Here is a 70,796-nt window from a genome sequence, read left to right as displayed (position 1 = left end):
GCGCACTCAAAGTCGCCGTCTGCACTCCGGTCTCTGGCACTGCAGCTACAGAACACTCAGGGCGGCGCAGGGGAGGAGGTGGCAACCGGCGGCAGCTCACTGGAGAGTCCGCCCGCTGGCAGCCGGGCAGCTTATCGCGGGAGGGAGTCTCCGTCGCAGACGAGCAAGGCAGGCGGAGTTCACCGCAGGTTTGGATATTCCTCAACGTTACAGCTCCAACCCGCAACATTCCCGATGCCAGAAGGCATCTTCCTGAAGGATCTGCGAGTGGATTTGTACCACTGTGCGGATCTCTCCGGGCCGACGACCAATTTGAACGAGGCAGCGACCAGAACAAACGGGCGGGTTTTCCGGGACGCACCAAAGGCCGACCCCGTCACAACTGTCCCTCAGCGGCCAGAGGAGGTGTCCAGTCAGAAAGCTCCTGCCAGCGCCAATTCAGTCCCAGCGTCTAAATCTGAACCGATAGAGTCGTCGCTGCCAGCTCCGAAGAGTTTTGATGCCCTGGGTTTGACACCTGAAGTCACCCTGCCTTCACTGGACCAAGTACCGTCCAAACCGCAGAGCACAAATGGAGCCCTTTCTCCAGGCCCCCCTCCTCTTCGTTCGCAGGCTGCCAGCGAGAAGGTGTCTGGCGGCCGGAGGCGGAGGAGGAGGAGGAGGCGGCAGAAGAGGACGTCGAGAAGGAAGACGAGTTTGAAGGGGAAGCGCTGCCAAAGCCCAGAGTTACCGCCCCAGAGAGCGTTTGGTTTGACCCATTTTGTGAAAATCGATTTGAGCAAGGATTCTGTCCTCATGACGAGCGTCAAGAAGGAAGCGCGGGGCTCAGTCCAAGGCAGCAGGGCGCCTCAGCAAAGCTGCAGCCAAGGCCCCCGGGTTTCAGCGGACGGGGGCTGCCGCCCTGCCGGCGCGCTGGAAATGCGGGACGTCCGCGTCATTCTGGAAGATGTTTCAAAGATCTGCGAGTCTGCCACCCGCGCCTGGTATGTTCGGAGGAGGTTGGCCGCGAGGCTGAGCACGGGGAAAGGGGAGGCGGGCGGCAGCCTGCCGGATTCCAAAACGGAGGCCCAGCAAACGGCGGGCGGTGGAGCCTTGAGGACTTTGCCCTGCGCTCAGCCTTGTCCCCTCGCGAGCCAGCCGGCGAGGCAAAGCGAGCGGACAGCTAACGGACAGGGGGCAGGCGGCCGGCCGTCGCCAAAGCAAGTCGTCAAGCGGAAGGCCCCGGCGGAGGGCAGGAGAACGGCAAGCGGACTGGCCCCGGCGGCCAGCAGCGGCCCGCCACCCAACGCGACCCAGCGCAAGAGCTCCAGGCGTCCCCCGAGCTGCGGCCAGGAGATGAGGCTATGCGGCGAGGGGGTGAGGGGGCTGGGCCCGTCCCACGATGGGGTGTGCGCCGAGGGTGTGCTGTCTCACGACTGTTTTGTTTCCTCGGTGAGAGACAGCAAAAGACCTGCGGCTTTCACCCCGTTTGCCAGATCCAAACGCCTGCGTCTGGTGGTCAGCCATGGTTCCATAGACTTCGATATCTCCTCTTCGACAAGTGAAGACTCTGTCTGAGTATTTCATCGGGGCAGGCAGTGTTTCTTCCCCCCCCCCATCCCCAAATCCCCACCGTAAAGAAAGAAGCATTCTGTGAAAAGGACAAAGAAATTCTATTTCTGCTCCTTCTCACACATACAGAAAGATGATGTTAAAATTCACCCCTCCCTGTGTTACGCTATCGGTGAGCTCGGTGACTGATCTGTAGCCGTTTCCCCAGTTTGCACAACGATTTTGCCACTTTGAGATGGTTGGCAGGGGGAGGGGGCTTAGGCTTGGCATCGACTTTTGCACTCCCCCCCCCCCCCCCCCCCCCCTCGAGGGTGGATGGGAGTTATCCCTACCCGACTAGGGTGGCCAGAAAGGGGTTTTGACAGCCCCTCTGTGCAGATGTCGCCCCATTGTAGCCCAGGGTGGCTATCCCCTGGCGTCGGACGCAGCCATTAGAAAGGGGAGGGGGGATGGGCCGCTCTGTACTGGGAAAGGCAATCTTCAGAGCACAGTCAGCTGGGGTGCTTGTGGGGCCAAACAGCCTGCCAACGCTTCCGTGTCTGGGTTAATGAGGGCACTTGACTGAGGTACCAGAGACTTTCTGTTGTCCTGGAGCTGTCCGAGTCATGAGAGGAGAGGCGGGTTGGGGACCTAAAGGTACATCGCTGTGCAAACTAGGAAGTGGCGGTGTCCGTCCTGCTGGTTGGCTTGGCCCAATGGGTTCTTAAGGCTCATGAACTGGCAAAGTCACACAGCAACACAAGGAGCAGCGTATAAAAGTGAGATTTGTTTGACCTTTCCTTCCAGTACCTCTTCCAATAGCATTTGAAATACCTTCCGGACTTGGTCCCCGGGACAAAATGTAAAGCTTCGTATAACCTCAGGATAACAACTTTTGGTGCTTATCGATCGGCTGATGTGCTTGATATCCTTCCTCATCTGAGAAAAGTAAAAAATGTTCTTTTTTTTTTTAAACGCACAGTTTCTCTTCTCTGTGTCTGAAGTCTGTGAGGAGTTTCACCGGTTCTCTCTCTCTCTCTCTCTCTCTCTCAAATTGTCTTTAACTCGATCTGAAAATTTCACACAAGTCTGGGGGGGACGGGGCAGGCGGGGGGGGGGGGGTCAGTGTTGTTTGTCACAAGCATTTCCAAGAATCGTACAGCAGGCAGAGAAGCCATTCGGCCTACAGTCTCCCTGCTGTCTCTTTGGAAGAGCTGTCGAATGAGAACTACTTCTCCCACAGTCCTACAATGTTTCCTTTTTGAGTAGAGACACAACACCCTCTCCAAAGTTGCTGTTGAGTCTGTTTCCACATCCTTTCTCAGCTGCTGTACCGCCAAATTATAACAATTTAATATGTTTAAAAGAAAAACTCATCTTCCTACTCCCGCCCCCCCAGTTCTTTTGTCATTTATGAAGAAGTATCATGCGTACAGACAAAGAGTGTTGTGGAATACACTGAATCGGACAATTATAAATACAACTGCGGCAGAGAATAGTCTGGCCCACGTATCATTAAGCTGACGTGGTGTTCGGTGCCTGTCTGTCACTGGGGTTTGGGAGTATTTTGATTTGATTTAAGAATATCACACAAAGCACAACATTTGAAGTGTTTTATACACAGCTTCTTGGTATCAATGCAGTAAATAGGCCTTGTGACAGCACTGGTTCTAGGCCTTGGAATGTAGGGTGAGAATAGTGTGTGTATGTGTGTCTGTCTGTCTGTGTGTGTGTATATATATATATACAAAAAAACAGGAGTGTGTCTGTGAGTGTGTATACAAAAAAAGGAGTATGCTGTGTATGTCTCTGTGTTGTGTGTGCATTTATATATACAAAAAAGAAGTGCACGTGTGTATATATACAAAAAACGGGGGGGTGTTTGTGTGTGTGTGTGTGTGTATTTATACAAAAAACAGGAGTGTCTGTGTGTGTATGTTTGTGTGCACACTTGTGTACATGTGCTCCCTCTCCTGGCCTAAGCTGGGTTTTTTAAAACCACCAACGTGGGAAGCAATTGTATTTCTGACCTGTTTGTCAGATATAAGGGTGTTAAATTGCTGCTTATTTTAAGGTGCTAAAGAGAGTCCCATAAAAGCAGGGTCTTGTTGAGTGTTTTGTCCTGGATTTTTGAACTACCTACCTCCCCTCCAGAAAAGCCTCTGTCTCGTTAACTAATAACTAGGGCAAGTGATTGAGCACACCGATAAATTTAAAAAAAAAATTCTTGAGACGTGGACGTCGCTGGCTAGACCGGCATTTATTGCCCATCCCTAATTGCCCTTGAGAAGGTGGTGGTGAGCTGCTGCCTTGAACCCGCTGTAGTCCGTGTGGTTTAGGACTGTTACGGGGGGTGTTCCAGGATTTTGACCCAGCGACAGTGAAAGAACATACATAAGATATAGGAGCGAGAATGGACCATGCAGCCCTTGGGACCTGCATCTTCGTTCAGTTAGAAAATGGCCGACCTCGTCCACCAAAACTCGCCCTCCCACTCGAACCCCACGTTTTTAAAAATTTGTTCATGGGACGTGGGCGTCGCTGGCTCAGTCAGCGTTTATTGCCCACCCCGAGGGCATTTAAGAGCCAACCACATTGCAGTGGCTCTGGAGTCACATGTAGGCCAGACCGGGTGAGGACGGCAGATTTCCTTCCCTAAAGGGACATTAGTGACCCAGATGGGTTTTTCCCAACAATCGGCAATGGTTTCACGGTCATCGGTAGATTCTTAATTCCAGATTTCTATTGAATTCAAATTTCACCATCTGGCATGGCGGGATTCGAACCCGGGTCCCCAGAGCATCACCCTGGGTCTCTGGATTACTAGTCCGGTGACAATACCACTTGGCCACCACCTCCCCATAATCCTTGGATTCCTTCTCGTGCACAGAAATCTATCGATCTCCGCACTGAGGATATATTTTCGATTGAACATTCACAGCTTCCTAGGGTAGAGAATTCCAAAGATTCAGAACTCTGAAGACGTTTCTCCTCATCCCTGTCCCGCTCCCTGTTGTGGATCTGTGATGCCAATTCATGTCCCCCTCATTTATTTTCTTGAATTACTCTTCTTCACCAAGCAATTTTGGAGTTCTATTTTGTCAAAGGTGTCAGATCAATGCACAAGGTGTCCGTTATGCAATGTACGATTAATCTTGCCGCGTGTGTTTGTCGTCTCTTTCTCAGTTGAGGACAGTCGTTTGAAAGTATGACGCCTGGGAGTGACTAACCGATCAGAGGCATTCAGAAGCTGAAGCTTTGCCGTGGCAGCTTTTTAAATGTTTTTAAAGATGTAATTAAATATCCTTTTTCATGAATCCTAGTCAACTTGGGAATGTTTATCGCAGGTGTCAGACTTGGCGTCATTTTCGTAGCATAGAATGGAGCTATAAAATGGCCGGGGCACCGAGGCAGGCCATTCTGCCCATCACGTCTGTGTCACTCCCAACAAGAGCAACTCAGCTAGTCTTGCTACCCCGCCACCCCCACTCTCACACACACCACACAAACATACCTTCCTCAGAGCCCTGCAATGTTTCTCTCGTAGAAACACAACAGTGCAGAAGACACTGCCATTCGGCCCATCAAGCCTGTGCCAACAATAGTCCAACAAGAATCATAGAATTAATACAATTCAGAAAGAGGCCATTCAGCCCATCAAGCATGTGCCAACAATAGTCCAACCAGAATCATAGAATCACTATAGTGCAGAAGGAAGCCATTCGGCCCGTCGAGCCGGCACCAACGATAGTCCAGCCAGAATCACTACAGTGCAGGAGGCCATTCGGTCCACGGGGCTTGCACCATTAACAATCCCGCCCAGGCTGAGTAGCTATTTAACCCTTTAAACCGGCTCTGCCATTCAATAAGATCATGGCTGTTCAGATTGTGGCCTTAACTCCACTTTCCTGCCTGACCCCCCCGCCCCCCCCCCCCCCCCAATAAACCTGGACTCCCTTGTCAATCAATACTCTGTCTAACTCAGCTTTGAGTGTACTGAATGGCCCCTCCTCTCAGGAAGAGAATTCCAAAATTTAACGACCACCTGAGAGGAGAATCATAGTCCCCTCACACTAAAGGGCAATTTAGCACGGCCAGTCCACCTAACCTGCACATCTTTGGATTGTGGGAGGAAACCGGAGCACCCGGAGGAAACCCACGCAGACACGGGGAGAACATGCAAACTCCACACAGACAGTGACCCGAGGCTGGAATTGAACCCGGGTCCCTGGTGCTGTGAGGACGCAGTGCTAATCATTGTATCACCATGGCTCGGATATAGTGTGAAGATTGAATCTGCCTCATCCACATTCTCAGTCAGTACATTCTGGACCCGAACCACACACCATGTACATATGACTTCCTAATCGCTCATTCTTTTGCCATCCATTTTGAGTCGGTGTCCTGTGGTTCTCAACTCTTCTGCTGATGAGACTGGTTTCTCGCTACCTACGCTGTCCAGACCCTTTGTGAGTTTGAACACCTCTATCAAATCTCCTCTCAACCTTCTCCAAGAAGAGCCCCGGCTTCTCCAGCCTCTCCGCGTAACTTATCCACATCCCTCATCCCGGAATGCTTCTTCTAAATCTCCTCCACGTCCTCTCTAATGCCTTCACCAACTGTGAATAGAATCCCTATGCTGCAGAAGAGGCCACTCGGCCCATCGAGTCTGCACTGTCTCCCTGACAGCAAATTTTACCCAGGCCCTCTTCCCCCACCCTATTCCCTGTGACCCCAGACATTTCCCATTGCTACCCTATACATCTTTGCACACTAAGGGGCAACTTAGCACAGCCAATCCACCTAACCTGCACATCTGATGTACTCCACGCTGTCTGTGTGGAGTTTGCACGTTCTCACTGTGTCTGAATGGGTTTCCCCCGGGTGCTCCGGTTTCCTCCCACACTCCAAAGATGTGCTGCTTACGTGGATTGGCCATGCTAAATTGCCCCTTTGTGTCAGGGGGATGAGCAGGGTAAATGATTGGGGTTACGGGGATAGAGTCTGGTTGGGATTGTTGTCAGTGCAGACTCGATGGGCTGAATGGCCTCCTTTTGCACTTGGAGGGATTCTATGATCTTTAGAGGGGCAATTTAGCCTGGCCAATCTCCCTAACCTGCACATCTTTGGACTGTGAGAGGAAACCAGAGCACCCGGAGGAAACCCACGCAAACGGTGCCCAGAATCAGACGCACTGCTCGAGTTGGGGCCTTTTCTGTGAACAGACAAACCTCCTGTGAGTCGAAATTCCACAAGCACCAATTACTCTCAAGTACCTCATCCAATTATTCATGCTTTGTGTATAAATCTTTGTGTACAACCTATTGGCAAGCTATTTAACCATGGATGACATCACAAGGTAGCCTGATCCCCTTCTCAATTGACATCCATACAGCCAATTAAAAAAAAAACAGGATAGGACCATTGGTTAGCGATCAAGACCAATTTGGGAAGTTTATCCTGGGTATCAGACTTAGCTTCCTGTTGATTTTGTATCCATTTGCTCCTGATAGAACAGTACAGTACAGTACAGGCCCTTTGGCCCTCGATGTTGTGCCGAGCTTTGTCCGAAACCAAGATCAAGCTATCCCACTCCCTATCATTCTGGTGTGCTCCATGTGCCTATCTAATAACCGCTTGAAAATTCCTAAAGTGTCTGACTCCACTATCACTGCAGGCAGTCCATTCCAGACCCCAACCACTCTCTGAGTAAAGAACCTACCTCGGACATCCCTCCTATATCTCCCACCATGAACCTTATAGTTATGCCCCCTAGTAACAGCTACATTCACCCGAGGAAATAGTCTCTGAACATCCACTCTATCTATCCCCCTCATCATCTTATAAACCTCTATTAAGTCGCCTCTCATCCTCCTCCGCTGTAAAGAGAAAAGCCCTAGCTCCCTCAACCTTTCCTCATAAGACCTACTCTCCAAACCTGGCAGCATCCTGGTAAATCTCCTTTGCACTCTCTCCAATGCTTCCACATCCTTCTTATAGTGAGGTGACCAGAACTGCACACAATATTCCAAATGTGGTCTCACCAAGGTCCTGTACAGTTGCAGCATAACCCAACGGCTCTTAAACTCAAACCCCCTGTTAATAAACGCGAACACACTATAGGCCTTCTTCACGGCTCTATCCACTTGAGTGGCAACCTTCAGAGATCTGTGGATATGAACCCCAAGATCTCTCTGTTCCTCCACATTCCTCAGAACCCTGCCGTTGACCCTGTAATCCGCATTCAAATTTGTCCTTCCAAAATGAATCACCTCGCACTTATCAGTGTTAAACTCCATCTGCCATTTTTCGGCCCAGCTCTGCATCCTATCAATGTCTCTTTGCAGTCTACAACAGCCCTCCACCTCATTCACTACTCCACCAATCTTGGTGTCATCAGCAAATTTACTGATCCACCCTTCAGCCCCCTCCTCCAAGTCATTGATAAAAATCACAAATAGCAGAGGACCCAGCACTGATCCCTGTGGTACACCGCTGGTAACTGGTCTCCAGTCTGAAAATTTTCCATCCACCACCACCTTCTGTCTTCTATGAGATAGCCAGTTACTTATCCAATTGGCCAAATTTCCCTCTATCCCACACCTCCTTACTTTCTTCATGAGCCTACCATGGGGAACCTTATCAAACGCCTTACTAAAATCCATGTATACGACATCAACTGCTCTACCTTCATCTACATACTTAGTTACCTCCTCAAAGAATTCAATCAAATTTGTGAGGCAAGACTTACCCTTCACGAATCCGTGCTGACTATCACGGATTAAGCTGCATCTTTCCAAATGGTCATAAATCCTATCCCTCGGGACCTTTTCCATTAACTTACCGACCACCAAAGTAAGACTAACCGGCCTATAATTACCAGGGTCATTCCTATTTCCTTTCTTGAACAGAGGAACAACATTCGCCACTCTCCAGTCCTCTGGCACAATCCCCGTGGAAAGTGAGGACCCAAAGATCAAAGCCAAAGGCTCTGCAATCTCATCCCTTGCCTCCCAAAGAATCCTAAGATATATCCCATCTGGCCCAGGGGACTTATCAACCCTCAGGTTTTTCAAAATTGCTAATACACCTTCCCTCAGGACATCTACCTCCTCCAGCCTATCAGCCTGTATCCCACTCATTCTCAAAAACATGGTCCCTCTCCTTGGTGAACACTGAAGAAAAGTATTCATTCATCGCCTCTCCTATCTCTTCTGACTCCATGCACAAGTTCCCACTACTACCCTTGACCGGCCCTAACCTCACCCTGGTCATTCTTTTATTTCTCACATAAGAGTAAAAAGACTTGGGGTTTTCCTTGATCTGACCCGCCAAGGACTTCTCATGCCCCCTCCTAGCTCTCCTAAGCCCTTTTTTCAGCTCATTCCTTGCTACCTTGTAACCCTCAAGCAACCCAACTGAACCTTGTTTTTTCATACTAACATACGCTTCCTTTTTCCTCTTGACAAGACATTCAACTCTTTTGTGAACCATGGTTCCCTCACTCGGCCATTTCCTCCCTGCCTGACAGGGACATGCCTATCAAGGACACGCAGTATTTGTTCCTTGAACAAGCTCCACTTTTCATTTGTGCCTTTCCCTGACAGTTTCTGTTCCCATCTTATGCTCCCTAATTCTTGCCTAATCGCATCATAATTACCCCTCCCCCAATTATAAACCTTGCCCTGCCGTACGGCCCTATCCCTCTCCATTGCAATAATGAAAGACACCGAATTTTGGTCACTATCTCCAAAGTGCTCTCCCACAACCAAATCTAACACGTTGGCCCAGTTCATTACCCAGTACCAAGTCCAATGTGGCCCCACCTCTTGTCGGCCTATCCACATATTGTGTCAGGAAACCCTCCTGCACACACTATACAAAAACTGCCCCATCCGAACTATTCGACCTATAAAGGTTCCAATCAATATTTGGAAAGTTAAAGTCACCCATGACAACTACCCTGTGACCTCCACACCTATCCATAATCTGCTTTGCAATTTCTTCCTCTACATCTCTATTACTATTTGGGGGCCTATAGAAAACCCCCAACAACGTGACCGCTCCTGTCCTATTTCTAACTTCAGCCCATATTACCTCAGTAGGCAGATCCGCCTCGAACTGCCTTTCAGCAGCCGTTAAACTATCCTTGATTAACAATGCTACTCCTCCACCTCTTTTACCACCTTCCCTACTCTTACTGAAACATCTAGACCCCGGAACTTCCAACAAACATTCCTGTCCCTGTTCTAACCATGTCTCCGTAATGGCCACAACATCGTAGTTCCAAGTACCAATCCACGCTCCAAGTTCACCTACCTTATTCCGGATGCTCCTTGCATTGAAGTAGACACACTTCAACCCACCTGCCGGGACACTCCTGCGACCTTGATACCCTCCTCAGTACCTCACTACACTCAACACTGGCTTCTGGACTACAGCTCGTTTTCCCATCCCCCTGACAAATTAGTTTAAACCCCCCTGAAGAGCCGTAGCAAATTTCCCTCCCAGGATATTGGTGCCGCTCTGGTTCAGGTGCAAACCGTGCTGTTTGTACAGGTCCCACCTTCCCCAGAATGTGCTCCAATTATCCATGTAACTGAAACCCTCTCCTACACCATCCCTGCAGCCACGTGTTTATCTGCACTCTCTCCCTGTTCCTCAACTCGCTAGCACGTGGCTCCGGCAACAAACCAGAGATGACAACATGGTTTGTCCTGGCTCTCAGCTTCCACCCTAGCTCCCTAAATTCCTGTTTTAAATCCCCGTCCCTTCTTTACCTATGTCGTTGGTACCGATGTATACCACGACTTGTGACTGTTCCCCCACAACTTAAGGATCCTGAAAACACGGTCCAAGACGTCATGGACCCTGGCACCCGGGAGGCAACATACCATCTGTGAGTCTCTTTCGCTGCCATAGAACCTCCTATCTGTCCCTCTGATATTCTATCTGATATTCTTAAAGATTTTTTGTTTCATCCATGTTGGCTTCAAAATTGGGAACGGCAGTTATTAAACCATCGATACAATCCTGTTTTTTGTCAGATCGTAAGAAATACGGAGTAGGTAATTCGTACTGAGTCATGATAATAGGGTGGCACAGTGGTTAGCACTGCTGTCTCACAACTCCAGGGACCCCGGTTCGATTCCCGGCTTGGGTCACTGTGTGGAGTTTGCACGTTCTCCCCGTGTCTACATGGGTTTCCTCCAGATACTCCGGTTTCCTCCCACAGTTCAAAGATGTGCAGACTAGGTGGATTGGATATGCTAAATTGCCCCTTAGTGTCAGGGGGGATTAACAGGGTAAATACATGGGGTTATGGGGATAGGGCCTGGATGGGATTCTGGTCGGTGCAGGCTTGATTGGCCGAATGGTCTCCTCCTGCACTGTAGGGATTCTATGATCTTTGGACACTAAGGCGGCACAGTGGTTAGCACTGCTGCCTCACAGCTCCAGGGACCTTGGTTCGAATCCTGGCTTGGGTCACTGTCTGTGTGGAGTCTGCACGCTCTCCCCGTGTCTGCGTGGGTTTCCTCCGGGTGCTCCGGTTTCCTCCCACACTCCGAAGATGTGCGGGTTAGGTTGATTGGCCATGCTAAATTGTTCCTTAGTATCAGGGGGACTAGCAAGGTAAATACGTGGGGTTACGGGAATAGGACCTGGGTGGGATATTGTCAGTGCAGGCTCGATGGGCCAAATGGCCTCCTTCTGCACTGTAGGGATTCCAGGATTCTATGATATTATTGAATGATGGTACAGGCTCGAAGGGCTGAATGGCCCACTCCGCCTATTTTCTATGTTTATTCAGCCCTTCAAACCGGCACCGCCATTCAATCAGATCATGGCTGATCTCTCCCTGGTCTCTCATCCACCTCCCCACCTGGTCCCCATATCCTTCTTTCCCTTTCTTTATTAGAAATATGTTTATTTCCCTCTTGAAACCATTCAATGATTCAGGCTCCACCGCGCTATGGGGAAGCGAGTTCCACAAATTCACCACCCTCTGCGAGAAGTAGTTCCTCCTCATGTCAGTTTTAAATCTACCGCCTCTCAGCCTATACCTGTGACCTCTTGTTCTAGATTGCCCCACAAGGGGAAACATTTGGTCCACATTTACTTTATCAGTCCCTTTTAAAATTTTATATACCTCGATCAGATCCCCCCTCATCCTTCTAAACCCCAGCGAGTACAAGCCCAAACTGTTTAATCTCTCCTCATACGTCAACCCTTTCATCCCTGGAATCAATCTGGAGAACCTCCTCTGAACTGCTTCCAATGCCACCCACATCCTTCCTCAAATAAGGAGACCAAAACTGGACACAATACTCCAGATGTGGTCTCACCAACACCCTATACAACTGCAACAACACTTCTCTACTTTTATACTCCAGTCCTTTTGCAATAAATGCCAACATCCCATTTGCCTTTTTTATTAAATGCTGCACCTGCATTCTGACTTTATGCGATTCATGAACAAAGACACCCAGATCCCTCTGCGATTCATGAACAAAGTCACCCAGATCCCTCTGCGATTCATGAACAAAGTCACCCAGATCCCTCTGCGATTCATGAACAAAGACACCCAGATCCCTCTGTGATTCATGAACAAAGACACCCAGATCCCTCTGTGATTCATGAACAAAGATACCCAGATCCCTCTGCCCAGTTGCATTTCGAATCTCTCTCAACACTGTCTTAACTCAGCTTTGACTATATTGTATGATCCCTCCTCTCGGGCAGAGAAGTCAAAGAATAACGACCCTCGGATGAGAAATTTCTCCTCGTCTCCATCTTAAATGATTATTTTGATGCCATGTTATAGGTTCCCCAGAAGGGAAACATCCTCTCACCATCCAACAGCAATAAAAGTCACTATAAAAATGCCAATCTTTTACAGTAAATTTGGTAACTGGGCCTATCTAACAAAAGAGGGTGATTTAAAATCTTTCTTCAATGACACTGGGGTTTTTTGGAGCATCTAACTCAATTGTCTGTCCATGGCTCAATGAAGGGCTGAGGGATGGGGGGGCGGGGTTTCCAAAATGGCGGCGCGGCGATGGCAACACACGCAGACAATTGCCCCGCATTGACGTCACCTCCGACCGGTGCGCGTCACAGCGGGGGGAGGCGCGACCCCCGCGCGGCGTCATTTCCGGCAAGATGGTGGCGCCCATGGACTGAAAGCGCTGGAAGAATCTGGAAGCTTCGGCGCGGCTGGCAGAGGGGAGGCGTCGAGCGCCCGGGACGGAGACCCCCGGGCGAGGGGGGAGTCGGGGGAGAGAGAGAGGGAGTGGGTAAGGGGCGCGCTCTGAGGGTTTTTAATGGGGTTTCGGGACCGGTCGGCGGCTGGAGGAGAGGGGGAGGAGGAGGCGGCCATTTTGAGGCATGTTGTGGATGACAGGAACACTGGCTGGCCGGCTGCTCAGCTCAGTCCCGGGCCTCTCAGCTCAGTCCCGGGCCTCTCAGCTCATTTAAGGCCCGGTGAATCATCTCCCAGGCCACCTCGCCACACAACTTTACTGCCTGTCTCATCATTGCTGGCTCAGTGCAGTTTAGGGATTAGACCTCACCTGATCTGTCAGGGCAGCACAGTAGCGTAGTGGTTAGCACTGCTGCTTCACAGCTCCAGGGACTCAGGTTCGATTCCCGGCTTGGGTCACTGTCTGTGTGGAGTTTGCACATTCTCCTTGTGTCTGCTTGGGTTTCCTCCGGGTGCTCGGTTTCCTCCCACAGTCCAAGGATGCGTGGGCTAGGTTAATTGGCCATTCTAAATTGCCCTTTAGTGTCCCGGGATGCATAGGTAAGAGGGGTTAATGGGTAAATATGTGGGGATATGTGGATAGGGCCTAGGTGGGATTGTGGTCGGTGCAGACTCGATGGGCCAAATGGCCTCTTTCTGCACTGTAGAATTCTATGAGGGCAGCATGGCGGCACAGTGATTAGCACTGCTGCCTCGCAGCAAGAAGTCTCACAACACCAGGTTAAAGTCCAACAGGTTTATTTGGTAGCAAAAGCCACTAGCTTTCGGAGCGCTGCTCCTTCATCAGGTGAGTGGGAGTTCTGTTCACAAACAGGGCATATAACGACACAAACTCAATTTACAAAATAATGGTTGGAATGCGAGTCTTTACAGGCAAGCAAATCTTCAAGGTACAGACAATGTGAGTGGAGAGAGCGTTAAGCACAGGTTAAAGAGATGTATTCATCCTTGGATTCATGTCATACTATCTGTAACCCCACAACTTGCCTGGGCTTGCAAAATCTCACTGTCTGGAGACAATACACATCTCTTTAACCTATGCTTAATGCTCTCTCCACTCAAATTGTACCTTTAAGACTTGATTACCTGTAAAGACTCGCATTCCAACCATTATTTTGTAAATTGAGTTTGTGTCTTTATATGCCCTGTTTGTGAACAGAACTCCCACTCACCTGACGGAGGGGCAGCGCTCCGAAAGCTAGTGGCTTTTGCTACCAAATAAACCTGTTGGACTTTTAACCTGGTGTTGTGAGACTCCTTACTGTGTTTACCCCAGTCCAACGCCGGCATCTCCACATCATGACTACCATCCATGCCTCACAGCACCAGGGGACCTGGGTGGGGTGAAGTGGGATGGGTATGGAATGGAGGAGGAGGGGGGTGGTGGCGGCAGTGGCCTTGAGGTAAGATACTTTACCATGCTAAATTGCCCCTTAGGATCTTGATCAAGTTAAGTTTATCAGTCATAAGTAGGCTTACTTGTCCTTCATTGCTAGAGGGATGGAGTTTAAAAACAGCGAGGTTATGCTGCAGCTGTATAAGGTGCTGGTGAGGCCACACCTGGAGCACTGTGTACAGTTTTGGTCTCCATACTTGAGAAAGGATATACTGGCACTGGAGGGGGTGCAGAGGAGATTCACTAGGTTGATTCTGGAGTTGAGAGGGATGGCTTATGAGGAGAGACTGAGTAGACTGGGGCCATACTCATTGAAATTCAGAAGAATGAGGGGAGATCTTATAGGAACATATGAGATTATGAAGGGAATAGATAAGGTAGAAGCAGGGAAGTTGTTTCCACTGGCGGGTGAAACTAGAACTAGGGGGCATAGCCTCAAAATAAGGGGAAGCAGATTTAGGACTGAGTTGAGGAACTTCTTCACACAAAGGGTTGTGAATTTGTGGAATTCCCTGCCCAGTGAAGCAGTTGAGGCTACCTCATTGAATGTTTTTAAGGCAAGGATAGATACATTTTTGAACAGTAAAGGAATTGAGGGTTATGGTGAGCGGGCGGGTAAGTGGAGCTGAGTCCACGAAAAGATCAGCCATGATCTTATTGAATGGCGGAGCAGGCTCGAGGGGCCAGATGGCCTACTCCTGCTTCCAGTTCTTATTAACACTGCAATGAAGTTACTGTGAAAATCCCCCAGTCGTCACACTCCGGCGTCTGTTCGGGGAAACTGAGGGAGAATTTAGCACGGTCAATCCACCTAACCAGCACATCTTTCGGACTGTGGGAAGAAACCGGAGCACCCGGAGGAAACCCACGCAGACACGGGGAGAACGTGCAAACTCCACACACACACTGACCCAAGCTGGGAATTGAACCTGGGTCCCTGGCACCGCGAGGCAGCAGTGTTTGCCACTGTTCTGCCCCCAATTGGGCTAGTGGGCTGATGAATGGCAAATGGAGTTTAATTTAGATAAATGCGAGGTGATGCATTTTGATAGATCGAACCAGGGCAAGGCTTATTCAGTTAATGGTAGGATGTTGCGGAGAGTTATAGAACAAAGAGATTTGGTAGTACAGGTTCATAAGTGGAGTCACAGGTGGATAGGGTGGTGAAGAAGGCATTCGGCATGCTTGGTTTCATTAGTCATAAGTCTCACCACACCAGGTTAAAGTCCAACAGGTTTATTTGGAATCACAAGCTTTCGGAGCGCTGCTCCTTCATCAGGTGAGTGGAGAGGTAGCTCCATCTGCACATCTTTGGAATGTAGGAGGAAACCAGAGCACCTGGAGGAAACCCGCGCAGACACGGGAAGAATTTGCAAACTCCACTCAGTCACCCAAGGCCGGAGTTAAACCCAGGTCCCTGGCGCTGTGAGGGGTTGGGGTGCGTTATTGACCCTGACAATCACATTTTAATTTGATGTTTTTTAAGTTTCCGTTGTACTTTGATTTCTGTTCGGGCTGTTCCCCCTCCTTTTGGGGAGCTGCCCCTTTTTACTTTGTCCTGACTTAATCTGAGTTTGTTTATTTGGTTTGACCTAAAAAGAGGGCAGCAGTGCTAACCACTGTGCCACCATGCTGCTCTGACGGATCAGGTGGGCCCTGAGGTCTAATCCTTAAACTGCACTGAGCCAGCAGAATGATAAGAAAGGCAGTAAAATAGTCTGGTGAGATAGCCTGGGGGAAAGAAACACAGTGGGGGGAGGGAGGGGGTGGGGGGAACATCACTGGGAATGCTATTTACACAGATCAGCCATGATCTGATTGAATGGTGAGCAGAAGAAACGAGAGGTGATTCTGCTTTTCCCATTCACAACTCCTGAGTATTTCCAGCATTTTGTTTTATGTTGCTTCGATCATTGTACGGTCAATCTTTGATTTTCTTTTCTTCCAGATTGAGCTTTCTTTAAAATGGCGGAGGGTGGATCTGAGCGGAACAGGCATCATCCCAACAATCTGCAGGGTCTGCTGAGACTTGCAGTGGAGGCAGGCTCCGTGGGGGACACCGCTCCAGAGTTGCATCCCATGCCAGAAGAGGTAAACGTGATTCCGCTTGACCCGCCTCCCTTTCCCCCACCCTTTCCTCAGCGAAACGCAATAGCAGATACCGTGAACTAAGAATCTGGTAGAAAATGGTGCCGATACTCAGCAGGTCAAGCAGCATCTGGAGATCGAGAAACAGCAGTGAGGGTCTTTCTTCAGAGATGAACTTTTTATTCGTCCGTGGGCGTTGCTGGCAAGGCCAATGTTTGTTACCCATCTCTGCTCATTGGATCATAGAATCCCAACAGTGCTGTAAACCTCTATGACTCTGTGCCCAAAAATATGCAGGTTAGATGAATTGGCCATGCTAATTGGGTTAGGTTACAGGGATGGGATGGGGAGGTACCCCGTAACTCCATATATTTACCCTGCAAATCCCCTAACCTGCACATCTTTGGATACTAAGGGGCAATTTAGCATGGCCAATCCACCTAACCTGCACATCTTTGGATACTAAGGGGCAATTTAGCATGGCCAGTCCACCTAACCTGCCCATCTTTGGACACTAAGGGGCAATTTAGCATGGCCAATCCACCTAACCTGCACATCTTTGGATACTAAGGGGCAATTTAGCATGGCCAATCCACCTAACCTGCACATCTTTGGATACTAAGGGGCAATTTAGCATGGCCAATCCACCTAACCTGCACATCTTTGGATACTAAGGGGCAATTTAGCATGGCCAATCCACCTAACCTGCACATCTTTGGATACTAAGGGACAATTTAGCATGGCCAATCCATCTAACCTGCACATCTTTGGATACTAAGGGGCAATTTAGCATGGCCAATCCACCTAACCTGCACATCTTTGGATACTAAGGGGCAATTTAGCATGGCCAATCGACCTAACCTGCACATCTTTGGATACTAAGGGGCAATTTAGCATGGCCAATCCATCTAACCTGCACATCTTTGGACACTAAGGGGCAATTTAGCATGGCCAATCCACCTAACCTGCCCATCTTTGGATACTAAGGGGCAATTTAGCGTGGTCAATCCACCTAACCTGCACGTCTTTGGATGCTAAGGGGCAATTTAGCGTGGTCGATCCACCTGACCTGCATGTCTTTAGACTGTGGGACGAAACCAGAGCACCTGGAGGAAACCCACGTAGACACGGGGAGAACGTGCAAACTCCATACAGACAGTGACCCAAGCTGGGAATCGAACCCGGGTCCCTGGCGCTGTGAGGCAGCAGTGCTAGCCACTGTGCCACTCCCGAGCTGAGTGTCTTACTAGGCCATTGTAGAAGGAAGAGTTAGCCATGTCGCTGTGGGTTTGGACTCGCATGTAGGACTCATTCTGTTCAGCCGTGTTACTGAGGGTCCAAAGCCAGACCAGGTGAGAGCCCACACTTTGTAAGATGTTGGGTGGATCGATGAGTGCTCGATCGCTGGTCTTTACCGAGCTAGCTGCAGTTAGCCTGGAGTAAGCTGCAAATGCAGCAAGATAATCGCTGCATCTGGGGAGAGAAATAGCGAGTGTACACTCGGGCATTACCCTTCATTAGTACAAAGCTTTACTTGCTGTATGGTTCCAGGTCTCACTGTTCATTCTTTGTGTATGTTCCCCTTGGTTGAAGGGTCAGTCATGAGGGGACATAGGTTCAATGTGAGGGGTGGGAGGTTTAAGGGGGGGATTTGAGGAAATACTTTTTTACCCAGAGGGTGGTGAGGGTCTGGAATGCGCTGCCTGGGAGGGTGGTGGAAGCGGGATGCCTCACATCCTTTAAAAAGTATCTGGATGAGCATTTAACTCATCGCAACATTGGAGGCTGTGGGCCAAGTGCTGGTTAGTGGGATTAGGTGGGAATTGAGGTGTTTCACACGTGTCGGTGCAGACTCGATGGGCTGAAGGGTCTCTTCTGCACTGTATGATTAGCTTCAGTGAATTTAACCAGTGAGTCTTGCTGGAAATTGCACATGCTGTATGGACATGGTCATCACTGAAACAAATCGAAAGGCGTGCGTAAGTATGACCTTGAAGTATTTCACAGCCTTTATTGTTGCCCCGAAAATCTGGAGGAAACCCACGCAGACACGGGGAGAATGTGCAAACTCCGCACAGACAGAGTGACCCGACCTGGGAACGAATCCATGTTCCTGGTGCTGTGAGGCAGCAGCGCTAACCACTGCGTCGCCCTAAATTCCCTAGTCGCTGCACCCCAGCGCCTGTTCGGGTATTGAAGTGAGAGTGGGTGACGACAGAATCTGGCTGAAGCCGCTCCTCCAGTCACAGATTCGATCTCTCCCAGGCTGGTTGCTCCGGCTCCTTCAATTCCAGATTCTCCCGCTCCTGTTGCTTCTCCAGAGACAGAATCTTGGATTGGATTCCTGGCCTGTTGCCCAGCACCTTGTCTCTCGTTTCTGTTAATGTCCTTTAATGGAGGCGCAGAGTGAGTTTGCAAATTCCTGCCTCGAAAACAGCTTTTAATCTAACCTCGATCTTTAGAACTTGAAAAGTAGCCGTGTCCTCCTCCCCCACCAAATAAAAATCGTCCTCAAGAAAACTCGATTTTTAAAAAAAACCTTGCGAAAGAATAACTATTCTGAGCCCTGGAGCGTTGGCTCACACCAGAATCAGATAGCGAGATCTTGAGGCCGCAGGTACTGAGAATAAAACAAGCAAATGCTGGACAAACTCAGTTGGTCCTGGGCCGTTGTATACATGACAATCTCCACCTGGTCCGGGACCTAATACATCACACCCAGAGGACTGGTCTGTCGGGCGCCTTCTTGTCATTAGATCAGGAGAAGGCGTTCGACAGGGTGGAGCACGAGTATTTACTCGGGACTCTGCGGGCATTCGGGTTCGGGACGCATTTTGTCGCCCGGATCCGATTACTGTACTCTGCCGCAGAGTGTCTGATTAAGGTTAACGGGTCCCTGACGGCACCCCTTCGCTTTGGGAGAGGAGTACGGCAGGGCTGCCCCTTGTCCGGCCAACTGTATTCCGTATGCGTGGAGCCATTCCTGCGCCTCTTGCGGAGGAGGTTGTCAGGTTTGGCCCTGCGCGGACCGGACGTAGGGGTGGTCCTGTCAGCTTACGCCGACGACGTGCTCCTCATGTTCACGGACCCGGCTGACCTGCGGAGGATGCGAGAATGCCAGGCGGTGTACTCCGCCGCGTCCTCCGCCAGGATCAACTGGGCCAAGTGCTCCGGACTCCTTGTCGGTCCTTGGGAGACGGACCCCCTTCCGGAGGAGCTCAGGCCTTTCACCTGGAGCAGGACCAACCTCCTCTACTTGGGGGCCCATCTCTGCCCAGCCGAGGAATCCTGGCCGGCGAACTGGCGGGAGCTGGAGGCCAAAGTCTCCGCCCGCCTGAGTCGCTGGACAGGACTGCTCCGAGTGCTGTCCTACAGGGCGCGAGTTCGCGTCATAAACCAGCTGGTCGCCTCCATGCTGTGGTACCGGCTGGTCCCTTTGACCCCTCCCCCTGGCTTTGTCACCGATATCCAGAGAACCCTCCTGCGGTTCTTCTGGGGCAATCGACTGCACTGGGTCCCTGCTGCGGTCCTGTATCTCCCGCTTGAGGAGAGCGGACAAGGTCTGGTGTGCCTTCGCACTCAGATAGCGACCTTCCGCCTCCAGACCCTGCAGAGGTACCTTTACGTTGAGCCCCCTCCACAGTGGTGTGCCACGGCGACGTATTTCTTCCGCCACTGGCACGGCCTCAGTTATGACGTGCAGCTCCTGCATATCGAACTGGGGCGTGCTCCGACCGCCCTGCAGGAGTTGCCCGTCTTTTACCAGGACCTCCTCACTGTCTGGAACAAGGTCGCCTCGCGACGCAGCTCTCCCCCGTCAGGAGTAGCGGCTCTCATGCGAGAGCCGCTGCTCAGGAATCCGCTCCTCCAGCCGTATAACTTCAGGTGGCTGGCGGAGAGGAGGGCTGTGGACGCCGGGGTGACCAGAATCGGGGACGTGCTCGATGGCGGAGGAGCGGGCTGGATGAGTCCCCGCGTGCTGGCTGAGCGCGCGGGGACGACCGTCCGGCGCGCGACCAAAGCCATCCTAGACCTTAGGACGGTCGTGCTCGGCCCCGAAACTGCACGCAAACTGGAGACGGCGCAGGCGTGCGGTGGGATCCCGCCCGAGCGTTCCCCTGTTCGGGCGGAATTCCACAATGGCCCAAAGCCTCAGCCCCCCCCCCCCCGGTGAGGTGCCCCACAGCCTGAGCCGCCTCGCGGAAATGCCCTCCGTGCCTTTTTCTACCGCGCGGAGGCGTTTCCTGTGCGGGCTGCTGCTGCACATCCTCCACTACCGCCTCCTCGCCTGTCGCCCGGATACACCTTGGCGGGCCTTGTTGCCGCCGGGCGGCGGAGGTCCCCGCTGGAGGTCCCTCTACGGAGGGATCTCCCCCAATTACGTCGGGGACCTGGGGTGGAGGGTGATGCATGCAGCAGTTCCGCACAACCGTAGGATTCACTGGTTCACGGGCTCCGAAGACTGCCCTTTCTGCGGCCTTGTGGAGTCCGTGGACCATGTCTATGTTGTGTGTCTTAGGCTGCACTTCCTTTATGTTTTCCTGAAGAACCTTTTGTTGATGTTTTGTCTGCACTTCAGTCCCACGCTCCTGATCTACGGACACCCGGTGCGGAGAGGGGAGGGTCGGGATGGCGACCTCCTCGTGAACCTACTCCTGGGCCTGGCGAAACGCGCCATTTGCCGGTCCAGGCTGCGGGCGATCGAGGGGGCCGTCCGTCCTGACTGTCTTCCCCTCTACCGCGGCTACGTTCGCGGCCAGGTGTCCCTGGAGAGGGAGCATGCGGTGTCCACGGGCGAGGTTGACGCTTTCCGCGCCCGCTGGGCACCGCAGGGGTTTGGGGTGCATTATTGACCCCAATAATCACATTTTAATTTGATGTTTTTAAGTTTCCTTTGTACTTTGATTTCTGTTCGGGCTGTTCCCCCTCCTTTTTGGGGAGCTGCCCCTTTTACTTTGTCCTGATTTAATCTGAGTTTGTTTACTTGGTTTGGTTTGACCTAAAAAGAGGACAGCATCTTTGGAGAGAGCCGTGATGTGGAGATGTCGGCGTTGGACTGGGGTGGGCACAGTAAGAAGTCTCTCAACACCAGGTTAAAGTCCAACAGGTTTATTTGGAATCACGAGCTTTTGGGGCACTGCTACTTCATCAGATGAGTGGAGGATGAAGGAGCAGCGCTCCGAAAGCTCGTGATTCCAAATAAACCTGTTGGACTTTAACCTGGTGCTGTGAGACTTCTTTCTTTGGAGAGAGAGCAGAGCCAATGTTTTTGAGTCGGGGTGATGGGGCGGCCCGGTGGGACAGTGGTTAGCACTGCTGCCTCACGGCACCAGGGACCCGAGTTCGATTCCCGGCTTGGGAATCACTGTCTGTGTGGAATCTGCACGTTCTCCCCATGTCTGCATGGGTTTGTTCCGGGCATTCCAGCTTCCTCCCACAGTCCAAATGACGTGCTAGTTAGGGTGCATTGGTTGTGCTAAATTCTCCCTCAGTGTACCCGAACTGGCGTCGGAGTGTGGCAACTAGAGGGATTTTCACAGTAACTTCATTGCAGTGTTAATGTAAGCCTACTTGTGACACGAATAAATAAACTTTGTTTGTCAGATATTGAGGTTTGTGGCCTGTCAATGGATTTTATATCCAGGGGGTAAAGAGAGAGTCATAGAAATCATAGAATCCCTACAGCCATTCGGCCCATCAAGTCTGCACTGACAACAATCCCACCCAGGCCCTATCCCCATAACTCCACATATTTACCCTGCTAATCCCTTTAACTTAGGCATCCCAGGACACTAAGGGTCAATTTAGCATGGCCAATGCACTTAACATTCACATCTTTGGAGTGTTGGAGAAAACCGGAGCACCCGGAGGAAACCCATGCAGACATAGGGAGAACGTGCAGACTCCACACAGACAGTGTGTGAAGTATTGCGATGATCTGCAAGTATTGGTGTCTCCAGTAACTCAAAGTTTCTCTGCCCCAAACGTTAAATTGTCTTCTTAGACGTTGACAACTTTGCTTCCCTTTTCCACTGTCCCATTTTTCATACTCCCAGCCTCTGCAGTCCTATCTGGTTTATATCTTCGCCCGAGACCAGTACACACCAGCAGTCAGGGATTATGTCTCTCAGTTAAATCCTGCTCTGCTAACTGAACTACTTTTTAAAAACTTACTTTGTGGCGTGGGTAATTTTTATTCATTCATGGGCGTCGCTGGCTGGCCAGCGTTTACTGTCCTTCTCTAGTTGCCCGAGGGCAGTTGTGAGTCAACCACATTGCTGTGGCTCTGGAGTCACACGTAGGCCAGACCGGGTAAGGACGGCAGATTTCCTTCCCTAAAGGACATTAGTGAACCCAGATGGGTTTTTCTGACAATCGACAATGGTTTCATGGTCATCAGTAGATTCTTAATTCCAGATTTTGTTTTATTGAATGTAAATTCCACCATCTGCCGTGGCGGGATTCGAACCTGGGTCCCCAGAACATTAGTTGAGTTTCTGGATTAATTGTCTAGCGATAATACCACCAGTCTGTCGCCTCCCCTGTGGGCACAGCTGGCTGGGCCCAGCATTTATTGACCATCCTTAATTGCCCCTTGAGAAGGTGGTGGTGAGCTGTCACAGTCCATGTGGTGTAGGTACACCCACAGTGCTGTTAGGGAGAGTGTTCCAAAATTCCAGTGGTTAGCACTGCTGCCCCTCACAGTGCCAGGGACCTGGGTTCGATTCCCGGCTTGGGTCACTGTGTGGCGTTTGCACATTCTCCCCCGTATCTGCGTGGGTTTCCTCCAGGTGCTCCGGTTTCCTCCCACGGTCCAAAAACTGTGCGGGTTAGGTGAATTGGCCGTGTTAAATTGCCCCTTCGTGTCAGCAGGACTAGCTAGGGTAAATGCCTGTGGTCTACAAGATTATGAGGGACAGAGTGGATAGTCAGAAGCTTTTTCCCAGGGTGGAGGAGTCAATTACTAGGGGGGCACAGGTTTAAGGTGTGAGGGGCAAGGTTTAAAGGAGATGTATGAAGCAGGTTTTTTACCCAGAGGGTGGTGGGTGCCTGGAACTCACTGCCGGGGGGAGGTAGTGGAAGCAGATACAATAGTGAGTTTTAAGGGGCGTCTTGACAAATACATGAATAAGGTGGGAATAGAGGGATATGGTCCCCGGAAGGGTAGGGGGCTTCAGTTAAGTCGGGCAACATGGTCGGCGCAGGCTTGGAGGGCCGAAGGGCCTGTTCCTGTGCTGTAATTTTCTTTGTTCTTTGTATGGGGATAGTATGGAATTGCGGACTTGATGGGCTGAATGACCTCCTTCTGCACTGGAGGATTCTGTGATCTATTCTATGATCTATGATTTTGACCCATCAATGATGACGGAATGGTGAGAGAGTTCCAAATCAGAATGGTGAGTGGCTTGGAGGGGGAGGTGGTGTTCCCATGTGTCCGTTACCCTTATCCTCCTAGATGGTAGTGGTCGTGAGTTTGGTAGGTGCTGCCTAAGGAGCCTGGAGTAGCCCAATAATGCAGTCCTCCAAGCTGTGTATGTCTTACTGCCATTTAATGATTCCTTTCTCTCTCTCCCTTCTCTCTTTTTGCACAGCGGAGACAGTGGTTGCAGGATGCGCTGTCGGATGTGTTTAACGGACAACTGGATGAAGTGAAGCAGATTAAAGATTGTCTCCAAATCCTGAATGAAACAGCCGAGGATGACCAGAGCGATGATGGAAGGCGGTGCAATGCACTCGATACTGTGGCAGATTTGTGCGAAAACCTCGACAACGCAGGAGGTAATCGATGTTGCTTTTGCAGGAGTCATTCTTTCATTTTATTCAGACTGAAAGGAGGACTTGCATTGGTGCAGCGCTCTTCACAACCGTGGGTCATCCCCCAAAGCGCTTCACGGCCAGTGGAGTTCCCCTGAAGGTTAAAGTAAAATACTGCGGATGCTGGAATCCGAAGCGAAAACAGAAAATGCTGGGAAATCTCAGCAGGTCTGACAGCGGTGGCACAGTGGTTAGAATGGCTGCCTCACAGCGCCAGGGACCCGGGTTCTGTCTGTGTGGAGTCTGCACATTCTCCCCATGTCTGCGTGGGTTTCCTCCGGGTGCTCCAGTTTCCTCCCACAGTCCGAAAGACGTACTGGTTAGGGTGCATTGACCGTGCTAAATTCTCCCTCAATGTAACCCGAACAGGCGCCGGAGTGCGGCGACTAGGGGATTTTCACAGTAAGTTCGTCGCAGTGTTAATGTAAGCCTACTTGTGACACTAATAAATAAACTTAAACACAAGACATTGGCTGGTTTGATTTGATTTATTATTGTCACATGTATTAGTATACAGTGAAAAGTATTGTTTCTTGCGCGCTGTACAGAAAAAGCATACCATTCATAGAGAAGGAAAGAGAGAGTGCAGAATGTAGTGTTACAGTCATAGCTAGGGTGTAGAGAAAGATCAACTTAATGCGAGGTAGGTCCATTCAAAAGTACGCGTGGGTTTCCTCCGGGTGCTCCAGTTTCCTCCCACAGTCTGAAAGACGTGCTGGTTAGGGTGCATTGGCCGTGCTAAATTCACCCAAACAGGTGCCAGAGTGTGGTGACCAGGGGATTTTCACAGTAACTTCATTGCAGTGTTAATATAAGCCTACTTGTGACACTAATAAATAAACTTTAAAAAAACATCTCTGGAGAGAGAATAGAGCAAATGTTTCAAGCTTGGATCATCCAGACTCAAAATGTTGGCTCTATTCTGTCTCCACAGATGCTGTCAGACCTGTTGAGAATTTCCAGAACTTTCTGTTGAAGTGTGGTCGCTGTTGTAAAGTACAGAATGATGGGGAGCGATAACCATGGCTGATTTTTCTCGACTCCCTCGCCCCGCTTGCTGATGCCCCTCTTTTGCTTTATTTAGATTTCTGTAAGCTGGCTGGCATGCAGATGGTGGTGGAGAATTACCTGGAGTGCTCGGACCCTGAGCTGCGTTGGCGGACGGCACACCTCATTGGCACGTGTAGCCAGAATAACCCCTTTGTGCAGGAGCATGTGCTGAACCTGGGCATCATGCCCAAACTCCTGGAGCTTCTGAACAGTGACAGCAGCGACATGGTCCGAATCAAAGCTCTTTTTGCTGTATCGTGTAAGTGCCACTGGTATCGCCGGAACACATGACCGGGGGTGTGTGGTGGGGGGGTGGGGGTGGGGGGGGGGGGGGGGGGGGGGAGCATGGGAGGGGCGACAGTAGCTTTTTTATTCATGGGACATGGGGAGGTCGCTGGCTGGGCCAGCATTTATTGCCCATCCCTCGTTGCCCTTGGAGGGCAGTTCAGAGTCCACCACATTGCTATGGTTCTGGAGTCACATGTAGAACATAGAACAGTACAGCACAGAACAGGCCCTTCTTAAACTCCAACCCCCTGTTAATAAAAGCTAACACATTATAGGCCTTCTTCACAGCTCTATCCACTTGAGTGGCAACCTTTAGAGATCTGTGGATATGGACCCCAAGATCTCTCTGTTCCTCCAGTCTTCAGGCCAGACCTGGGTAAGGACGGCAGATTTCCTTCCCTAGAGAACATTAATGATGGGATTTTTCCGACAATCGACAATGGTTTCATGGTCATCAGTAGATTCTTAATTCCAGATTTTTTTTAAAACTTGAATTCAAATTCCACCATCTGCCATGGCGGGATTCGAACCCGGTCTCCAGAACATTAGCTGAGTTTCTGGATTAATAGTCTAGCGATAATATCACTAGCCATCGCCTCCCCCTGTACATAAGAAGATGAGGGTGTCTCTGTGCCTAACTCCAATACAAAGAAAATTACAGCACAGGAACAGGCCCTTCAGCCCTCCAAGCCTGCACCGACCATGCTGCCCGACTGAACTAAAGCCCCCTACCCTTCCGGGGACCATATAGAACATAGAACATTGCAGCGCAGTACAGGCCCTTCGGCCCTTGATGTTGCGCCGACCAGTGAAACCAATCTAAAGCCCCTCTAATCTACACTATTCCAATATCATCCATATGTTTATCCAATAACCATTTGAATGCTCTTAATGTTGATGAGTCCACTACTGCTGCAGGCAGGGCATTCCACGCCCTTACTACTCTCTGAGTAAAGAACCTACCTCTAACATCTGTCCTATATCTCTCACCCCTCAATTTAAAGCTATGTCCCCTCGTGTTAGCCATCACCATCCGAGGAAAAAGGCTCTCACTATCCACCCTATCTAATCCTCTGATCATCTTGTAAGCCTCTATTAAGTCACCTCGTAACCTTCTTCTCGCTAACGAAAACAACCTCAAGCCCCTCAGCCTTTCCTCATATGATTTTCCCACCATACCAGGCAACATCCTGGTAAATCTCCTCTGCACCCTTTCCAACACTTCCACATCCTTCCTATAATGCGGCGACCAGAACTGTACGCAATACTCCAAGTGCGGCCGCACCAGAGTTTTGTACAGTTGCAACATGACCTCCTGGCTCCGAAACTCAATCCCTCTACCAATAAAAGCTAACACACCGTACGCCTTCTTAACAACCCTATCAACCTGGGTGCCAACTTTCAGGGATCTATGCACATGGACACCCAGATCCCTCTGTTCATCCACACTACCAAGTATCTTACCATTAGCCCAGTACTCTGTATTCCTGTTACTCCTTCCAAAGTGAATCACTTCGCACTTTTCCGCATTAAACTCCATTTGCCACCTCTCAGCCCAGCTCTGCATATCCCTTTATTCCCATCTCACTCATGTACTTGTCAAGACAGCCCTTAAAAGTCACTACCGTATCCGCTTCCACTACCTCCCCCGGCAACGAGTTTCAGGCACCCACTCCTCTCTGTGTAAAAGATCTGCCTCGTATATCTCCTTTAAACCTTGCCCCTCGCATCTTAAACCTGTGCCCCCTAGTAATCGACTCTTCCACCCTGGGAAAAAGCTTCTGACTATCCACTCTGTCCATGCCCCTCATAATCTTGTAGACTTCTATCAGGTCGCCCCCTCCACCACCCCCCCCCCCCCCCCAACCTCCGTCATTCCAGTGAGAACAAACCAAGTTTCCCCAACCTCTCCTCATAGCTAATGCCCTCCATACCAGGCAACATCCTGGTAAATCTTTTCTGTGCCCTCTCCAAGGCCTCCACATCCTTCTGGTAGTGTGGCGACCAGAATGGAACACGATATTCCAAGTGCGGCCTAACTAAGGTTCTATAAAGCTACAGACAGGCTTGCGTTTATATCTCACCTTTCCGATTCAGAGAATGGTTACAGCGCAGCAGGAGGCCGTTCAGCCCATCGTCTCTGTACTGGCTCTCCAAATGAGCGTATTGACTCTGTGCCCATTCTCCTGCCTTTTCCCCCGTACGTTGTTTCCGATGGAATAATCAGTAAATGCTGTCTTGAGCGTCTCGATTGAGTGCGTCATGACTTCAGAACGCCCCAAAGCACTCGACAGCCAGTGAGATACCTTTGAAGTGTAATCGCCGATGTAGCAAACGCAGCAGTCAGTTTGTGCACAGCAAGCTCCCACAAACAGCCACGTGATGCTGACCAGTGTCCTTTGATGTTGTGGATAAAGATGCCGTCCAATGTTAAGAGCTGCATCTTACAGACCAGTATCCCCTAGGTCTGGTTACTTGAAGACGTGTGCCTTTGTGTGCAATGCACTCTATACTTGAATGAAGTTTATTTATTAGTCATAAGTAGGTTTACATTAACACTGCAATGAAGTTACTGTGAAAATCCCCTAGTTGCCACACTCCAGCGCCTGTTCGGTTACACTGAGGGAGAATTTACCAAGGCCAATGTACCTTAACCAGCACGTCTTTGGACTGCAGGAGGAAACCGGAGCACCCGGAGGAAACCCACGCAGACACTGGGAGAACGTGCAGATCCCACACAGACTGTGACTCAAGCAGGGAATTGAACCCAGGTCCCTGGCGCTATGAGGCAGCAGTGCTAACCACTGTGCCACCGTGCTGTCCACCTGGTTTCCTCCGGGTTCTCTGGTTTCCAAAGGTGTGCAGGTTAGGTGGATTGGCCGTGCTAAATTGCCCCTTGGTGTGTAGGTTAGGTGGACAAGCAGTGGTAAATGGGGGGGGGGGGAATAGAGCAGGGGATGGGGTTGGTGATTGGTTAGTGGGCCTGTGCAAGATGCTTGTCCGGAGAGGTGATGCAGACTTGATGGGCCAAACGGCCTCCTCCTGCGCTGTCGGGATTCGATGACGTGCAGTTGTAAATCAGGCTGACGATCTTTCTCCCCTCCAATCTTCTAGGCTTGGTGCGTGAGCAGGCGGCTGGCTTGCTCGAGTTTGTCGACCATGACGGTTTCTCTGTGCTGATGAGAGCCATGCAGAGCGGCATCGAGAAACTGAAGGTGAAAGCTGCGTTCCTACTGCAGAACCTGCTCATCAGCAACCCTGAGCACAAAGGTCAGGGCGACAGGCGTGCGTGTGGGAGGGAGGGAGTGGAGGGCTGTGTGGGTCCCTGTCGTCCTTGCCCAGACAACAAATGTGTGATTTGGGGTTTTTAATTTTATTTTCCTTTTTCCCGTTTTTCTCCCCTCCTCCGCTGAAGGTGCTGACTCAGGCTGCAAGGCAGTTCCACATCGGCCACTTGTCCCCAGTAAGTATTGGCAGGCTATTCAATCCAGGGGTGGGACCTTAGTTTAGCCCCTTGTTTGAACGCGCACACTTCACCAGCAGGAGGGGCCGAACGGCAGTTTAGGTGGTTGGTTTGTGCCCTCGACCCTCCTTCAGGTCCACTTTCGTTCAGGCTTGATTTCCAGCCTGAGATTAGCTGCAGCAACAAAGGGGAGACAGTGGCAGGGAGGTATCGTCACTGCATTCGTAATCCCGAGACATGCTCTGGGGACCCGGGTTCAAATCCTTCCACAGCAGATGGTGAGATTTAAATATATGCGAAAAGACAAACAAACTTTCATAGAATCCCTGCAGAGCAGAAGGAGGCCATTCGGCCCATTGAGTCTGCACCGACCACAATCCCACCCCAGGCCCTATGGCTGTAACCCCATGCATTTACCCTATCTAGTCCCCCTGACACTAAGGGAGAATTTAGCATGGCCAATCCACTTAACCCGCACATCTTTCGGACTGTGGGAAGAAACCGGAGCATCCGGAGGAAACCCACGCAGACACGGGGAGAACGTGCAAACTCCACAAGACAGTGACCCGAGCCGGGAATCGAACCCGGGTCCCTAGCGCTGTGAGGTGGCAGTGCTAACCACTGTGCCACCCGGATTAGGAGCAGGAGTAGCCCACTCAGCCCCTTGCGGCTGCTCCGCCGTTCTATGAGATCATAGCTGATCTGATTGTAACCTCAACCCCACATTCCCGTCGACTCCCCGATAACCTTTCACCCCCTTGTTAATCAAATCTAGGGGATTTTCACAGTAACGTCATTGCAGCGTTAATGTAAGCCTTACTTGTGACTAATAAATAAACTTTAACTTTAAGAATCTATCGCGCTCTGCCTTAAAGATATTCAAAGATTCTGCTTCATAGGATCCCTACAGTGCAGAAGGAGGCCATTTGGCCCATCGAGACTCACTGACAATCCCACCCAGGTTGTATCTCCGTAACCCTACCCCCGACACTAAGGGGCAATTTTGCATGGCCAATCCACCTAACCCGCACATCTTTTGAGGGATAGAGTTCCAGAGACTCACCACCCTCTGAGAGTAAGGTTTTCTCATCTCTGCCCTAAACGGACGACCCCTTATTTTTAAAAAGTGACCGCCCCCCCCCCCCCCCACCCCAGTTCGAGATTTTCCCACGAGAGGAAACATCATCTCCACATCCACCCTGTCAATACCCCCTCAGCATCTTAAAGGTTTTGATCAATCTTTTTTTAAAAAAAATCAAATCTGGAATTAAAACTCCCAATGATGACCATCGCCGATTGTTGGAAAACCCGTCTGGTTCATTAACGTCCTTTTAGGGAAGGAAATCTGCCGTCCTTACCCGATCTGGTCTGGGACTAGTGTAGCTTGATGCTGGGTGGCATTTATTCTTGGCACGCGGATTGTGATGTTTCTTTGGAAGGGCAGCACAATCAGCCTGTAGTTTTACCCCTCGTGTGCCAATGAGAGTATGGTTCAAGCGAAGCTTAGCATGTTCTTTATAAAATCAGCAGTGTGTAAAGGCAGTGGTACTCTGCTTTGCAGAGCAGAAGGTCCCAGGTCAATGATGGCCTAGTGGTATTACCACTAGACTATTAATCCAGAAACTCAGCCAATATTCTGGAGACCCGGGTTCGAATCCCGCCACGGCAGATGGTGGAATTTGAATTCAATTTTTTTTAAAAATCTGGAATTGAGAATCTACTGATGACCATGAAACCATTGTCGGAAAAACCCATCTGGTTCACTAATGTCCTTTAGAGAAGGAAATCTTCTGCCCTTAACCGGTCTGGCCTACATGTGACTCCAGAGCCACAGCAATGTGGTTGACTCTTAACTGCCCTCCAAGGGCAACTAGGGATGGGCAATAAATGCTGGTCCAGCCAGCGATGCCCATGTCCCAGGAATGAATTAAAAAAAAAGCTTGCTTATAAGTAAGGTTATTTATTAGTGTCACAAGTAGGCTTACATTAACACTGCAATGAAGTGAAAATCCCCTAGTCGCCGCACATAGGCGCCTGTTCGGGTACACTGAGGGAGAATTTAGCACGGCCAGTGCACCCAACCAGCACGTCTTTGGACTGTGGGAGGAAACTGGAGCACCCGGAGGAAACCCACGCAGACACGGGGAGAACATGCAGACTCCGCACAGACAGTGACCCAAGCCGGGAATCGAACCCGGGTCCCTGGCGCTGTGAGGCAGCAGTGCTAACCACTGTGCCACTGTACTGAGCCACTCTGGTGTTGAAAAAAGCCTCAACCGCTTTGCTCTTCTCTGTTCACCCCCCCCTGCCTCCCTTCACCCAGGTTGGAGGTACATTTGCACAATAAAGGCAGTCTGCGATGTACTCGGTGTTTGAATAGCCCGCCATCCCTGAGATTGGAGAGATGCCGATTTGGTTGTGAGTTTGGGAGGGAGCTGATGGATATGGAACTGGAGTCCAGCAAAGAGCCAGTGCTTCAGGAGGGGAGGGGTGAAGAAACTGGCTCCTTTAAAATTAAAAAATATATATTTGTCACAAGTCGGCTGACATTAACACTGCAATGAAGTTACTGTGAAAATCCCCGAGTCGCCACACTCCGGCACCTGTTCGGGTACACAGAGGGAGAATTTAGCACCTAACCAGCACATCTTTCAGACTGTGGGAGGAAACCGGAGCACCCGGAGGAAACCCATGCAGACACGGGGAGAACGTGCAAACTCCACACACACAGTGACCCAAGCCGGGAATCGAACCCGGGTCCCTGGCGCTGTGAGGCAGCAGTGCTAACCACTGTGCCCACCCCATGGCAACATTGAGAGAGCACAAGGCTGCATGGTACAAGGTGGGTGCGCTCTCAGTACTGCTCCGAGCTGTAGCAGCGACTGCAGCTCCCAATAGACTACCAGTATTGCTGAATAGACTGTCGCGAGGACACTGAAATGTTTCACTCAGCGGGTTAAAGGTTCGCTGTTTTCCTTTCCTCCTCCAGATGTTCTCTGCTCAATGGGGATGGTGCAGCAGCTGGTGTCGCTCATTCAGACGGAACATGATCCCTTTCACGAGCATGTTCTCGGTGCACTTTGCAGGTAAGTGGGAGCAACCTCCTTCCCCTTCCTCTCTGTAACTACTCCCTATCTTTGCTTTCTCCTTGGCTGCTCACTCCGGTTACCCACTCGAGCACCTATTCTTCACACGGGGAGCGCAGACCGGTCAGCCACGGGGGAACAAATGGATCCCGTTCTGCCCCAACCTGCACTTTCCAGCTGTGGCTTCGATGTTAACCGGAAACAAATAAGTTCGAGATACAACGAGCCTTGATAAGATCAAGTCTGGCCTTATTTGGGGAGATTTGATCGAGGTGTGACAGGTTTGGATAAATTGGGCAAAAAACACTCTAAGTTCATCTACAGCTAACCAGGTTAGCTAACTTCCTGTTAGCTACAAGGACTAGGGGACTGGGCGGCACTGGGGTTAGCACTGCTGCTTCACAGCTCCAGTGACCCGGGTTCAGTTGCGGCCTCGGGCGACTGTCTGTGTGTAGTTTGCACTTTCTCCCCGTGTCTGCGGGGGTTTCCTCCGGATGCTCTGGTTTCCTCCCACACTACAAAGATGTGCGGGTTAGGTGGATCGGCCATGCTAAATTGCCCCTTAGTGTCAGGGGGATTAGCTAGGGTAAATACATGGGGGTTATGGGTTAGGGCCTGGGTGGGATTGTTGTCTGCGCAGGCTCAATGGCCCGAATGGCCTCCTTCTGCACTGTAGGGATTCCACTGTAGGGAAGGTGTGAGGAAGAGCTGTTTTTACTCAGCGACTGGCAATGACCAGGAACTTGCTGCCTGCGAGGGTAGTGGAAGCAGAGACAGTGAATTATATCAAAAGGGAACTGGGTGGGTGCTTGAGGGACGTAAATTTGCATGATTATAGGAGTAAGAGTGGGGGGAAATGGGATTGAGTGGATTGCTCCACAGAGAGCTGACACAGAGATGATGCGCCGAACGACCACCTCCTGTGCTGTAACAGTTCCATAATTTGGAAGTTGGAGGAGCAGGTGGAGGAAGAAAGTACCCTTTGATTTCTTCTTCTCCCCCCCCCCCCCCCCCTCAAAACCCAAATTAACGCGTTTGTACACTGCCCCTTCTTTCACTGCTTTGCTGGTGAAGGTGGTTGGATCTAAATTTACACCAATCTGGTTTATCACGGTGGTACAGTGGTTAGCACTGCCGCCTCACAGCGCCAAGGACCCGGGTTCGATTCCCGGCTTGGGTCACTGTCTGTGCGGAGTCTGCACATTCTCCTCGTGTCTGCGTGGGTTTTGTCCGGGTGCTCCGGTTTCCTCCCACAGTCCAAAGATGTGCAGGTTAGGTTGATTGGCCATGCTAAATTGCCCCTTGGTATTAGGGTAAATGCATGGGATTATGGGTATAGAGCCTGGGTGGGATTGTGGTCGGTGCAGGCTCGATGGGCCAAATGGCCTCCTCCTGCACTGTAGGGATTCTATGATTCTTATAACATCGGAGGTGGGTGCCAAGCTGGGAGTGAAGTCAGGCCACTCTTAAATAAAGATGGATGTTTTTCAGGAAGAGAGTTGGAAGGGAGGAACGTACTGGCTGAAGGATTGGTCTCGGATAGAGATGGTGAGGGACTGCTGACAATCCAAATTCAGGGAAACTGTGGGCTCTGAGCTCGGGTGAGTGGCTGGAAAATGTGTGGCCGGGGAAAGAGCACGGGAGTGGAACGAACTGGATAGAGCCAGGGAGGGTACAATGGGCCAAATGGCTTGGTGCTGTGAGATTCTGTGAAATGGGACAGGAACGGTCAGTAAACGACAAGGCCTGGAGACAGGTGTACCAGGGTCCACGGCAGAGAACGTGGACAAAACGGTGGTGAAGCCGGTGTTGGGAGACGGAGGAAAAGAGAAATAATCCTCGAGGAGGGTTTCTGCCGCACAGGAGGGGATGCAGTCGGAGTGTCGGACACAGGTGGTGGACTTGGCGACAGGGGCAAACCTGGGGTAGCAGAGTTGTGTTTGAGGCAGTGACAGATGGTCACAGCAGACATCCGCCCAGGGAGGGAGCCCCAGTTTGAAAACCTGGGACTGCAAGTTGTGTTTGTTTGAGGCCCCCCGTGGCGATTCTCGGAGGTGGGCGCGCTTTTATATTTTTGGATTCTGCATCACCAGCTACTCAGAAACTGACCATAATCCGACCCTTCTGACATCATCTTGAAACAAGAGGAAGTTGGCTGTGTCTCTCTCAAAGTCCCTGAGGGTCAACAGCTGACCAGCAATATTGCGTTGATACCTAACTATGAGCTAGTTGATCATAAGTATTGGCTAGGGTCAACTCAACAAGACATCTTCATGGTGTACTCTGCAGCCAACTTGTGCATAGGACATAGCATTCCGACAGTGCAGAAGAGGCCATTCGGCCCATCGAGTCTGCCCCGACTCTCTGACAGAGCATCTTAGCCAGGTTCTCTGCCTGACCTTATCCCTGATGTGGAGGTGCCGGCGTTGGACTGGGATAAACACAGTAAGAGTTTTAACAACACCAGGTTAAAGTCCAACAGGTTTATTTGGTAGCAAATGCCATTAGCTTTCGGAGCGCTGCTCCTTCGTCAGATGGAGTGGATATCCACTGACGAAGGAGCAGCGCTCCGAAAGCTAATGGCATTTGCTACCAAATAAACCTGTTGGTCTTTAACCTGGTGTTGCTAAAACTCTTACTGTGTTGACCTTTTCCCTCCAACTCTACACATTTATCATAGCTAATCTATTTAACCTACAGACCTTGGGACACTAAGGGGTAATTTAGCATGGCCAATCCACCTAACCTGCACATCTTTGGACACTAAGGGGCAATTTAGCATGGCCAATCCACCTAACCTGCACATCTTTGGACACTAAGGGGCAATTCAGCATGGCCAATCCACCTAACCTGCACATCTTTGGACTGTGGGAGGAAACCGGAGGAAACTCACGGAGGATGTGCGGGTTAGGTTGATTGGCCAGGTTAAAAATTGTCCCTGAAATGCGTAGTTAGAGGGATTAGCGGGTAAATATGTGGGGGTAGGGCCTGGGTGGGATTGTGGTCGGTGCAGACTCGATGGGCCGAATGGCCTCCTTCTGCACTGTAGGGTTTCTATGATTCTAGGAAATGTGCAAACTCCACACAGTCAGTGACCCAAGCCGGGAATCGAGCCGAGACAGTCACCCAAGGCTGGAATTGAACCCGGTGAGGCAGCAGTGCTAACCACTGTACCACCGTGTAGTTGATCTTTGTATTAAGAGACATTCTGAGATGTTCTCGGTGTTAACCCAGTACATGCTTTTTTCAGCAATGCACAAGCCCAGTTTTTAAGAGACATTCCAGAGTTAGCAAAGACCCGTTTGCTTTCACGCTGTCCCTCAGTGGAGAAGCAAAGGCTATGTACATGACATGGGGGGGAGGGGGTGCGGGGTGGCCTTGTCCTGGTTTCCTGGCTTGAGTGACTCTCTAAGTCAGAGATAGATAGGTTCTCGATCAATAAGGGGATCAGGGGTTATGGGGAAAAGGCAGGAGAATGGGGATGAGAAAAAATCAGCCATGATTGAATGGCGGAGCAGACTCGATGGGCCGAGTGGCCTAATTCTACTCCTCTGTCTTACGGTCTTCTGGATATTGCTTCCCTCCGCAGCCTGGTGACGGATTTCCCTCGTGGAGTAAGGCAGTGTCAAGAACGTCAGCTGGGTCTGGAGGACATTCTACTCGAGAGGTCGAGGATGCTGAAAGACCAGGAGGAATTTCAGGTGCGTGATAAAGGTTTTGGGGACCGCCTGGTATTGGGAACAAATGCGAGTCATTATTGCAGGGCTGTGGGTCTGAGCCCTCCAGTCGGGTCACATGGCTACCAATTGGGGAAGGGGAGGGGGGGAATGAGAGCTCCGAGGCAGCGACTGCAGAGCAGAGACTTGGGTTTGGACAGTCCTGGGATCAGCCCCTTTAGGATGCCGTTGAGATGTGGAGACGTTTCTTCACTCGGAAGGTGGTGAACCCATGGAATTCTCTACCACACAAGGCTGCGGCGGCCACCTCACTGAATATATTGAAGAGGGTAACCGATTGCCAGATTCTAAAGACGTCAAGGGGTATGGAGAGAGGGGATTTTTAGGGACCAGATCAGAAACTCCAAGGTATACTATGAAGTTAGCCTGGACCCTAACTTTCTCTTTTGATTTTGGCATTAGCTTTTTTTTAAAGTTTATTTATTAGTGGTGCTAACATTAACACTGCAATGAAGTTACTGTCAAAATCCCCTGGTCACCACACTCCAGCGCCTGTTCGGGTACACTGAGGGAGAATTTAGCACGGCCAATGCAACTAACCAGCACACCTTTCAGACTGTGGGAGGGAACCAAAGCACCCGGAGGAAACCCACGCAGACACGGGGAGAATGTGCAGACTCCGCACAGACAGTGACCCGAGACCGGGAATTGAACCCGGGTCCCTGAGGCAGCAGCGCTAACCACTGTGCCACCGTACCTCCAATTAAGGTGAGCATAAAGTGTTTTTCTCCAAGTATGATTCAATTGACCCACTAGGAAGCTTTTATCAAAACATACTTTATTTAAGAGCAGTTGGAATGTAACAAAAAGAAATAGCATAACTTTTACCAATTAAAATACTTAGCTATCAAAAATCATCATATCTATTCATCCCAATATAAGTAGAATCCCCATAGACATGAATCCCTTTTTGGAATCAGATATGCTGACGTGGATGCTAGATTTCCAGCCTTTTAACACCCCTGGAGAGAGATCCAGACAGACAGAGACATGTCTTCTAACTCTCATGATGTGGAGATGCCGGCGTTGGACTGGGGTAAACACAGTAAGAGGTTTAACAACACCAGGTTAAAATCCAACAGGTTTATTTGGTAGCAAAAGCCACACAAGCTTTCGGAGCTCTAAGCCCCTTCTTCAGGTGAGTGGGAATTCTGTTCACAAACAGAGTTTATAAAAACACAGACTCAATTTACATGAATAATGGTTGGAATGCGAATACTTACAACTAATCAAGTCTTTAAGAAACAAAACAATGGGAGTGGAGAGAGCATCAAGACAGGCTAAAAAGATGTGTATTGTCTCCAGACAAGACAGCCAGTGAAACTCTGCAGGTCCACGCAACTGTGGGCGTTACAAATAGTGTGACATGAACCCAATATCCCGGTTGAGGCCGTCCGCGTGTGTGCGGAACTTGGCTATCAGTTTCTGCTCAGCGACTCTGCGCTGTCGTGTGTCGCGAAGGCCGCCTTGGAGAACGCTTACCCGAATATCCAACCATTATTCATGTAAATTGAGTCTGTGTCTTTATAAACTCTGTTTGTGAACAGAATTCCCACTCACCTGAAGAAGGGGCTTAGAGCTTCGAAAGCTTGTGTGGCTTTTGCTACCAAATAAACCTGTTGGACTTTAACCTGGTGTTGTTAAACCTCTTACTGTTCTAACTCTCATACAGCAGAATCTCGGAGAAAGAGACTTATTTCCTGGCAGATTCCAGAGAGGAAAAGAGAGGCACTGCCCTCGAACAACTCCAAGCAGCACGTAAGCTTGATTTCCCTGTGTAAGCCTAGCTCCACCTAGGCACCTTGTTAATCAACCCAATCAAGTCCTACTCTGTAAAACCCCAGGGGAAAACACTCAGCAACAGAACAGCATTAGGCCAGATTAAAACAAACATTCCAGCAATTAGGAGCAATTATGCTGCTGCCGGAACAATGGAAGATGCCGGTTACAGACCCAATGGAACCAATCATTAAAACTAACTGCTGAAACAGATCCTGCACAAGAAACATGACTAACATACATGTCTTAAAGGCACTGTATCGTCACAGGATCAGCAGGCTTGAGGACCAAACAACCTACTTCTTTGTTATGAGAATATTATTCTCTTCATAAACATATGGCACGGTGGCACAGTGATTGGCACTGCTGCCTCACAGCGGGGTTCGATTCCCGGTCTTGGGTCACTGTCTGTGCGGAGTCTGCACGTTCTCCCACTGTGTGTGTGTGGGTTTCCTCCGGGTGCTCCGGTTTCCTCCCACAGTCCGAAAGATGTTCTGGTTAGGGTGCATTGGCCGTGCTAAATTCTCCCTCGGTGTACCCGAACAGACGCTGGAGTGTGGCCACTAGGGAATTTTCACAGTAACTTCACTGCAGTGTTAATGTAAGCCGACTTGTGACACTAATAAATCAACTTTAAACTTTGTGTTTTGAACTCTACACTCCAGTCTATCCCCAATAACCTTTGATTCCCTTATCCAACAGAAATCTATCTACCTCAGTGACCACTGTTCAGTCACCTCGCCTTCTGAGGGAGAAAGTTCCAAAGTTGCACTACTCTCTTGAGAGAGAAAGACCAGCTCCTCTCTGGCCTAAAAGGGCAACCCCTGATTTTAAAACAGTGCCCCTAGTTCTGGACTCGCCCACAAGAAGAAACATCCGTTCGACATCCACCCTGTCAATACCACTCAGGATCTTACATATTTCGATCAAATTATTCCTCACTCTTCTGAACTTCAGTGGAAACAAGCCCCATCTGTCCAGTCTTTCCTCATAAGATGGGTGGCATGGTGGCACAGTGGTTAGCACTGCTGCCTCACAACGCTACAAACCTGGGTTCACTTCCGGCCTACAGATTTACCCCGCTAATCCGTCTAACCTAGGCCTTCCAGGACACTCGGGCAATTTAGCACGGCCAATCCGCCTAACCCGCACATCTTTGGAGTGTGGGAGGAAACCGGAGCACCCGGAGGAAACCCACGCAGACACGGGGAGAATGTGCAAACTCCGCACAGACAGTGACCCAAGTCGGGGATCGAACCCGGGTCCCTGGAGCTGTGAGGCAGCAGTGCGAACCACTGTGCCACCATGCCGCCCAAGACTCGGCCTGTTCAGGCTTTCCTACCACTTGGAACCGTCTGGCCCCATTATTCTGGTGAACCTTTTGCGTTTTCTCCAGTGCCTTGACATTCTTTCTGTTACTTGGATTTATTTTTCTGTGAGGTTTGATCCCAGTTGCTTTCATTGGCCGGTGGGATTCTCTGAGCCGGTTTTAAATCCACTTCTCTCTTTGTCGGAATTTCAAAGGAAACGTTTGTGACCATTTTTTTTTAAAAAATGATGTGGTTTTATGCTGCAAGTTTTCCCAGGGTCAGCAGTACCGTGAGCCACCTGTTGGTGACACTGCTGAGCCAGGCCCTCCACAGTCCTGACGGGTTAAGAGTCATGGCGGTACTTACTCAGCAGTTAAACAGTGAGCAGGTTCATGTGTGGTGTGTCGCTCGTGTCACGTGGCTCCCGTCACCCCTGCTGCATCTCCACAGTGCTGAGGTCCATTTGTATCCTCTACCTTGTCAAAGAAACTTGAGTGCGTTCTCGTTAGATTATCGCAAATAACTCTGATCCCTTCTCTTCAAGATTTGCGACCCACTCGGCACTTTACCGAGGAAGCTCACCAACAATTCTGGCTCGACCATTTCCCGTGTCTGCTGAGTTATTTGATCTTGATCAGAGATAACAGGTTATGATAAAGAGGGGCTCAGCACCCAGGAGACTGTGCGATTGGGAGGGGGAGGGGTGGTTCTACGAAGCCTATGAACTAGGCTTCATAGAACCCCTATGGTCCACAAAAGGCCATTCAGCCCATTGACTCTGCATTGACTCTTTGACAGAGCATCTTATCCAGGCCCACCACACCGCCCTATCCCTGTAACCCCACACATTTATCGTGGCCAATCCCATCTAATCTGCACATCTTTGGATGCTAAGGGCCAATTTAGCATGGTCAATCCACCTAACCTGTACACCTTTGGAGTGTGGGAGGAAACCGGAGCACCCGGAGGAAACCCACGCAGACACGGGGAGAACATGCAGACTCCACACACACAGTGACCTGAGGCCGGAATCGAACCTGGGCCCCTGGCACTGTGAGGCAGCAGTGCTACCCACTGTGCCACCGTGCCGCCTGGTTCCAGCTATGATTCTGTTTTGTAGTGAGTGGCGTGTGCGTGTGGCCATCACATCAAGACACGATGGGATTTTAAATTCGAACTGTAAGCATGAAGTTATCAAAAATTCTGCCGCCTGTGTTTTAACCCGCACCGGGTCCCCTATCGCCTGCGCTCCTAGTAAAGCAACATCATGCCTGTAAAATGTTGATCCTTGTGTGCAAATGCCTCTGTGGCCTGGCCCTTCTCTATCTCTGTATTGTCCTCTCGTGCCACAACCCTCCTGAGATCTAATTCTGGCACTGACTCTAACCCGTCGGGACTGTGGAGGGCCTGGCCCAGCAGCGTCACCAACAGGTGGCTCACGGTACTGCTGACCCCTGGAAAATAATTCTAATTGCTCCACCGTAGGTGGCTGTGTCTTTGGTTGTCCAGTCTCTTAGGCTCTGAAGTTTCCTCCCTCGCCTCGTTACCTTGCTTACCTCCTTTTAAAACAGTCCTTCAAACCTACATCTTTAATGTCGCTGGGGTTAGTAATCCAGAGGTCCAGGAGAATTTTCCAAGTGTGTGGGTTCAAATCCCAGCTAGCGGAATTTAAATTCAACGAATAAATCTGGATTTGAAAGTTAGTCTCATCTAATCATTGATTGTTGGGCAAATTCATCTGGTTCACTAATGTCCTTTAGGGAAGGAAATCTGCCGTCCTTACCTGTAAGGGCGGCACGGTAGCACAGTGGTTAGCACTGCTGCTGCACAGCTCCAGGGTCCCAGGTTCGATTCCCGGCTCGGGTCACTGTCTGTGTGGAGTTTGCACATTCTCCTCGTGTCTGCGTGGGTTTCCTCCGGGTGCTCCGGTTTCCTCCCACAGTCCAAAGATGTGCGGGTTAGGTTGATTGGTCAGGTTAAAAAAATTGCCCCTTAGAGTCCTGGGATGCGTAGGTTAGAGGGATTAGTGGGTAAAATATGTGGGGGTAGGGCCTGGGTGGGATTGTGGTTAGTGCAGACTCGATGGGCCGAATGGCCTCCTTCTGCACTGTAGGGTTTCTATGATTTCTATGATACCTGGTCTGGCCTACATGTGACTCCAGACCGCACTAGTGCTGTTGACTCTTAAATGCCCTGCTTCACGGACCCAGATTCAATTCTAGCCTTGGGTCACTGTCTGTGTGGAGTTTGCACATTCTCCTCGTGTCTGCGTGAGTTTCCTCCGGGTGCTCCGGTTTCCTCCCACAGTCCAAAGATGAGCAAGTTGGGTGCATTGGCCATGCTAAAATTGCCCCTTAGTGTCAAGGGGATTAGCAGGGTAAATACATGGAGTTAGGGGAATAAGGTCTGGGTGGGATTGTTGTCGGTTCAGGCTTGATGGGCCGAATGGCCTCCTATTGCGCTGTAGGGATTCTGTGGTTTTATTGGTGTGATGTTCCTCAGGAAGTGTCGTTGCATTGAAGGGTGTTGTTTTTGAATGTCCAGATAATATCCCTCAAGGTTTGCTCATGATGTGTCCCTTTTGGATTTTTAAAAAATTCATTCATGGATGTGGGCGTCGCTGGCTGCGCCACCATTTATTGGCCATCCCTAAGGGCATTTAAGAGTCAACCACATTGCTGTGGCTCTGGAGTCACATGTAGGCCAGACCAGGTAAGGACGACAGATTTCCTTCCCTAAAGGACATTAGTGACCCAAATGGATTGTTCCGATTTCCGACAATCGCTTCATGGTCATCAGTGGATTCTTAATTCCAGATTTTTATTGAATTCAAATTTCACCATCCACCGCGTTGGGATTCGAACCCGGGTCCCCAGAACATTATTACCCTGGGTCTCTCGATTACTAGTCTAGCGACAATACCGCTACGCCACTGCCAGAGTGTGGGGTGGGGTGAGCGGCAGGTATTACAGTGAGATCCGCTGTGGAGGTGGGGAACAGGGAGAGGATAAATGGAGGAGGTTCACCATATTGATTCCAGGGATGAAAGGGTTGACGTATCTGTGTGGAGTTTGTACATTCTCCTCGTGTCTGCGTGGGTTTCCTCCGGGTGCTCTGGTTTCTTCCCACAATCCAAAGATGTGCGGGTTAGGTTGATTGGCCGTGCTAAAATTGCCCCTTAGTGTCCTGAGATGCGTAGATTAGAGGGATTCGCGGGTAAAATATGTAGGGATATGGGGGTAGGGCCTGGGTGGGATTGTGGTCGGTGCAGACTCGATGGGCTGAATGGCCTCTTTCTGTACTGTAGGATTTCTATGTATGGGGAGAGATTGAACAGTTTGGGCTTGTACTGGCTGGAGTTTAGAAGGAGATGGGGGGATCTGATCGAGGGATATAAAGTTTTAAAAGGGATTGATAAAGTAAATATAGACCAAATGTTTCCCTTTGTGGGGCAATCTCGAATAAGAGATCACAGGGTATAGGTTGAGAGGCGGTAGATTTAAAACTGAGATGAGGAACTACTTCTCGCAGAGGGTGGTGAATTTGTGGAACTCGCTGCCCCATAGCGCGGTGGAGTTTGAATCATTGAATGGTTTCAATAAGGAGATAGATATATTTCTGATTTTTTAAAAACGGGTTAAAGGGATATGGGACCAGGTGGGGAGGTGGATTGGAGACCAGGGAGAGATCAGCCATGATCTGATTGAATGGCGAAGCAGGCTCGAAGGGCTGTGAATTTGCCGACTTCTGTGGGTGGCACAGTGGCTAGCGCTGCTGCCTCACAGCGCCAGGGACCCGGGTTCGATTCCCGGGGGCACGGTGGCACAGTGGTTAGCGCTGCTGCCTCACAGCGCCAGGGACCCGGGTTCGATTCCCGGGGGCACGGTGGCACAGTGGTTAGCGCGGCTGCCTCACAGCGCCAGGGACCCGGGTTCGATTCCCGGGGGCACGGTGGCACAGTGGTTAGCGCTGCTGCCTCACAGCGCCAGGGACCCGGGTTCGATTCCTGGGGGCACGGTGGCACAGTGGTTAGCGCTGCTGCCTCACAGCGCCAGGGACCCGGGTTCGATTCCCGGCTCGGGTCACTGTCTGTGCAGAGTCTGCACGTTCTCCCCCGTGTCTGCGCGGGTTTCCTCCAGGTGCTCCGGTTTCCTCCCACAGTCTGAAAGACGTGCAGGTTAGGGCGCATCGGCTGTGCTAAATTCTCCCTCGGTGTACCCGAACAGGCGCCAGAGTGTGGCGACTGGGGGATTTTCACTGCAATGTTAATGTAAGCCGACTTGTGACATTTAGTGAAATAACCTTTTCCTGTCTGACTTTAATGTTTTCACAGGAGGAGTTGGAGTTCTGTGAGCAGCTCCTCCGAACCTGCTTCAGTCATCAACCAGAGGAGAATGGGATGGATCGGTGATCATTTGCAAGACACATCGTCCTTCTGAGGCTGCTGTGTCATCGGGGAGAGATTGTTCCCAATAGCTTCCTGCTGCCACTAGGAATCTATTAGGGCTCAGAAGTCTGGTGTGTTTCGAATCAGCCTATATATTACACCTATAAAAAATAATAGACTGTTTAACAAACAATTATTTAATCTTTTAATGTTGGTTCCGGGTAGCGATGTACCTGATCCTAAACATTTTGACTGCAGCCAAACAGAGTATTTCCGGGTTACCCTTTATAATGAATCCCCTGTCCAGTTTTTATCCCCCCCCCCCCCTCACTGGTCAGTAATAGGATAAATACAGACAGCAAGTTGTAACTAGCACATTTTATTTTTACAATTTCTTTCTTAGACTTGCTGTCTAAAATCTGTTTCGGTGCTCGTTTTACTTGTATTAAATCCTCGAGAGACGGTGTGAATCCCTACAGTGCAGAAGGAGGCCCATTTGGCCCACCGAGTCTGCCCCGACCCAAATCCCACCCCAGCTCCTATCTCCGTAGCCCCCACAGCATTTGCCCCCCGCTAATCCCTCTCTAACCGACACATCCCGGGACACTAAGGGGCAGTTTAGCATGGTCAATAAACCTAGCCCGCGCATCTTTGGTACGGAGAATGGTACGGATTCGCAGTCGGCTGTTTTTGATGGAATCTCTCACCCGCTGGAATAGCAACGGGCCAGTACGTTGTTGCGAGTTGCCTGCTTCGACCACCGCTCTGATTTTATCTCCCCCCCCCCCCCCCCCCCCCCTTCCTGCTTCTATTTCTCTCCCGCCTTCCCCCTGGACTGATGTGGGGGGGGGGGGGAGGTGGAGGGGGGAAAGGAGGTGGAGGGGGGAATTGATCCCACGACTGCTGATGTAACACAGGTGAGTGACTTCACAGTGTTGAGTCTGCTGGGTGGCCACCCCCCTCAGTCTCTTGATGTTGTGGCGACTTCCGCCGCCCACTGGCCTGAAATGTGCTCACCGCGGCAATTCTATCGAAAATGTGGCAAAGAATCTTGAGAATTTAATTTTGGGGGAGGAAGGGGGTTATTTTTAAACCTTGCACGGGATCTCGAGATGGTCTGGAAGGTGCGAATGTTAATTGAGAAACGTGGATAGAATGGTGTGACTGGCTGGAGCACCGGTGACCACAAGGGTCGCTGACCTGCTCTGTCTCGAATGAGTTTGACCTTCTGACCCACAGCTCAGATGCAGCGACGGTGGTTTGAGGGGAGGGGGGTGGGGGTGCTCTGTTGGTGTCTTTCCAGCTGTAAGGTGGTCCCAGTGCTGACCTGGGAGACGTGCAGCGCCAAGCGAGGTACAAAATTCAGCAGCCGTGTTCAAGACGGAAGGACAGGATATGACTAATAACCTGGTGTCATTTTATTGAGCGTTTTTGTGTGTGTGTGTCTTTTTTTTCCCTTCGCTACAGAATGTTAAGATTCAGTTTCTGTGCGGTGGGGGTGCGTGGGGGAATTAAAGTGACATTTGAACATGTTCCAATCTATACGTTAGTGTCAGTGTTTGGACGGCAGATAACGCCTGCCTTCAGTGTGTTTCTTACCTGTAAACGTTGCCTTTCTCTGGAACGGCTCTGTAATGGACAGTTACAGTGGGGCCCACTGTTCAATGGATGGCAAGCTCTGCGTTAAACAGCAAGTTGCATTTATACAGCGCCTTTTGACAAAGTCAGACGTCCTGAGGTGCTTCGCAGGAGGAGTGTTGTCAGACAAAATTTTACATTTGTTGCAAAAAAAAACCTCATTTGGAAATAAATGTTTTAAAGTTTTGTTCTGAACTGAGTTGCACGTTACTCCATGCTGTATTTTCGTCATTTCGTACCAAGCCAGCCCCTTTTCTGCAGCTCAAGCAGCGTTGAGTTAGAGTCATCAGCATGGTAACACAGGCCCTTTGGCCCAACTTTTCCATGCCACCCAGTTGTTGATCGTCACTGAGCCAGAGGCTTGGTTGGCTCAGTCGGTCGAGCAGGATACTCGGGTCATGGGCTCAAGTCCCACGTTGGATGGCTTGTGGTTCCAGCATGGCCCTGGTGGACTGAATGGCCTCCCTTCTACTTATTCAAGATGCCATCCCCTTCAATCTCATTCCTGACCCTTCAAACTCATTCCTACCCCAGATATATGAACAGAGGAGTAGGCCATTTGGCCCTTTGAGCTTTCTCTGACTAGCTACCTCAATGCCACTTTCCTGCGCTATCCTTGTATCCCTTGATAGAAACATAGAAAAACTACAGCACAATACAGGCCCTTCAGCCCACAAAGTTGTGCCGAACATGTCCCTACCTTAGCGATTACTAGGCTTACCTATAACCCTCTATCTTACTAAGTTCCATGTACTTATCTAAAAGTCTCTTAAAAGACCCTATCGAATCCGCCTCCACCACCGTTGCTGGCAGCCCATTCCACGCACCCTCTGAGTGGAAAAACTTATCCCTGACATCTCCTCTGTACCTACTCCCCAGCACCTTAAACCTGTGTCCTCTTGTGGCAACGATTTCAGCCCTGGGAAAAAGCCTCTGACTGTCCACTCGATCAATACCTCTCAACATCTTGTACACCTCGATCAGGTCACCCCTCATCCTTCATCTCCCCAAGGAGAAAAGGCCGAGCTCACTCAACCTAATGATGTAATTGGTCTCCGGAAATCTATCGATTTGAGTATACTCCATGATCTTCCATAACCCTCTGGGGTAGAGAATTCCAAAGATTCAACACTCGCTGAGTAAGCAAATTCCTCTTCACCCCAGTCTTAAATCGCCTCCCCTTTATTCTACGACTGGTTCCACACTCACCAGCCTGGCGATACACCCTAAATGCATCTATCCTGTCAAGTCCTGTAAGAATGTTTTAGAAATCATAGAAGCCCTACAGCACAGAAAGAAGTTTCAATGAGATCACCTTTCATTCTTTGAAGCTCTACAGACTCAATTTCTAGGACGGCACTGTGGGTTAGCACTGCTGCCTCACAGCGCCAGGGACTCTGGTTCGATTCCCCGCAGAGTCGTGGGCGGCACGGTGGCACAGTGGTTAGCACTGCTGCTTCACAGCTCCAGGGACCTGGGTTCGATTCCCGGCTTGGGTCACTGTCTGTGAGGAGTTTGTACGTTCTCCCCGTGTCTGCGTGCGTTTCCTCCGGATGCTCTGGTTTCCTCCCACAGTCGATCCAAAGATGTGCAGGTTAGGTTGATTGGCCATGCCAAAATTGCCCCTTAGTGTCCTGAGATGTGTAGGTTAGAGGGATTAGCGGGTAAATATGTAGGGATATGGGGGTAGGGCCTGGGTGGGATTGTGGTCGGTGCAGACTCGATGGGCCGAATGGCCTTCTTCTGCACTGTAGGGTTTCTATAATTCTATGATAGTCCAAAGATGTGCGGGTTAGGTTGATTGGCCATGCTAAAATTGCCGCTAGTGTCCTGAGATACGTAGGTTAGAGGGATTAGTGGGTAAATATGTAGGGATATGGGGTAGGGCCTGGGTGGGATTGCAGCCGGTGCAGACGCGATGGGCCGAATGGCCTCTTTCTGTGCTGTAGGGTTTCTATGATTCTATGAGTCTGCACGTTCTCCCCCGTGTCTGCGTGGGTTTCCTCCGGGTGCTCCGGTTTCCTCCCACAGTCCGAAAGACGTCCTGGTTAGGGTGCATTGGCCGTGCTAAATTCTCCCTCAGTGTACCCGAACAGGTGCCGGAGTGTGGCGACTAGAGGATTTCCACAGTAACTTCATTGCAGTGTTAATGTAAGCCGACTTGTGACACTAATAAATAGACTTAATCTTATCTCTTGTCATAAGACATGCCATCCCAGCGATTAGTCTGGTGAACCTCTGTCACACTTCTTCTAGGGCAAGTATATTCTTAGATAAGGGGACCAAAGTACTGTATACTACTCCAGGTAAATTGCAGCAAGATATCTTTACTCCTGTACTCTAATCATCTTTTGAATGCCACGTACTTACTGTTTGCCTTCCTAATTGCTTGTTAGCTTTTAGTGATTCATGAGCAAGGAAACCCAGGTCCCTTTGGGTATTAACACTTCCCAAACTCCCAACATTTCACAAGTACTCTTGTGAGCCTATCTTTCCTCTGCCAAGTGGGTAACAACACTTGTATTCTATCTGCCATGCTCTTGTCTATTAACTTAGCCTGTCAAAGTCCCCTTGTGGCCTCACAGCTTGCATACTCACCTAGTTTGATGTCTTCAGCTAACCTGAAAATATTAAATTTCGTCCCCACATCCAAATAGTTTCTATAAATTGTGAAAAGTCAGGGTGGCCCCCACCAGGACTGATCCATGCGGTGCCCCACTCTTAACAGCCTGCCATCCTGAGAATCTGAAGTGGCACCTGCTGCCTCACAGGTCGATTCCCGGCCTTGGGTCGCTGTCTGTGTGGAGTCTGCACGTTCTGCGTGGGTTTCTCCCCCGGGTGCTCCGGTTTCCTCCCACAGTCCAAATATGAGTCGGTTAGATGGATTGGCGGGGTAGAAAAGTGGGGTTATGGATTTGGGGCCAGGATGGGGTGCTGTTTTGGAGAATCAGTGCAGACTCGATGGGCCGAGTGACGACCTCCTGCCCTGTAGGGATTCGATAATTCTATGATTTTCTTCCCCCTGTCTGCTAAGCTCCAACAGGTTTGTTAAACATTATTTCCCTTTCACAAATCCGTGTTAACTCCACCTAATCAGATCAGTTTTCAAGCGTCCAGTTATCACATCCTTTGTAGGAGATTCTAACGTTTCTCTACTACTGATGTCAGACTAATGGGCCTGTAGTTCTCTATTCTCCCTGTTCCTCCCTTCTTAAATAATGGGATTACATTTGCTTCCAGTCTGTTGGAACATTCCAGAATCTGTACAATTTTGAAAGCTATCCACCAGTGCATTCTCTCTATAGCCATCTCCTTTAACACTCAAGGTGGCACAGTGGTTAGCACTGCTGCCTCACAACTGCAGGGACCCAGGTTCAATTCCAGCCTCGAATCACTGTCTGTGTGGAGTTTGCAGGTTCTCCCCGTGTCTGCGTGGGTTTCGTCCGGGTGCTCAGGTTTCCTTGCCCAGTCCAAAGATTGGCCGTGCTAAATTGTCCCTTAGTGTCCAAAGATGTATAGGTTAGGTGGATTGGCAATGCTAAATTGTCCCAAGATGTGCAGGTTAGGGGGATTGGCAATGCTAAATTGCCCCATAGTGTCAGGGGGACTCTCAGGGTAAATACGGGTGTTATGGGGATAGGGCCTGAGTGGGATTGTTGTCAGTGTAGATTCGATGGACCGAATGGCTTCCTTCCACACTGCAAGGATTCTATGATAGATCAGGAGGTCTGGGGATTTGTCAATCTTCAATCCAATTACTTTTTTGAGTTCTCCCTCTATATTAATACTTATTTCTATTTGTTCCTCGTTTTCACAATCCCCTTAGTTTCCTCGTATTCCTAGATTTTCTGTATCTTCCTCTGCGAACACAAAAAGTAATTGTTTAGTTTTTGTTGTTTCCCTATTTCCCATTATAAACTCTCCTGTCTCCACCTGGAATGAACCCATATTTGTTTTTGTCATACGCAGAACGAAGCTTTTACAGTCCACCTTCATGTTTCTCGCTAGTTTGCATTCATATTCCCTTCTCCCTTTGTCAGTTTCTTTGTCCTGCTCTGTTGGATTCTAAATTGCTTCCCAATCCTTGGGCTTACCACTTTTTCTGGCAACCTTATTGGTCACTTCTCTTGATCTAATGAGATCGTTAACGTTTTAGCTACGCTTGTGTTACAGGTCAGGTCGGATACTTCAAGGCGTTCTATGAAGCTCGCCTGACCTGTAACATTTTACATTGAATTTGGCTAGGATGAGCATGAGAGGTTTCACTTCAGCTGGGATCCAACTGATCCACGAGCAGCTTTTATCAAAAACAAAGTTTAATTAAGAATATAAAACCAAAAGTGAATCTCTGGAATTCTCTGCCCACTGAAGTGGTGGAGGCTACCTCGTTGAATATGTTTAAATCACGGATAGATGGATTCCTGATCAGTAAGGGAATTAGGGGTTCTAGGGATCAGGCGGGTAAGTGGAACTGATCCACTTCAGATCAGCCATGATCTTATTGAATGGCGGGGCAGGCTCGAGGGGCTAGATGGCCTACTCCTGCTCCTATTTCTTATGTTCTTAAGACACTTAGCAAGAACTTTTAACAATTACAAACAAGAAACACAACAACCACGATAATGTATAACTCACGGAAATATCTCTAATATGTTCCAACCAAAGCTATATCCAATACACAAAACTCTCCAAATAAGTACAATACAGCAGAGGTTAATGCCCACTTGTTACAGAAATCCAGCCTCCTGGGTTCAATGCTGAAAATCCCTTGTGAAGAAACTCAGAAGAGGTTGTAGTCTAATCTGTTTTGCAAAACACAGCTTTTTAAAGAAGAACAGGGAGAGGGAGAGAGACTCCTCCTTAACTTGCTGCTAACCTGCTTCCCAAAATGAAACTGAAAACCCAAAGGGGCGACCTGATTGAGGTGCTCAAGATTATGAGGGACATGGACAGGGTGGATAGGGAGCAGCTGTTCCCCTGAGTTGAAGGGTCAGTTACGAGGGGACACAAGTTAAAAGTGAGGGGGTGGGAGATTTAGGTGGGATTTGAGGCAAACCTTTTTACCCAGAGGGTGGTGACAGTCTGGAATGCGCTGCCTGGGAGGGTGGTGGAGGTGGGATGCCTCACATCCTTTAAAAAGTACCTGGACGAGTACTTGGCACGCCATAACATTCAAGGCTATTGGCCAAGTGCTGGCAAGTGGGATTAGGCGGGCAGGTTAGGACATTTCATGCATCGGTGCAGACTTGATGGGCTGAAGGGCCTCTTGTGCACTAGTATTCTGTGAAAAAACCCCTATCACCTGACTGCTATAACTTAGCTCCACCCCCAATGACATCGCAGAAGCTGTAAGCTGCATAATTTTTACAAAAATCCTTTCTTAAAGGTACACTCACATGACAAGTTGAAGATCTTTCATGTTGGTTTTGTGTCTGAGAAAAATCGTATATTTGTTGTAGACCATGTACGACTTTAAATACTAGCCATTTCTTGTCTACTGTGATTTTTTTGTGTACTTTCCCAGTCCACCGTAGTCAACTTGTCCCTCATCATTTCCTTTGTTCAGGTTTAGGTAGTTTAGTTTCGGAATGAAATATTTCAGTTTCAAATGTAGTATAAAATTATATCATTTTATAGTCACTATTTCCTAAAGATTTTTAATGGGGTATGGGTGTTGCTGGCTGGCCAGCATTTATTGCTCATCCCTAGTTGTCCTTGAACTGCGTAGCTCGCCAGGCCATTTCAACCACGTTGCTGTGGCTCTGGAGTCACATGTAGGCCAGACCAGATATGGATGGCAGATTTCCTTCCTTCAAGGACATTAGTGAACCAGATGGATTTTTCCGACAATTGGCAATGGTTTCATGGTCAATAGATTCTTAATTCCTGATTATTTTTATTGAATTCAAATTCCACCAGCTGCTGTGGTGGGATTCGAACCCGGGTCCCCAGAACATTAGCTGAGTTTCTGGATTAATAGTCCAGCGATAATACCCACTAAAGCCATCGCCAGCCTTGCAATGATGGAGCAATATATTCTTAATTCCAGATTTATTTAACTGAATTCAAATTCCACCACCTGCCGTGGTGGGACTCGAATGCGGGTCCCCTGAACAGACCAAGGACCCGAGTTCGATTCCCGGCTTGGGTCACTGTGGAGTTTGCACATTCTCCCCATGTCTGCGTGGGTTTTCTCCCCGTGTCTGCATCGGTTTTCTCCCCGTGTCTGCATAGGTTTCCTCCGGAGACAATACACATCTCTTTAACCTGTGCTTAATGCACCCTCCACTCACATTGTCTGTATCTTTAAGACCTGGTTGGTTGTAGAGATTTGCATTCTAATCAGTATTCTGTAACTTGATTTTGTGTCTCTATATGCCCTGTTTGAGAGCAGATAGCCACTCCATCTGACGAAGGAGCAGCGCTCCGAAAGCTAATGTTGGACTTTAACCTGGTGTTGTTAAAACTCTTACTAGGTTTCCTCCCACAGCCCGAGAAACATGTTGGCCATGCATTATAGTATATATAGTATAGTACATTGGCTGTGCTAAATTCTCCCTCAGTGGACCCAAACAGGCACTGGGTAACTTTCACAGTAACTTCATTGCAGTGTTAATGTAAGCCTACTGGTGACACTAATAAATAAACTTTAAAACTTTGCCATCATTAAACTTCTCCAAATTAACTCTTCTGCTAAAAGAAGAAACATTAGTCTCAGAAGAGACTAAATAAATGTGGGTGTTGCTTATATGGGCAACATTTGAAGGAATAAAGGGGAAGGAGGGGATGCCTGGAGCCTCCCGGACAATCCTGGAGGAGTTGGCAACCCATAGAGGCAAGCTGTTGCTGAGGAGGGTGAGATGGTCAGGTGTGCAAGGCGGGATGCTGGAGGGGCTGGGCCGCGCGGTGCAGGGCGGGATGTTGGAGGAGCGTGGGCCGGGTCGCGCGGTGCAGGGCGGGATGCTGGAGGAGTGGGGGCCGGGCCGCGCGGTGCAGGGCGGGATGCTGGAGGAGCGGGGCCGGGCGGACATGTTGTGAGGAGGGAGCCGGAGCGGAGAGAGCCCGAGTGTAAATAGCAACGGGCGGCGACCCGGGGGAGCGCAGCGGGCTTGAGGGGGGGGGGGGTATTTAAAGAATAAAATTAGGGCAGACATTGACCCCAGACATTCCCTTTTTTACATTATTTTCCCCCACTCGCCTCAACTTTCCTCCCTCCCTCAGCCGCCCAGAATCAAAGTTGCTCCGCCGCGGCCTAGCGGAAATAGGTCAAGCCCCGGGCTTTCCTGAGCAGCGGGGGCGGCCCAGGTGAGGGGGAAGCCGGGTTCGGAGCGGGAAACGGAAGGTGGCATCAGACGGGCGCCCAATGCAGCTTCTCGGCGGCCACTTGCTCCGCATCTCGCCATCTCCATCCGACCGGCAGCGCCTCCATTACCGTCTGGCGGTGGGATCCCACCCGCTCAGCCTGCACTGAAAGTAAGTCACTCTCACCCTCACCTTCCCTCACCCCCCCCACCCACCGCTCCTCACCCCCCCCACCCCTCACCACCCCCACCCACCCCTCACCACCCCCACCCACCCCTCACCACCCCCACCCACCGCCCCTCACCCCCCCCCCACCCCTCACCCCCCCCACCCACCACCCCTCACCACCGCCCCTCACCCCCCCCACCCCCCCCACCCACCGCCCCTCACCCCCCCACCCACCGCCCCTCACCCCCCCCACCCACCGCCCCTCACCCCCCCCACCCACCGCCCCTCACCCGCCCCACACCCCCCCCCCACCCACCGCCCCTCACCCCCCCCCCACCCACCGCCCCTCACCCCCCCCCCCCACCCACCGCCCCTCACCCCCCCCACCCACCGCCCCTCACCCCCCCCACCCACCGCCCCTCACCCCCCCCCCACCCACCGCCCCTCACCCCCCCCCACCCACCGCCCCTCACCCCCCCCACCCACCACCCCTCACCCCCCCCACCCACCGCCCCTCACCCCCCCCCCCACCCACCGCCCCTCACCCCCCCCCATCCACCGCCCCTCACCCCCCCCACCCACCGCCCCTCACCCCCCCCACCCACCGCCCCTCACCCCCCCCCCACCCACCGCCCCTCACCCCCCCCCACCCACCGCCCCTCACCCCCCCCACCCACCGCCCCTCACCCCCCCCACCCACCGCCCCTCACCCCCCCCACCCACCGCCCCTCACCCCCCCCACCCACCGCCCCTCACCCCCCCCACCCACCGCCCCTCACCCCCCCCACCCACCGCCCCTCACCCCCCCCACCCACCGCCCCTCACCCCCCCACCCACCGCCCCTCACCCCCCCCACCCACCGCCCCTCACCCCCCCCACCCACCGCCCCTCACCCCCCCACCCACCGCCCCTCACCCCCCCCACCCACCGCCCCTCACCCCCCCCACCCACCGCCCCTCACCCCCCCCACCACCGCCCCTCACCCCCCCCCACCCACCGCCCCTCACCCCCCCCCACCCACCGCCCCTCACCCCCCCACCCACCGCCCCTCACCCCCCCCACCCACCGCCCCTCACCCCCCCCACCCACCGCCCCTCACCCCCCCACCCACCGCCCCTCACCCACCGCACCTCACCCCCCCACCCACCGCCCCTCACCCCCCCCACCCACCGCCCCTCACCCCCCCCACCCACCGCCCCTCACCCCCCCCACCCACCGCCCCTCACCCCCCCCACCCACCGCCCCTCACCCCCCCCACCCACCGCCCCTCACCCCCCCCACCCACCGCCCCTCACCCCCCCCACCCACCGCCCCCTCACCCCCCCCACCCACCGCCCCTCACCCCCCCCCACCCACCGCCCCTCACCCCCCCCCACCCACCGCCCCTCACCCCCCCCACCCACCGCCCCTCACCCCCCCACCCACCGCCCCTCACCCCCCCGCCGCCCCCCGCCGCCCCTCGGCCCCCCCGCCGCCCCTCGGCCCCCCGCCGCCCCTCGGCCCCCCCACCCCCGCCGCCCCTCGGCCCCCCCCGCCGCCCCTTGGCCCCCCCACCCCCGCCGCCCCTCGGCCCCCCCCCGCCGCCCCTCGGCCCCCCCCCCCCGCCGCCCCTCGGCCCCCCCCGCCGCCCCTCGGCCCCCCCCCGCCGCCCCTCGGCCCCCCCCCGCCGCCCCTCGGCCGCCCCTCGGCCCCCCCCGCCGCCCCTCGGCCCCCCCCCCCCCCGCCCCTCGGCCCCCGCCGCCCCTCGGCCCCCGCCGCCCCTCGGCCCCCCCCGCCGCCCCTCGGCCCCCCCCCCGCCGCCCCTCGGCCCCCCCCCCGCCGCCCCTCGGCCCCCCCCCGCCGCCCCTCGGCCCCCCCCCCGCCGCCCCTCGGCCCCCCCCGCCGCCCCTTGACCCCCCCCGCCGCCCCTTGACCCCCCCCCGCCGCCCCTTGACCCCCCCCCGCCGCCCCTTGACCCCCCCCCCCCCCGCCGCCCCTTGACCCCCCCCCCCCCCGCCGCCCCTTGACCCCCCCCCCCCCGCCGCCCCTTGGCCCCCCCCCCCCCCCCCCCCCCCGCTGCCCTTCGGCCCCCCCCCGCCGCCCCTCGCCCCCCCCCCCCCGCCGCCGCCCCCGCCCCTCGGCCCCCCCCCCCCCCGCCCCTCGGCCCCTCGCCCCCCCTCGCCGCCGAACCACCCTCGCCCCCCGAACGTCCGCCCCCGCACTCCCCCCCGCCTTCACCCCCCTAAACACCCTCCCAGCCCTCACCCCCCAAACCCTCCCAGCCCTCACCCCCCAAACCCTCCCAGCCCTCACCCCCCAAACCCTCCCAGCCCTCACCCCCCAAACCTCCCCCGCCTTCACCCCCCAACCCTCACCCCCAAACCCTCCCTGCCCTCAGCCCCCAAATCCCTCCCCGCCCTCACCCCCCAAACCCCCCCGCCTTCACCCCCCACCCTCACCCCCAAACCCTCCCCGCCCTCACCCCCCCGCCCTCACCCCCTAAATCCCCCCCGCCCTCACATCCCAAACCCCACCCAAACCCCCCCACCCTCACCCCCCAAACCCCCCCCACCCTCACCCCCCAAACCCCCCCCACCCTCACCCCCCAAACCCCCCCCACCCTCACCCCCCAAACCCCCCCAACCCTCACCCCCCAAACCCCCCCCACCCTCACCCCCCAAACACCCCCCACCCTCACCCCCCAAAGCCCCCCCCCCACCCTCACCCCCCAAACCCCCAGCCCCCACCCAAACACCCCACCCTCACCCCCCAAACCCTCACCCCCGAACACCGCCGCCCTCACCCCCCTGGACACCGCTGCCCTCACCCCCCCCCCCCCCCCCCCCCCCCCCCCCCCCCCCCCCCCGGAAACACTCCCCTGCCCTCGCCCCTCCAAACCCTCTCCCCTCCAAACCCCCCCGCCCTCGCCCCTCCAAAATCCCCCGCCCTCTCCCCTCCAAACCCCCCCCCTCGCCCCTCCAAACCCCCCCACCCCCCTCGCCCCTCCAAACCCCCCTCGCCCCTCCGAACCCCCCCCCCGCCCTCGCCCCTCCGAACCCCCCCCCCCGCCCTCGCCCCTCCGAACCCGCCCGAACCCCCCCTCGCCCTCTCCCCTCCAAACCCCCCTCGCCCTCTCCCCTCCAAACCCCCCCCGCCCTCACCCCTCCAAACCCCCCCCCCCCCGCCCTCGCCCCTCCAAAACACCCCCCCCCCCCCCCCCCCCCCCCCCCGCCCTCACCCCTCCCCCCTTGTACGTGTTTATTCCTCTTGCAGCGTTATCTGGATGGGCGGGGTGTGCAGGGGAAGCTTTTTCTTTTCGATGTAAAAATCAGTGTATGATTCACATCTGGATTTAAATTGTCACGGAATAATAGCAATGGCCCCAGAGGTGGTAAATGGGTTAGTATAGGTTAGTACTTGATTCTTGGCAGCGATATGGTGGGCTGAAGGGCCTGTTTCTGTGCTGTGCGTTGCTGAGTTTTGCCAGGGAGATGGCAGCGTATGTGGCGGGCGAGTAATCCCGAGGCTCAGGATCGAGGGACGTGGGTTCACATCCCACTGTGACAGCTGCTGGAATTTAAATTTGACTATTATCTGCAGTTGGTGGCCAGTCTCAGCAATGGTGGTGATAAATCATTTTAAAAACAAAACCCAACTGGTTCACAAATGTCCTTTGGGGGGGGAAGGAAATCTGTCGGCCTGAACCAGCCTGGCCTACATGTGACTCCAGACCCGGAGTCAATGCTCCCTGAAATGGCCTAGCAATCCATTTAGCTCAAGGGAAGTTCTGGGTGGGCAGCAAATGGTGGTCTTGCTGGCGACTCCAATGCCCCATAAAAGAATAAAGAAAACAGATTGCTGAGATCTTTATAATGCAAGTCATTTTGCACCCAAAAAGGAATAATTGCCTGTAGAAATTCAGTTGGAAGATTTAACCGAGTTGTGTGAAGTTCGGGGCCTTTAAAGAGTGGATTGGATGCATCGTTTTCCCTTGACGGGGACATAAATTTAAAGTAATTGCCGGGGTTAGTTTTTCTTTACCCAGAGAGTGGTGGGGGGTCTGGAACTCGCTTTCCTGAGGCAGAAACCCTCATCACATTAAAAAGAATACTTATACATGCACATAAAGTTCTGTAACCCACAGGGAATTAAGATTAGACTGGATAGCACTCTTTTCAGCTGGTCGAGTCGCGATGGGCTGAATGGCCTCCTATTGTGCCTTAAAATGCCTTATTGTTCGCTCAATCCATGAAGTCAATGGCAGGAATTCCACAGATTGACCTCAGCATATCTGGGATCCTGAAATCGATGGCTCTTAGTGAACCTATCCTGTTCTTTAATTTAAAGGAAATTGGCTGTGTGGATGTCAGTTTAAAAGGGGATCAGGCTGGGTGTGATGCCACTCATGGTTAAATAGCTTGCCAACAGGGTTTTGTCTAGATTTATACACCGAATGAGCAGTTGGATGAGGTACTGGAACGTAACTGGTGTCTGGAATTCCACCTCAGTAGAGGTTAGTCTGTTCAGGACATGGGCCTCAACTTGAATGTTGCGGCCTTTCTTGGGTGCCGCCGTACTTTGGGAAGGATGTGAAGGCATCAGAGAGGATGCGGAAAGGATTTATAATGATTACAAGGATGAGGAACGTGGATAGATGGAGAAACTAGGGGCAGTTCTTGGAGAAGGGAAGTTTGTGAGGAGATTTGATTTGTGACGTTCAAGCTCGTGATAGTTTTTGCCAGAGGGTGAAACTTCCCCTGGATGGAAGGGTCGAGAATCGGGGGGCACGAAGGTGACATGAGGAAGGTCATTCTTCCCACTGAGTGGTTAGAATCCACACTAACCCCAGCTGTGTGTGCGGGGGTGTGAGACCATTTCAACCTTGTCTTACAAAAGGGAATTGGGTAACTGTACGAAGGGGGAAGGTTTGCATTGATGGGGAGGGAAAGGCGGAGTGGGGCAAGCTGAGGCAATGGGCTGAATGGCCTCTTGTGCTGCATCCGTTCGAGGATGATGGGAAGAGATAGAAATGCTGAAGGGACAGAAAGAACATGTGGAAGGTTAACAATCAGGAAAGGTTACTCAGTCCATCAGAACTTGCCCTTCTAGTAGGTAAGCTCTTCCTTCCTGAAATCGAGTTGGATCTTAATTAAGCGGATTGTCTTTTGTCCGTATCCAGCAGATTATTCCAAACGTTTTATTAATGGATAAGAAAGGCCTTCCTCCTACATTGTAAACTTTTCTGTGATATGTCACCCTGAGGAGGCACTTCATAGCCACTTTCTAACTATCGCAGTTTAAAATATGTTACCTTTAGAGTGTCATTTTCTTTGACTGCTGGCGTGCTTTCCTTCAATGGAATGAAACCTGGTTTATTTCAAGTGCTGGTAGTGAGGTGGTGGCTGTTGGAAACTGTGCTTATACGTGGGAATAGTAGTGTCGTGACCCCCCCCCCTCATGAAAAGGGTAGCACAGAGGTGATTGCAACATTGAGACATCTCCAGGTCACCTGCAGGAGACAAGAGGGCTCCCGCGTAGCTGAATGTGGAAGGTCTGAGATTCCCTGTCTCTTTGGGGGGGGGGGGGGGGGCAGGGGGGCAGCAGCGGGAAGAGGGATACAGCTTGTCTTGGAAGGACAGCTTGGTACACTACTCACTTTCTAGGCACACGAGTAACTGCTTACTTGGCAATGCGACTGGAGGGCAGCTAAGGTCCATGCGAATGCCTCCTTGCAAGGATTGAATATCTCGGGGGGAGAAAACACCTCCCCATACTGAATCGTGTGTTCTACACAGCAGTGAAGCTTTGCAGTGAGACAGGCAGTTTGAACTCGAGTGATATATAGTGTGACAGGTTATTTTGAAGCATTTCAGTATTGTTGTCTGTTTCTCCATCATCGTGTATGCAGCAAAGATAATGTCAAGAACATTTAGTATTGGAAGCCAAATGCTTATTAATGGGGGGATTTCTTTTAACTTAATTTGTGGCATGTAAGACTTCACGGTATGTGTCGACAGAAACACTTGGACGTCCCTGATGCAGGTGGATGACATAGTGCTGGATTGTCTGAGACACTTAAACTTCAAACCGGTGTCCTATCTATTTCGCCCAATCGATGTTAATTCCGTAGCAATGTCTGAGCAAGCAGACGGGGAGTATTCCTATTTAATCATCATCATCACAGTAAGCATATTAACTGGCAGTTTACGTTGCTGGTGCCATGTTGCTGCCACAGAATGTCTACCAAGTTAGCCTACACGAGTGTGGACATTGCATGAGTTTGGAGAGATTTGATCTGGGCTGTATAAATGTCTGTTTGTCTTTATTTGTGCTGGTACAGTTTCGATGATGGTACGTTTGTGTGGTGATTTGTGGTGTATTTGTTGACCTGTGACGAGGGCGATAGAGTCCTTATCAGTTAGCTGAGTCATCAGGTTGTAAATATTCCATCTACTGTTTGACAAGTATAGTTCAACTGAGATGACATTCTCAGAGTCACAAAGGTGCGTGCCTGTCATGTGATCCTGAATATATTTAAACAGGAAGTGTGAACTGTAAAATGCCAATGACTTAAGATGTGGTGTTCTCTTGATGTGGGCAAGGCAACCATGTGCCTATCTACATTGATCAGGGTGGAGGGGAGGGAGATGGGGATGTGGTGGGGCAAAGGTTTGATAACCAGCGATAATGGGGAAAGCCGTGCCAGTTTAAAGCACGGTTTGGCCTGGGTGTAGCTTCTGAACTTTGCAGCGTTGGAGACATTCCGCTTGTTCCCAATGCCCTGAAACCTCCGTTACAGAGAATCGACTGGGGAAGCTCCCTTAATTGGGCCCTAACTCTGATTTTAATATCAGACTGTTACTTTGGAAAATGTTACACAATTCGTTCAGTGTTCTGTGTCCTAAATTGGATTGGTCTGATTCGCAAAGGAAAGTTCTTTTCAGTGTGGCTAATTTGATTTTGTACGGTGGATTATTTATAATTACTGGTCAGTTGAGTCGCTTCCTCCTGCTCTCGAAAGCCGTATCGAGTGACTAATGATCCCGTTGCACAACTTGGATTCTTGCACCAGATTGATCGGCTAGGTAACAGGTACATACAGGGTGCTAGCTATCTGATGATTGCAGCATTATTTAGCACTGTTGCTCAGAATTTAAAACAGATTCCCCTGCTGATCACTGTGGAAAGTGCACATCTGGATGTTGGAAGGGCGTAATTTGAGTTTGGCTGTGATGTCTGGTACAGTCGGAAAGTGTGCTGGACCTTTGTAAACGTACAAAGGTTGACCAATTGGCTGAGGTACTGAAGAAGTGGTTGAACTGTGGAACCGTAGCCCCATCCCCCCCTCTCTCTCTCAGGGATTACCATCCCCTAATTTGTCTCGTACAGCGACTCCCTTTAATCTATGGAGAAGTGGTTTAAAAAAATGTTGTTGCCATTTTACAGTGACCTGGTTATACCTGCTGCAACAGATTGAAGAAGGAACTGCTTTGGCCTGAAACCTTACAGGGCGGAACTAAAAATAACCCAGTGGTAATCTGAATTATAAGCGGTGTGTTACCTAAATTGCAACTGCTTTTTCCAGCCCCTCTCCTGATGTTCCCGATGGTCGGGGGAGTCCAGAACTACGGGTCATAGTTTGAAGATAAGGAATAAACCTTTTAGGACTGAGGTGAGGAGAAATTCCTTCACCCAGAGAGTGGTGAATGTGTGGAATTCACTCCCACAGAAAGTAGTCGAGGCCAAAATGTTGTGTGATTTCGAGAAGAAATTTAGATATAGCTCTTGGGGCTAAAGGGATCAAGGGATATGGGAGGGAAGGGGGGATCAGGATATTGGATTTGATGATCAGCCATGATCAAAATGAATGGCGGAGCAGGCTTGAAGGGCCGATTGGCCTAGTTTCTATGTTCTTTGTTCTCCTTCCCTGTGGACCTTGGGAAAATGACTGCCCAGCCCTGTTACTTAAACTCATATGAACTCATAGGAAGAAAAGATAAGACCTACACAATCCATCCCATTTGAGAAAATGTGAGCCCACCTACTGTCCCTCGAATGTACCATTTAATCCCTGGTCTGAATGTCTCCTGAACCTGTTTATACCATTTCAGGGCATTTCTTTGGTAATTTATTCACACTCTAATCTTTTGAGTACATGAAAATAAATTATCCAAACTCTCCTTTTGTTGGTCTCTCTCTCTCTCTTTCCCCCCCACCCCCCGGCATCTGAGCCTTTTGTGTGTAGCCTCTGCATTTTTAAACATTTTCCTTCTGCTTTCACTGGAAGCTCAGCCAAGATTGGAAACTCAACATGCCTGAGGAGCTGTGGCTATGAACGGGAGCTCAAATGCCCCATGGCAGAGTTTGTTGGTGCGCTGACTTGGGGGCGGCACAGTGGTTAACACTGCTGCCTCACAGTGCCAGGGACCCGGGTTCGATTCCTGCGCTTGGGTCACTTTCTGTGCGGAGTCTGCACGTTCTCCCCGTGTCTGCGTGGGTCTCCTCCGGGTGCTCCCGTTCCCTCCCACAGTCCGAGAGACTCGCTGGTTAGGGTGCATTGGCCGTGCTACATTCTCCCTCAGTGTACCCGAACAGACACCGGAGTGTGGCGACTAGAGGATTTTCACAGTAACTTCATTGCAGTGTTAATTGTCAGCCTACTTGTGACTCTAATAAATAAATGTTCATCAAACCCTCTGCTATGTTACACCTATTCTTAGCCCAATGCTGTGAGAAAGTTGTTTAAGGGATGTTTAGATGTGGGCTTTGCAGGGTGATTGGTGTATGTAGTCCTGTGCCGGGCTGTCTCCCAGTGGCTCAGTTATACCACCTTTTAACTTGATTGAAGATCGCAGGTTTGACTCTGCCCATGCTGATCTCTGAATGGCATTACTAGCATCAGGGCACCTCTGGCAAGTGAGGCGAAGGTCGAGCTGCGTGCTTTCAGCCTTCCTGCTGTCCAGTGATTGCTAGTGAAAGGGTGCACGCATTGGTTGAACTTGTGACTCGATGTGGTTGAATAACCTGCTGTGCATAAAGACTTGGGTGAGATACTGGAGGGTGACTACGCGCTGGCAAGCGTCGACACTCGCAGGAGAGCAAGGGAGAAAGCAGTCCTAAGTAAAACTTTCCTTACCTGCTTCACAGTCTGGCCACTGGTCCCTCAGACACTGAAGAACTTCAACTCCCCCCCCACCCCCACCTTCGTTTTGTTTATGAAATGTTACAAAAAGATCACCCTGGTAACAATATGTAACCACGCACTTCTTGCAACATCCACTATATCTAAAGTAGAACATTCTTGGCACGGTGCACTGCTGTTGTAAGGCAGGTTGCCAGAATTGGTAACTATATTAAAGTGCATGTGCTTCCTGAGCTGCCTAGCTGTTTGAGTTTGCAGTTCACCCCCACACTACTGAGTGTTGTCTCAGCAGACCTGGTGGTGGAGGTGTTGAACTGAAGTTAGGCACCTTTCCTCGGGAGAGGGCAGAATGGGAGGGGTTGCTGCTGTTCACATTGCTGAGCTGGTTAAGTTTACCGATGATGCAATGTTAGAGGAGTGACTTGAGAAAGCAGCTGAATGTTCGCAAACAAGTTTCAATTGCCTATTGAACTGGGCAAACTACTCGTGAAGTGTTCCACATGGATAAGAGCTTGAGGCACAAGACGACAAATGTATGACATGGGATTGGCATGAAGAGTAAAAAAAGGAAGCTGGGAGTAACCATGGACAGAGCATCTTCACGGCACGGTGGCACAGGGATTCGCACTGCTGCCTCTCAGCGCCAGGGGCCCGGGTTCAATTCCGGCCTCAGGTCACTGTCTGTGTGGAGTTTGCACATTTCTCCGTGTCTGCATGGATTTCCTCCATGTTCCAGTTTCCTCCCACACTCCAAAGATGTGCAGGTTAGGTGGATTGGCCGTGCTAAATTGCCCTTTAGTTTCCATAGATATGTAAGTTAGGTGGATTGGCCATGCTAAATTGCCCCTTAGTGACCAAAGACGCGTAGGTTTGGTGGATTGGCCATGCTAAATTTCCCCTTAGTGTCCAAAGATGTGTAGGTTAGGTGGATTGGCCATGCTAAATTGCCCCTTGGTGTCCAAAGATGTGTAGGTTTGGTGGATTGGCCATGGTAAATGTGTGGGGTTGCAGGGTTAGGGCATGGGTAAGAGTAACTATCTGAGAGTTAGTGCAGACTCAATGGGCTGAGAGATTCTATAATTCTGTAAAATGTGGTTACCAGATTTGAAAAGCTTCAAGAGCTGTCATGATATGGTCAGATGAGATAGCAGTTGGATAGTGCATTGGCCAACATGCCTGGCATGTAGGCCGGTGGTAACAGCATAAACTTTAAAAAGATAGAGGAAAAGCAACAATACAGATCTCAGGTAGAAAAATGGTGATCCACAAGTTAAGTTCAGCGAGCTTTAAACAGTACAGTCGAGAGCAAAGTCAACGAAGCAGGCCCATCGATAGATCTAAAAAATGGAATGATGTAGAGCCGGATATATTTCAATGCATGTCTCCCCGTGTCTGCGTGGGTTTTCTCCGAGTGCTCCAGTTTCCTCCCAAAAAATGTCTGGGTTAGGTTGATTGGCTGTGCTAAGTTGCCCCTTTGTGTCAGGGCGATTAGCAGGGTAAATACATGGGGTTGCGGGGACGGGGCCTGGGTGGGATTGTTGTCGGTGCAGGCCCATTGGGCCGAATGGCCGCCTGCTGCACTGGGAATCGTATGAATTCTATGAAAGCAATCTGTTGAAATTAGTGAGTTAAATTTTCAAGGAGTTAACAGAAAAATGTCTACCCAGTGATAAACATTTGGAATGATCTAGCTCCTATTCACAAGCAGAATAGGGGGATTCATATATTCAGTGTACAGCATCAGAGGATTGAATGAAACCTGACTTTATTTTCACCAGCTGCAGGAAATTGTCTTGAGCGGAGGCCTGGGAGCATGTACGTGGCTGCTTTCCTGTCTGGGCTTTCACGCTCGATATAGAAACCTCCGAGAGCTCAGAAAAGAATCGCCCGAGTGGCTAAACATTTTGGTCGCTCATGTATTTGACATCTGCGCAGTGTTTGTGAGCGAGTGATACTTGCTATGGGTTGGTCTGGTCAAATTTCTTGAAAGGAGTGATGTGGCTTCCTATTAATAGAACTTGGATGAAATAGGTTTTTACCTGTGGAGCAACCTGTCACTCAAGTCACATTGAATTGTGGCTGAGTTGACACGCACACACTTCCGTTCAGCTTTCACCAGCGACTAAGTGGTTTAATGAAGAAGCGGTGTTGGTTTTACTTATTGTTCATATCTGGTGTCCCTGATGTCTCCTTCCACTGTATTCCTCCCCTCAAACATAAAAATTGCCACACCTTCCTTTCACATTTTCCTTAAACTGAGTGCTTTCTTAGCTAGTTATGCCCTCTATCATTGCAGCATCTCTGAAGGGGCAGGGATTTGATCAGCATTGCAGAGACTTAAACTCTTAGTTATTCCTTGTTAAGAATCTATGCTTGTCCCTGCCCCCAGTTTCTTGTGGCACTACCAGTTTTAAGCTTAGATTTTCCACTTACTGTCTCCATGATCTCCTTGCTCTTGCTGTCTTTTTTTTACCCTTCTAAATGGGAAACTTGTAGCTTTGTTTGTTTTCAAAATCAAGGACTTTCATTTTTAAGTTTATTAATTAGTGTCACAACATTAACACTGCAATGAAGTTACTGTGAAAATCCCCTAGTCGCCACACTCCAGCACCTGTTTGGGTATATGGGGGGAGAATTTAGCACGGCCAATGCACCTAACCGGCACATCTTTGGACTGTGGGTGGAAACCGGATCACCCGGAGGAAACACACGCAGACACGGGGAGAACGTGCAGACTCCGCACAGACAGTGACCCAAGATGGGAATCGAACCCGGGTCCCTGGTGCTGAGGCAGCAGTGCTAACCGCTGTGCCACCGTGCCATGTATATCTACCTCCATTCCCAGAATCTAGCTCTCTTCCTCCTTGCACCCTAGGGTGGCACGATGGCAGCAGCGGTTAGCACTGCTGCCTCGCAGCGCCAGGGACCCGGGTTCGATTCCTGGCTTGGGTCACTGTCTGTGTGGAGCCTGCTCGTTCTCCCCGTGTCTGCGTGGGTTTCCTCCGGGTGCTCCGGTTTCCTCCCACAGTCCGAAAGACGTGCTGGTTAGGTGCATTGGCCATGCTAAATTCAGTGTACCCGAACAGGTGCTGGAGTGTGGCAACTGGGGAATTTTCACAGTAACTTCACTATGGTGTTAATGTAAGGCTGTTTGTAACACTAATGAATAAACTTTAAAACTCTTCTCCTTTTCTTTGCCCCTCTCCTGTTGCTCTCATTTTTCCAATTTTACTGATTACAAATCCAGCTTTCTAGACTTGCTCTCCCTGTTACTGTGGTGATGTTATCAACCTAAATTTAGCAACATCCCTGCTTCCATCAAAACTAATTTTAAACCAATTTCAAAACCATCCTCTCCAGTTCCTCCTCCTATCTAAAATATTCCCTTGCTTTCCAAAGTGTTCGACATGCACTTATGCCTTGCGAATACATGCCCAACCTTCCAAATGCTCCCTGTTTGGCATTCTGCAGCATTGTCTCACCACACACCGACTGCTCTGGTGAAAGTTACTGGTGATCTTATCACCATGACTATCTTTAATCCCCTTCTCCTTGATGTCTTTGTTGCTTTGGCACTACTGATGATTCTAGCCTCCACAGTGTTGTCTCTGTGAGATTACTCTCCATTAGGTCCATTCATACTTGTACCAAAGGCCACAATAAATAGCTTTTGATGGGTTCTCCTAAGAGATCTGGGGCGGCACAGTGGTGCCTCACAGCGCCAGGGACCCGGGTTCGAATCCCGGCATGGGTTGCTGTCTGTGCGGAGTCTGCACATTCTCCCCGTGTCTGCGTGGGTTTCCTCCGGGTGCTCCGGTTTCCTCCCACAGTCCAAAAGACGTGCTGGCTAGGCGCATTGGCCATGCTAAATTCTCCCTCAGTGTACCCGAACTGGCGCCGGAGTGTGGTGGCTAGGGGATTTTCACATTAACTTCATTGCAGTGTTAATGTAAGCCTACTTGTGACAAATAAATAAACTTTAATGTGCCCAGGAATAAACCGTTTTCAGTATACTGAAGGAGAGGTGGTGGTATTGTCACTGGACTAGTAATCAAGACACCCAAGGTTATGTTCTGGACACCCGGGTTCAAATCCCACCTCAGCAGATGGTGAAGTTTATATTCAATAAAAATCTGGAACTGAAAGTCTAAATAAAGATGATGACCATGAAATCATTGTCGGAAAAACCCATCTGGTCCACTAATGTCCTTTAGGGAAGGAAATCTACCATCCTTACCCGGTCTGACCTCCATGTGGCTCCAGAGCCACAGCAATGTGGTTGACTCTTAGAATGCCCTCTGAAAAGACTTAGCAAGTCAAAAGGTCAGGCTTCATATACATGTTGATGGCAGCTTGTTTTACCATTCTGCGGCCTCTTGGTGCCAAGACTTGCTCGAATCTCTGTCTGTTCCAGTTCTTTGAGTCAACATTTCTGGCAAAACTGAAGCTCTACTTTTGAAATCCCATCAGCTCATTAGAATACATTCAGACTCCCTTATTCTCCATTTAACCCCATGCACTGCCATCACCCAGCTTTCTGTCTGGCTTCCTGTCATTTTCTATTACTTTCAAAACCCTCGCCTCTGTTTCAGATGCCTGCCAAATATATTCAGCTCAAGTCCCTACTTGTGCTCTTGTGTCAGAAAGGGCCCGAGCTGAGTTAAGACATTGTAAAGTGTTTCCAAGATGTATGTCGAGGACAACACACACAACTAATGACGGGTTTGAGGAAAGCAGGCACACGGGAAGAACCTCTGCAAGTGATTACCAAGAGGCAACTCAATCCTTTGGGCAAGTACTTAGGAGAGAGAAACTAAAGCATCCGACGATGACTGGGGACAGTTGAGGGCCGCAGAGCAAGAGGGAGGCAAAGGAGAAAGTGTACACCGATGGCTTGAGAAACCGAACAAGGACAAGATTTGAGAACAGCGCTGTCATGGACTGTGGAAGTTGGAGAGCTGCGATTGCAGATGCAATATGACACCTGAAGAATGAAATAGTTTGGGAGCTGTGCTCCAATTTTGGAAATTTCTCTGGACTAAGAGAAACAAGAGTTACAAATCAATTTGAGTGTTTGAATGTTTGTGAAGTTCTGCTGTACTGTTAATAGGTTAACAGATTTTTGCCAATGAAATGATTGGACTGGAAGGGGATTGGAGTGGATGGACTAGGTACTAATTAAAGTGGGTGGGCCAGGATACTAGTCATAGTTATACAGTGCAGAAAAAACCCTTTAGCCGATCGAATCTGCACTGACAACTATCACTAAAGGCGTACTGATCCCATTTTCCTGCACTTGTCCCACATCCTTGAATGTTATGATATTTCAAGAGCCCATCCAAATACATTTTTTTAAAGATTGTAAGGTTTCCAGCCTCCGCTACCTTCCCAGGCAGTGCATTCCAGATTCCCACCACTTTTTCACAAATCCCTTCTGAATCTCCTGTCCCTCACCCTAAAACTATGCCCCCTCGTGATTGATCCCCTCAACCAAGGGGGAACAGCTGCTCCCTATTCACCATGTCCATACCCCTCATAACCTTGTACACCTGAATCATGTCCCCTTCTTAGCCTTCTCTGCTCTAGAGAAAACAGTCCAAGTCTGTCCTTATAACTCAAATGCTCCATCCCAGACAACATCATGGTGAAACTCCTCTGTACCGCCACTAGTGCTATCACGTCCTTTAGTGCTTGGATTTTCCCCAAGCCCAAAAGAAAATTTCTAAAGGACCTAAAGCTCAGCGTTCATGTTTGAAGGCTGACATGGGAGGAGGTAGTTAAAGTGAAAAGTGAAGGTTTTGAACCAGGCGACAGAGGGGAAGGGACATTGTTGTCATGTTGAGGTAGCGTTTACAGTTTGAAGTGGTTTGCTGATTTTCAGCTTGGGTGAAATGCATGCGTACAATTGATTTTGACACAAGATAAGATTGCAAAGGTTTCCCCATTCCTTGTGTTTGAGGGAGGCAAATAAGAGATGATGTACATCTGGTGTCTGCAGCACTAACCCATTTTTACCTTTAAAAGCTGGCCTAATACTGTTGTGTTAACCCCCCCCCCCCACCTCTGCTTTTCCTCTTTCTCCTCCCCCCTTTGGAATTCATCATGTAGGCTTGCTGATTGATAATTAGATGGACTTAGCCAAAGAGTTCAGCTGCCTCTATCGCAAGGTGGAACTATAATTTCCAGGAGAAAGCAGATACTTGTGACTGTCTGTTTCCACAACTAGTTTTCCCTGGAACAGCTGGCTATCCTGTCGCCAGAGGCTATAGCTTGAGGTGTGTCACACTGCATCAAGCATGACTGAGCAGGAGACACGCTCTTGCTCTCACTGTCTGCCGAAGACATACTGGGAGGATTTACAGATTGGTAATAAGCTTGGGTCATACTACGAACGCACCTTCCTTGGCCAGGAAGTCCCGGACTGGAACTCAAACCCACTGGGTCAGAGGCAGGGGGTCTTGCCCACTGCGTCACAAAACCTCCTGGAGGGTCGGAAGAAAATCCTGAGAATATTGCGTGTGCCTCCCAATCAAACTTCTAGCTTTCAGGGAACGTAGAGCGACTCAACTCTGAAGATGGTATATTGAGTTAGGGTAGGTCAAAGCAACTTTTAATTTTCTGATCTGTGGAAGTGCAGGAATGTAGTTTGACTCTTTCTGGAACGTTTGTATCATGCTTGGAGACTGGTGTACAGTATATATTGGATTGGATATTTATTTCTATATTCTTTATTCAAATTAATGCTTCAGTGGTTTGAGATTCCGTGGATAAAATCTTGTCTGAAAGTAGCGATTGTGGTGAGCCTTTTCGGATTGCGTCACACCAGACCAACCAAATTGCCATCCTGCCGCCTCCTTTGAACAAAGAAATTGAAGTCAAAAGTTCACAAAGCAAATCGGGTTGAATTTGGCTCCTTACAGTTGTTTCTTGAGGTGCCTGGATCAAGAAAAGAAAAGCAGAAGCAGGGGTGGGATAGCAGCCAGTAGGATGCAAGGGTGCAGCAACTGTAGAGTGCAGACAAGGAATTATAAATGGCACTATTGAGCAAGATTTTGTCAATGGCGGGGAGGGGGGCGGTGGGCAGGAGTGGGGTCCAGTTGCAGTACGCCAGAATACCTCCCACCAGCGCTCACAAGGAGAGGTGAGAGAACCCATTCTCAATCCATGCCAGCCCCAACCTCAATCCATTTTACCCCAAATTCCAGGCACATTCATTTTACACACTAATGTTCTCATGTGGAACTTTATCAAAAACTTTCCGAAAATCAGAATGCGCCACATCCACGAGTTCACCCTTTTCGATTCTACTATTATGTATTCAAAAAAATCCCATTAAGTTTGTAAAACATGAGTTCACAGCGGTTAGCGCTGATGCCTCACAGCCCCAGGGACCCGGATTCGATTCCCGGCTTGGGTCGCTGTCTGTGCGGAGTCTGCACATTCTCCCCATGTCTGTGTGGGTTTCCTCTGGCTGTCCCGGTTTCCTCCCAGTCTAAAGATGTGCAGGTTAGGTGGATTGGCCATGCTAAATTGCCCCTTAGTGTCAGGTTCTAGCTAGGTTAAGTGTATGGGGATAGGGCCTGGGGCGGGGGGGGGGGAGGGGGGGAATTGTGGTCGTTGCAGACTCGATGGGCCGAATGGCCGCCTCCTGCACTGTAGGATTCTATGATCAGTGTGAATCTGTCAGCAATGCCGTAGGAGATCCACTGGTCTGTGAATGGCACTCATTTCATTTTTAGGAGGAAAAAAAGACATCCATTTTCCAGCCAGTTCATCCAAACACCAGGAAGGGCTGATTTCTGGCTGATGCTTAGCAGGCTGCCTTGTCTCTACTTACCATCCTCGTCGCGAAAGCAAGAGCGGCAAATGCTGGCCGGTTATTCGACCGTAATGGGCATCAAAGCAGCACCTTCATTTTCCACAGGAAAGTGATCCGGTGGTCGGAAAGCTGGATGATTTCCTTTCCTCCATCCCCCAGCCTCTGTGATCCAACCGCTAACCAAGCTGGATTAGCTTAAATCAGCACAGATCATAAGCCGAATTTTGGACCTCGTGATCTGCGTAACTCAATACCACACCGTCAGGGGAGCTTTGCTTCATATTTAAGTCCTGCTGCAGCAGGTCTAATGCAGCACATAAAATGGCCCCACGTCAAAGTGGGTGACTGAACGCTGGGCTTTATGTTTCTGGGAGGGATTAGCTCACTCAAGTGAGGGTTCGTAACCTTTTAATACCGGCAGAGAGACACTGGTGGGCACCCGAATGGAGGATGGCTGGGAATGCCAGCCCCGTCTACACTCCAGTATTTTGATTCTTGTGAGCCATTTCCACTTGCAAGCAATGCCCCAGCAAGCAGTCATTACCAACATGGAATAGCTACAGTAGGAGGAGGCCATTCAGCCCATCGAGCCTGCACCGACAACAGTCCCATCCAGGCCCTATCCCCATAACCCCACGTATTTCTCCTGCTAATCCCCCCGACACTCGGGGTCAATTTAGCATGGCCACTCCACCTAACCTGCACATCTTTGGACACTAAGGGGCAATTTAGCGTGGCCAATGCACCTAACCTGCACATCTTCCGGACTGTGGGAGGAAACTGGAGCACCCGGAGGAAACCCACGCAGACACGGGGAGAACGTGCAAACTCCACATAAGTCAGTGACCCAAGGCTGCAATTGAACCCGGGTCCCTGGCGCTGTGAGGCAGCAGTGCTAACCACTGTGCCGTGCAGAGCGGGAGAAGTGACAAATAAAAGTGCAGGGGGTTCAAAATGGCAGAAGCTTGTTTTAATTTGCCCGTCAAAAGAGGCGAGCCTTGTGGGATTGCAGTCATTTTCTAATTTAATAAGACCAACTAAAATCCATATTTAAAAAACTCTAGAGAACGCTCTAAATGCCAAAGCTGTGACTCTCCCAGTCCCCCCCCCCCTCCCCCCTCAGTACCTGCCTCTTAAAATAAAGCAATTAAAAAAAAACTCCTCCAGCAAAGACTTTGTACATAGGTGTACCAGTCTGCAACTGCATGGGGTGGTCACTCATCTCGTCCTTGCACTCAATATCAAGAGACTTCTGAAGGGTAAGTATCGAGTGGTTTTTAAAAAATCTCCATTTACCACCATCTGACGGTGTGAGGGAATTACTGAGTTTTTTTTTGTTTATTGCTATATTTGCCAGAATAGCAGATCTCACTTCGGCCTTGATTCTGCTCGCTGGTTTTAGATGTGGCAGATGTTGGCCAGTGGAACGTGTAAAGCAGGGACAGCATACCATTTATCACAGCGTCGTCAGAGGATCACCGGCTTTGAGAGTGTATTAATGATCATGTGACATTTCTCTGTCCAGTTCACCCATAAAGCATAACCGTATCCAGTGG

The 70,796-nt window shown here is 50.7% G+C and overlaps 3 protein-coding genes across 8 annotated transcripts in view; all 3 read left to right on the top strand.

The window, feature by feature from the left end:
• LOC144509467 (uncharacterized) overlaps window positions 1-2,505 on the top strand; it is a 4,547-nt gene extending 2,042 nt beyond the window's left edge. The window contains exon 3 of the mRNA XM_078238378.1: window positions 1-2,505. This exon is cut by the window's left edge and continues 74 nt beyond it. Coding sequence (XP_078094504.1) covers window positions 1-1,557 — 1,557 coding nt within the window. The 3' untranslated portion in view covers window positions 1,558-2,505.
• Window positions 2,506-12,647: 10,142 nt separating this feature from the next.
• hspbp1 (HSPA (heat shock 70kDa) binding protein, cytoplasmic cochaperone 1) lies at window positions 12,648-45,029 on the top strand. 3 transcript variants are annotated; one of them, XM_078237483.1, is made up of 9 exons: window positions 12,685-12,827; window positions 16,138-16,280; window positions 23,870-24,056; window positions 25,177-25,401; window positions 28,545-28,700; window positions 28,846-28,893; window positions 31,883-31,979; window positions 35,569-35,680; window positions 43,139-45,029. In XM_078237483.1, exons 2-9 carry the CDS (start codon window positions 16,155-16,157, stop codon window positions 43,214-43,216), a joined length of 1,029 nt encoding a protein of 342 aa, XP_078093609.1. In that variant the 5' UTR covers window positions 12,685-12,827; window positions 16,138-16,154; the 3' UTR covers window positions 43,217-45,029. The 3 variants fall into 3 exon arrangements, with proteins under 3 accessions (XP_078093611.1, XP_078093609.1, XP_078093610.1); XM_078237484.1 differs by lacking the exon at window positions 12,685-12,827 and adding an exon at window positions 16,017-16,034; XM_078237485.1 differs by lacking the exon at window positions 28,846-28,893 and having other exon boundaries at window positions 12,648-12,827.
• Window positions 45,030-51,806: 6,777 nt separating this feature from the next.
• LOC144509092 (serine/threonine-protein phosphatase 6 regulatory subunit 3-like) overlaps window positions 51,807-70,796 on the top strand; it is a 116,439-nt gene continuing 97,449 nt past the window's right edge. For 2 of the 4 annotated variants that reach the window (XM_078237430.1, XM_078237432.1), the window contains exon 1: window positions 51,807-51,898. The gene's annotated coding sequence lies outside the window, so the exon portion shown is untranslated. Of the gene's footprint in view, window positions 52,304-70,796 lie in introns of all 4 variants that reach the window. The other 2 variants (XM_078237428.1, XM_078237431.1) reach the window with 1 other exon arrangement.

Source organism: Mustelus asterias, chromosome 21, assembly GCF_964213995.1.
Source record: "Mustelus asterias chromosome 21, sMusAst1.hap1.1, whole genome shotgun sequence".
NCBI lineage: Eukaryota > Metazoa > Chordata > Chondrichthyes > Carcharhiniformes > Triakidae > Mustelus > Mustelus asterias.
Note: the sequence above shows the minus strand (reverse complement) of the source record. Positions and strands in the feature narration are given on the sequence as shown.

What these genes read in the sequence shown, in the direction of transcription:
- hspbp1 (XM_078237483.1), top strand. Translation starts at nt 16,155, where the DNA reads ATGGCGGAGGGTGGATCTGAGCGGAACAGGCATCATCCCAACAATCTG. An exon ending in AAACCTCGACAACGCAGGAG is followed by an intron (nt 24,057 to 25,176) that starts GTAATCGATGTT and finishes TGCTTTATTTAG; the next exon opens with ATTTCTGTAAGCTGGCTGGC. An exon ending in GTTCTCGGTGCACTTTGCAG is followed by an intron (nt 31,980 to 35,568) that starts GTAAGTGGGAGC and finishes TTCCCTCCGCAG; the next exon opens with CCTGGTGACGGATTTCCCTC.